Source organism: Desarmillaria tabescens, assembly GCF_030435595.1.
Source record: "Desarmillaria tabescens strain CCBAS 213 chromosome Unknown EV420scaffold_182, whole genome shotgun sequence".
NCBI classification, from domain to species: domain Eukaryota; kingdom Fungi; phylum Basidiomycota; class Agaricomycetes; order Agaricales; family Physalacriaceae; genus Desarmillaria; species Desarmillaria tabescens.
Window position 1 is genome coordinate 1 of NW_026848481.1, and position 62,132 is coordinate 62,132.

The 62,132-nt window shown below is 46.3% G+C and overlaps 8 protein-coding genes across 8 annotated transcripts; 4 read left to right on the forward strand and 4 right to left on the reverse strand.

Annotated features, from left to right (window-relative positions):
* Positions 1-3,374: 3,374 nt before the first annotated feature.
* On the reverse strand, positions 3,375-5,307 carry EV420DRAFT_1653887 (uncharacterized protein; the record flags this gene model as incomplete). Its single annotated transcript, XM_060478770.1, has 6 exons — positions 3,375-3,631; positions 3,685-3,716; positions 3,790-4,116; positions 4,174-4,330; positions 4,381-4,648; positions 4,705-5,307. 6 exons carry the CDS (start codon positions 5,305-5,307, stop codon positions 3,375-3,377), a joined length of 1,644 nt encoding a protein of 547 aa, XP_060321779.1.
* A 48-nt stretch (positions 5,308-5,355) lies between these two features.
* Positions 5,356-6,091, reverse strand: EV420DRAFT_1653888 (uncharacterized protein; the record flags this gene model as incomplete). The annotated part of the gene is made up of 2 exons (XM_060478771.1): positions 5,356-5,892; positions 5,945-6,091. The coding sequence occupies 2 exons, from the start codon at positions 6,089-6,091 to the stop codon at positions 5,356-5,358; spliced, it is 684 nt and encodes a 227-aa protein (XP_060321780.1).
* A 2,739-nt stretch (positions 6,092-8,830) lies between these two features.
* On the forward strand, positions 8,831-10,732 carry EV420DRAFT_1488574 (uncharacterized protein; the record flags this gene model as incomplete). The annotated part of the gene is made up of 6 exons (XM_060470623.1): positions 8,831-9,011; positions 9,061-9,359; positions 9,464-9,801; positions 9,831-10,252; positions 10,316-10,471; positions 10,509-10,732. 6 exons carry the CDS (start codon positions 8,831-8,833, stop codon positions 10,730-10,732), a joined length of 1,620 nt encoding a protein of 539 aa, XP_060321781.1.
* A 79-nt stretch (positions 10,733-10,811) lies between these two features.
* Positions 10,812-12,523, reverse strand: EV420DRAFT_1488575 (uncharacterized protein; the record flags this gene model as incomplete). The annotated part of the gene is made up of 7 exons (XM_060470624.1): positions 10,812-11,231; positions 11,391-11,518; positions 11,677-11,807; positions 11,997-12,173; positions 12,230-12,300; positions 12,334-12,344; positions 12,496-12,523. 7 exons carry the CDS (start codon positions 12,521-12,523, stop codon positions 10,812-10,814), a joined length of 966 nt encoding a protein of 321 aa, XP_060321782.1.
* Positions 12,524-13,416: 893 nt separating this feature from the next.
* EV420DRAFT_1488576 (uncharacterized protein) lies at positions 13,417-14,745 on the forward strand (the record flags this gene model as incomplete). The annotated part of the gene is made up of 7 exons (XM_060470625.1): positions 13,417-13,608; positions 13,745-13,844; positions 14,026-14,156; positions 14,263-14,353; positions 14,414-14,570; positions 14,598-14,658; positions 14,710-14,745. The coding sequence occupies 7 exons, from the start codon at positions 13,417-13,419 to the stop codon at positions 14,743-14,745; spliced, it is 768 nt and encodes a 255-aa protein (XP_060321783.1).
* Positions 14,746-15,392: 647 nt separating this feature from the next.
* Positions 15,393-15,818, forward strand: EV420DRAFT_1653892 (uncharacterized protein; the record flags this gene model as incomplete). The annotated part of the gene is made up of 1 exon (XM_060478772.1): positions 15,393-15,818. One exon carries the CDS (start codon positions 15,393-15,395, stop codon positions 15,816-15,818), a length of 426 nt encoding a protein of 141 aa, XP_060321784.1.
* A 14,982-nt stretch (positions 15,819-30,800) lies between these two features.
* EV420DRAFT_1653898 (uncharacterized protein) lies at positions 30,801-31,808 on the forward strand (the record flags this gene model as incomplete). The annotated part of the gene is made up of 4 exons (XM_060478773.1): positions 30,801-30,981; positions 31,039-31,506; positions 31,560-31,605; positions 31,652-31,808. The coding sequence occupies 4 exons, from the start codon at positions 30,801-30,803 to the stop codon at positions 31,806-31,808; spliced, it is 852 nt and encodes a 283-aa protein (XP_060321785.1).
* Positions 31,809-59,537: 27,729 nt separating this feature from the next.
* On the reverse strand, positions 59,538-61,006 carry EV420DRAFT_1488578 (uncharacterized protein; the record flags this gene model as incomplete). The annotated part of the gene is made up of 5 exons (XM_060470626.1): positions 59,538-59,707; positions 59,876-60,350; positions 60,401-60,529; positions 60,583-60,837; positions 60,890-61,006. 5 exons carry the CDS (start codon positions 61,004-61,006, stop codon positions 59,538-59,540), a joined length of 1,146 nt encoding a protein of 381 aa, XP_060321786.1.
* Positions 61,007-62,132: the final 1,126 nt, after the last annotated feature.

Genomic DNA, 62,132 nt, shown 5'->3' on the forward strand with positions numbered 1-62,132 from the left:
AGGTGTATAGGGATCCTCCAGGTCTCCCAGAGGCGTTGGACTCGACATCTTCGATCGTTTGCTGGGATGCCGAGGGGATGTGAATTACCGGCGGTGGATACACCGGGGTGCTGGGGATGTAATGAAACGGGAGTTGCGCGCGGACCCGCCTTTGTTGTCGAAAACAACGGTGTATTCGGTACAAAGTAATGGACAATAAAAAGAGTAAAAAAGTCGCGAAGACGGCGAGAATGGATTCGGACCAGGGCATTCGTCCGGGGATCTATCCGTGGCGTAAGTCGACGATGGACCATGCAAGCTGGTAAACAGCAAGGATGGTGAGCACGATGAGGAGTGCGATGATCAAGCTGAGGTCGGTTTCGTAGTTGGAACCGTTCATCAGCTGGACCTCACAGGAGTCATCAGATGGGGAGCTCATTACTATCAACAATGCGATTGTTAACAGAGAGGTGAGCTGGAGGGCGAGGATAAAGGGTTTAATTGTTTTAGAAATGGCGCAGAAATCCGACCCAGAGGAGCAGGAGGAGTCCTGCAAGTACCGGGGATGGGATGTATACGCAGATAAGAAACACTCGTAGGATGGTTGCGATAACCGATCCAAGAGGGTCGTCGAGAAGGAATTGCAGCACGACAAGTGCCACAACAACGAGGAGGATAATAGGGAAAATGTTGGGCAACGATAAATCGTTGGGCAACAAAAGACGAGCTTCGGCTAAATGTTAGCCACTAACTCAGATCGACTTAGATCGTGCTAAGGTCGCTACTCGCACTTCGGTAGACGATGCAATAGCAAGTCAAAGGCGACGTAAGTCAATGGGACAGATAGTCACGAAGGACGGAGTTCGATGTTAGGTAGAATTAACCTTAGCCGAAGCTGGGGTTCAGACCAGCTGAGGCTCTACTTAAATACACGTAAGTATTCTAAAAATACTGTTGCGCAGTCAGTCCGTGATGATCGCGCCTCGCATAATCCGGCTGACTAAAGAAAAGAAAATAAAAAGAAGGGAAAGAGAAAAAGAAAAAGAAAAGAAAAGAATAACCGTAACAAACATACAACCCTCAATTGATGTTGCGCGCAACACACAGGTGGCCACAACCTGTCAAACAAACTACACACAACTTAAAGCCTTGCACTCTAAGCAGAAAACACTTCAGAAACCTTTCGTAGATCCACAGGGTTCAAACCTATGCAATCCAGAGACACAGAAACACAGAGACACGTCCACAAGCCACAGGGTTTGAACCTATGCTACTTGGGAATAAACCAAAAACCCTCAAAGAGTATTGACAAGCCAAAGGGTTTGAACCTCTGCTACTTGCAACAACTCAGAATTCACAAACATGTTCCACAAACACAAATGCACATTCAAGTTATTACAATACAATATTTCTCTGAGTTGAGCACAATCAATTACTGTCCAGAATCAAGCTAGGCATGCCTCGCGACCTCTCAAGCATCTCAAAATAATTCTAGATCCAATAATATTCTCTTGCTCGAAGCTATAAACACAATTCCTTTGGTTGCACACTAGGCTCTCTGCTACGTGTCACAACTGTGGGGGTTCGAAAGCTTGCTAACTACTTCTAATTACCGCGCTTTTATCTACAGCTAATTATATAAATAGAAATATCGAAAATAGATACGCTCCACCCCGGAGCCATTTCCTCTCCATGACGCATCAACTGCATGGTCACTAATTAATATCCTGAGTCAGTCATCCGAGTTAGGGCTCAATAACACGCTGCTCTTTCTTCTTGGCAAGGTTTAGAGTTGCCACACCATGCGGAATATTTCTCCTAATTGGCTCCTTGTTTTTAATTCCTCTGTCGCGCACATCGCTAGCGAGTTGGTATTTATATTTGGTTGCTGCACAACCTTTTCTTAGTTCAATATTTCATTCTGGGTACAGGGTTTCTCTCGTGTCGGCCGAAGCCCTCTCAGGAGGCTCGGACTGGGTGGTCCTTGGTTCTGAATGATGTCTCTCGGTGATTGCCGGATCGGCAGGGTTCACGTGTCATAGATCAATGTTGCGCGAAGCTCTGTAATTATATTATCTTTTCAGTGTATTTTATTTGAGCGAGACACTGCTGAGGGATGCATAGGGTGTGAGTCAGGGCACTGAGACTCCACACTTAAATGACACCAGTGTGCCGCTCTAAGTCTAAGCCATGCGCTCCACTCGGATTATTTTATTATATGCTGCTCCTGCCTCAACAGGTGTCGCTCCATGCCGGGTATGCACTCTAATATTACTTAGTGGATTGACACACATTTGGATTCACAGGATTCGCAAAATTACATGTATGAACACGTTGCACACGTGTCAATGCACAGGAATACAACTCACCAAAACCCAGTCATTGGCCTGAGACTGTGAGGCATCCAAAGCTTACCTGCTGTCCCATACGGTGAAACACTTGATATTCAGATTGATTTGGATCAGAATTCAGTGGCCTGATTTGTGCTTCCGTAGCATCCAACTGCAACAGTATCCTGGCCTGGCCATGTTCTTCTATAACACTTGTTCACTCTATTCCCAGTTGAGCTTCAATAAATGACATACCTTGACTTCTTCAGCATATGACTGCTCCCAATGGTAGTCCATACCTGGCCACATGAACCAACCCTCTTGACATGATGCATTGTGCTCCAATATCATACTCTTTAACAGACACTGCAGGACCATTGAGGGCACAGAACCCCCTCCTAATAATGCCTCAAAATCAGACCGGGCCAAGGTGTATGCATTGACTTCCCATCCCTGCCCTTGGTCCTTGGATCTTGCCAACTGGATGTACTGTCATTCTTGTCTTAGTTGTCTAGTTGAGACAGCATGAAGAGCCATACACCTTCTCCCCATCAATGGGGGCATTACAATCTCCTAGAAGAAATTTCAGATTCTTTGACCACACCCATCAGACTTGTCACATACCGAAAATGAACTTGTCTCACCACATTTTTCTCCACTGCCCTACTGTTATGACGTCCTCTAAACTCATTGCTGAACTGCAATATTCTTTTATAGAGGTGGCCGTGACAGCATCCACCTCTTATGCCATTGCAGGCCACTCTGTGTCTCACTTCTGGTGATCAAAACCTGAGACATCATCAGGAAATGCAGCACAGCAGAACTTCTGACAATGTATATCATACCTTGACCTTGTGGCTGGACTATGAACAGCAGGCAGATTAACATACACAAGTCCATCTTTGAAGCAGCGAGGAGATCTTCTCCAGTGTAAGAAGTGCCATACAACCCCCACAGAACCCCCTGCACTACGGAACATAAGGTTGTATTGTCCACTGGGTCGTCCACATTGCCATTCTTGAAATGGCCAGATGAGGCTATGGAACCTGCATAGACATCCACAGCTCATCCAAAATGCAAAGCTGACTGCCTCGCCAAGCCATATGGCATCTTGAGGATGCCATCAGGACCATAAAGAATAAAGTGACAGGTGGCAAAGCGAATTATATCCTTGTACGAGGTAATAGCAAGGTGCATCCCATCCTTGGTTGGTTTCTTATGCTCACCATTCAAAGCCAATGCAAAGATGCAAAAATTACCCAAAGCAACGACATCCAGTAATCCTAGTTGGGTACTAATGTCAGGTATGTGAACATCTGAACCTGTTGCCAACATGATTATCTGGGACAATGATAAAACTATCAAGGGTACTGACCTTGCTGGCCTGTTGGGCCACATATCACTTGGCTGAAGTAACACATTATTCTCAGCAATATTGTCCCCTGTCAGGTTAGTGCACTGAATGTTAAGGTCTACTCACAGGACTGTGCCAGGCTCCAAGACCACAACTTCTGCCTCCCACTCAGTAGGGTCAGGTATGAACCCTGGCACCCAATCATCCATGAACTCGTCCACATGTGTGTCCTGAATATGACACGCCACCCTATGAAAGAAAAACCATATCTTTTTGCCTGTCAGTACTTGGATGACAGTTCCCACACCTATGCCATCATGATGGATATAACTAAAAGTTGCCATGGTGGAGGCCAAGGTGAAGCATGTGGCATCCTTGGGATAGTGGTTGTCAAAGATGTCAGTGGGCACTTCCCTAGTTTGATCAAATGCAATGGATTGACTCATGACTGGCCTGCCACATCAAGAAGGTCATTAAGGACATGCTGAGTAGTATGGAGTGAGTGCTCACTCTGCATGCGGTGTCTCAACCAGTGACCTCTCTGCTCTTGGCAAGTAGAGTGCATTAAGCACCAGACCCTTGCTCCCTTGATCCCTCTGCTCAAGAACAGAACAAAGTGAACATTCAATGTGAAGCTCCATGTCTTTCTTGCTCCTGGTAGAATGGTCTTGAATAGCATATCAGAGAGGCACTCCACAAGCAGCTCTGCATACCCACCTTGTACTTCCTGGGGCACATCTACATTGCCGATCTTTTTCATGGAATCTATGTCCCACTCCCAGAGACTGCTTCCTTCCATGCTGGTTACAAAAACTTGTTTGGTTCGAAGCAGAGCCTGCAAGGACACCCCTCCTGCAGCAAGCTGTGAGGTGCTCACATGAGCCACCATACATTCCCAATTGTTGATGCTTTTACCATGCCAGCAGGTCAGGCTGCCACAAGCACAAGCTTGCCATCCCAAAACTGTCTCCTTGTCATCTTGAAACTTGGGAAGATTAGTATCCTCGAAGGACCGAGCTATCCAACATAAATGACACTTACAGTTGACTTTAGGCCAAGGACGCTAAGGTTGATTGTCTGATCTACTAATGCCACATAGTAGTTGGGAAACAGCAGAGGCTCATCTGCACACTCATAGCATACAGGATTCAACCTTGGAGCTTTTGGTGTCGGCCCAGAGGGGGAGCTCTCCACTTTCCGCTTCATACTTTCTGTGACATTGTTTGTGTCCATCCAGGGAAGAGAGGAGCCCAACAGCCTTAGGTGCCATTGCTTGGCCAAAGCTTTATCCTCCTTGAGCTTCGCAAAGTGCTCTTGGCACTCTGATTCTGACAGAGTCACGACAAACGACCTGGCCTTGATCTGATGCTGGGATGCTGAGGTGCTGTGTTCTTCCCCATGCAATGCTTGCTCGTCTTCTTCATCCGAACTCATGGGGGTCAGAGAGCCTTCATCCCACCTCTTGAATTTGAGCCCACTGAAGCCTGCTGGTGTCGTCGCTGCCAAGGGGTCCTGTAGAGGCTCAGACATAAGGTTGACTTGTGGCTCTACATTGGGTGTCAACGTATCGCCAAGTTCAGGCTCATGTTCTGCATCCTTGTCTGATGGACCAAATGTGGGCAAAGGTGTTTTCAGCTCTGGCATCACTGGATTAAATTTGCAAAGTTCCTCTGTGTCGCATGGTGGAAAGATTCAATCATCAGCATCAAATGGCTCCTCAATAGTTTGCCAGTGCCCGTTTGCACATATATCCAGATGAGAGGGCTCCAAGATATTGTCAGGGGTGACAATTAAGCTGTCTCTTTCATCGCCACTGCCCCCTATTTTAAAGGATTGCGAGAACGGATCCTTCCATGTCTGTGGATTGACGCTATCCACTGACCTGCTGCGTCTATGTGCACTCATAAATAAGCTGTCCTCACTTTTTACACAGCACACTTGTCGCCAAATTGAACCTGTCTTCTGCAACCACCTCCAGTTGGAGAACCACATATTGTGAGACATCATCAGCTTGGAGGTCTGGGCTTCTGTTAGAGCCCATGGGAAGAAATTGATGTCACGGTCTGGCAAGGGGGAGTCCATGGTTGTAGGAAGATTCTGACAGAATTGCCCCACCCCATATTCTGATTCCCACAAGCCTACTGCGATATCTATAATGCATTTCCATGCTTCCTCCTCTGCAAACTGTATTGAGGCCGGTTTGCCGAGTGCTTCCAGTCTGCTCCCGACCTGTTAATCAAAATATCAGGTAGTCACCCAGTTTAGCTCAACTGGCACTCACTTTGATTGCGTTAGTCACAACGAAAATCTGACCTAGGCCCTCTCCACAAAACAGGAGTAGGGGGGAAATGAACAGCACTGCCCCAAATGCTGCCTTCCAATCCAACATTTTTCTAAGGAGGTGCTTAGTCTCCAAAAGAGTTGACATCTTCTTGCCTAACCCTGCCTCTCAGATTAATCTCATACCGAACATTAGTTAGGCTTAGGACTAAGGCAGTGGGGGTACTCACTTGTGAAGTGTCATCACGTATTCCTCTGACATCATGCCTTGTCACTATGACCGCAATTCTTGGTCAAGCAAGATGGAGACTTCTGAAAAGCATACCCTCTTACCTGGACAAGGCTGCGAATGTAAATGGTGACACCATCAACCAGCATGGAGATGTTCATCCACTTCTGCTGCACAGCATGGCTTTGATAGTTCATTAGCAAGAAGATGTCACAACCTTCAAGACCTAAATGCATCAATTCATTCCCATAGGAGAGCAGCTCATGTGTGAATCATCAGTGCAAAGTGTCCTCAAAGCCTCTGTGCAACAGGCATAGCTTCTCAGGCCAGTTCTCCAAGTGTGTCAGATACTGCAGAACATCACATGTCATGAAGGACTATTTGCAGTGAAAGTGGTACTCACAGTGCTGATCTTTGAGTCCACCTTGAGTAAACACATGAAATCTTGAACTTGAAGCTGTGTGCTTCTATTGATACTGGTGAATTGATCCACTGTCTTCATGGCTAGCAACAAGTCTATGACAGGGATATTGGATTGACTGCTGAGCAGCTGGTTGACATTGCTATCCAGGGGTGCAGCATCCCTTTTAATGACACACTCTGTATACACAACTAATTGATTGCACACTGCCTGAGATAGATTCACACATGTCCACATAGCATCACTCATCCACTCACTGAAGAATAAGTGGCTGCATAATCCAGCCAGAGCTCTGTTCCGATGTTAACTCTCTGCGATCATTCTTTACACCATACCTCTGGTGCCCTCCTGTGCAAGATGTCTGCACTTGGAAAGTGCAGCTGCTGAACAAGCTTAGTTCCCTTTATTACATTCCACATGCCTAAGTATTTCATTGTTGGTCAAACAGTCATAACCCAAAGATAATGTAATTGTTGAAACATGTACGTGTATGTGCCATGTGATCTCCCATTCCTCTCACATGGTACCTTATGACTTGTCACAGCTGACAAATCCTGTGACCATGATTCTGAGCTCGAAATCATGATCACAACATTGGTCATCTGTGACAGTCACCAGACTCTTTCATCATTCTAGATCATGAAAAGAGCCATTATTTATTTGAATGAATCAAGTCTTGTTTCTAAAGTTTGATACTATGAAACAACCCTCCACCACCAACAACAAATCTGAAAGGTGGAGAATTCATGTACTTACACTCTTCTTTGGCTTGCGGGTGTTGTTGAGCCATTGTGGTGATTAAGAAAAAAGAGTTGAACTGTGAGAACAAAGCTGAGCAAACATGGACATATAGGGCCAATGTTGGGAGCTCAGCTTGACCATGCCAACAGCAATCTCTGCTGAACTCCCAACAATCAGTTCCTACATGGCAACGCCTTCATCACTATTCTCATGCTTTTGCCACTTGGCTTCAGACCACAATCTGGAGTACTGTAAGGTAAAACAAATTCAATTTTGCAGCTATTGATAGTGAGGCAAATTTTATTTCATTATGGGCCTAGTAAGTACAGTGCAATAAAAGTGATAAGTTTTAAAGAAACAATCAGAATCCGTTGAAGAGGCTGACTGTGGGGTTCTGTGGAATAGTGAGTGGGCTAAAAGGTGAACCTCAAAAACCCACACACACACTCACACAACTACACAAACTACAATCACCCTCATAAGTTCTAGGGGGAGCAATTATTTCTAATGCGATCCAACTATACTTCAATATCTTGAAGAGTTTCTCTTAGTTTGGTGCTCTTAGCAAAGCTAAGCTTTCTCTAATGAATTCCTAAATCTAGGAACTTTTACAGGAAGGTCATTCACTGGTGCAATGCAACCTTCAAGGCAGATTCAAGTTAAAATACACAAGGGACACTGATCCCAACAGAAACAGAGATGATACGTGTCAAAACAATAGTGAGCTTGCTAAAAGAACACCACAGGCAAGCACTGACTTAGCCCGCTCGCTACACAACTGTATGTAGGGGTTCTCCAACTAACTCCAGCAGATTATCTCGACTCAAGAACACTTTAGAAGCGCTCAGAAACAGATTCAGAAATGGAACTTCAAATAGAACTGACATGGAACAGACTGAAACAGAACAGAACAGAACAGAACAGATCTCAGATTTCCACTTCAACACATTCTCTGAACAGACTTATCACACTTAACAGAACAGAAACAGTATCACTGATTTGTATTCACTCTGACTAAGTTCTCAAAAGTCTTATCAAAAGAGTATCTCATATTTCTCTGAGTGAGCTTGCTAATTCTATGCAAAGCTCAAAGTCACAAACTGATCCTTTGTTACAGTACTACCTTCAATGCATGCATGAGAACTCGGGGGCTCAAAACTTGGCTTCTATCTACTGGAACCATCCTTGTGACTAAGTCCTGTTTAGAATCCCATCGCTTCTTATGCCATAAGTTATATTCTGCATCATTGCACCGTGTAGCATTAGTGTCGATGTGTCATTTTAGTCCACTCACTCACTATATCTCTGTGTGCATGTAAAACACACTAGATTGCAAAATTCCACATGTAAGTAGGCTGCAGTCACAACACTGTTGACACTGCCAGTGAGGGCAATGACAAAGGTGATGAGGAAGAATATAACACTTACACACATGTGCACCCTCTCTTCTCAGATGTCATGTATCTGACCTTTTTGATTGATATCTAGCTTGTGACATGGAGCAGGAGATAGCGATCCATGAGGACAAACCAACACTGCAGGATGACAATTCAAACCATCAAGACTTAGAACAGTGGCTTCAAGAACTGTTGGAAAGATATAGGAAGTCTCGTGCTCAGGCAGTTACGGATGAGGGCCATGTAATCTGCCTGGTCAGGCATGTGTGCTGTTGGGTGTGTCCGTTTCATTCCTTTCTCGTAACCAAACCACCTGATCCCCTCCCAAGATAGGGAGAGAGAATCTGCTGGTCTCCTGGTTGCAAAAGATTCCCAATTGTCTTCACCGTGCTTTCAACTGGGAATGTCTGTCCATTTTGGCAAGAACAAGACACTGGGTCTGGTGGAAGCAGTATCACATGACATCCTTGAGCTGATGGACTTGAATGGGGGTGGTTCAACCATTGTGTCCTGGCAAGATGTTTGTAAGGACATCCAGGTCAGCAACTATGTTGAGATCACTGGGCTTGTTACAGTAGGCAGTTGGGTCGACCACATCAAGGGCAACAATGTGAACATTATTCAACAAGTGCATCTCTTGTCAAATGCATCATCCAGTGATACCAATACCATTGAAGTTGGGAATGACTTTGTTACAAGAACATGAATGCAAGGCTGACCTTGAAATTATAGTTCTTTAGCACCCATTGTAACTGTGCAGTGGTCACCACACCACCCCATTCCAAGGCAACAGTGACCCCCTTTAGCATTCAAGAGCATCAAGTACCAGTTCCATGGGTGGGCATTGAGGTCACGATAGAACAGCCACATCATCGATTGTGTGGGTACCATGGCACCATCCGAGACATGACACTGGTACCAGCTCGACATGACAGGCCAGGTGTGCCAGGTTGGCATCCGATGCCCACTTACACAAGTGGCCTGTGCCTGCTGGTGGAACTCAATCATATTTCTGGAGCAAACCTCTGGCATGTGAAATGGTTTGCATATGAGGATCTTTGGGAGCGTCAGTGAGTGTTTCAACAGTTTCGCCGTGCAGGTTGCTCAATGTTTTACAGGATGGAAAGCTGTTGCTCATCTTCCAGCCACTGCTCCATCATCAGGATGCATATCGACCTCCACCAGGTTTCATACAGAAGCAGCTGCGATGGCCTGTAATACAAGTGCCTGCACCTGAGCCCCAGGCATGCTTGGCCACACCACTAGCATCTCCTACCCATGGACCCCTCTGGGCTTCATACTGGTGGGAGCATCCTGATCTTCATGACAAAGAGATGTGTGTCTTCCTGCCTTCGCACAAAAAAGAGGTTGTGGTGAAGGCGATGACACTTGGAGGCCAAGTTGCTTTGGCCAGAACCTTTTTTTCCAAGCCTGCTGCCATGGACTATACACAGGTTAAGATCCGGCATCCTCATCAATGTGATTATGATCTGTGGCTAATCATCCATGGAGAACATGTTGGTCAGTATGTTTGTGGTATTGACTATGAGGTCAGGAACATAGAATGAGAACTGTGATGGCAAGTTCGAATTGTCCATGTCAAATCTGGTGAAGTGAACACCCCCACTGACATTACGATTTGCCTGCCTGCAACACACCTGGTGTTGGTACCAGAGCAGCCAGATGACAAGAAGCTAAATGATGACCTGAAGCGGACTTTGAGGAAACAGTTTGAGGAATGTCCAAAGTCATGATAGCAGTTTATATAGACTCATAGTGGCAGGAGAATGGGAGTCGCAGCCTGAGGAAGTTGAAGAGTATGACATTGAAGAAGAGGGAAGGCCAGATGTCCCTAATGGAGAAGAAATAGAGAACGAACCATTTTGGAAAGCACCAGGCTGGGAGGAAAAGATCAAGGAGGATTATAAGGGTGGACCTGAAGACCCAAGTGCTCCTGTGACATTCTTGCTCCCTCCAGGAGAGTTCGCAGCCTGTCTGTAATATCTTCCTGTCCTGACTAATTCTGTAAATATTTCCTGATGCAAGAAATCATATTATACATTGTCATGCTATTAATGTGTCAGCCATTAATGTTGGTTTGATCACTTCTTGGTAAGATGCACTCACTCAGTCCCATGCCTCCATTAATGCCACCATAGTACTGGAACAGGGGATTCTCCACAAGGGCCTGCTCAGCAGAGATGGGTTCATCCGGCATATCTGTGTCATCATCGTCTTCAGCATCATCACCCTTGCTGGGACCCAACAAAACAAAAGCAGTCCATTCAGAGTGGCCCACTATGCCATGACTATGAAGCCTGCTGAGGAGTTCCATATAAATCTCCCAGACACACTCCTGTACAACCTCAGGCAAACCCATTTTCTTCATAATTTCATCAGCAAAGGCTCTAAAGGATTCAGGGACCATTTTGAAAACCATATGATCGGGTGGTTCATAGATTTGTCTGGCTTCCTGGATGGTGTCCGCCTCAATGGTGACCTTCAAATAAAAGACTGTCAGGATGTGGTAAAAGCTGGGATGACCTTCTCTTACAGCATAGCTCTGGCAGCCATAAAACTGTGGTCACTCCTCAATGTGCAGGAGAACACCATGTGGTTGAATCCTCTTCTTGTCTTTTCTTTTCTTGCATCGATTCACCATGTAAACATAGTCATCCAACTGCCTCTGCAAAAATGGGATGAAAATGTAATGAAAGACGAGGCTAAAAGCATCTGACTCCAGCCAATCTTGGGTGGGATGTTCTTCTTCAAACACATCCAACAGTGCTGAATTGTTCCATAAAGGTTAGGGTCATTCCAGTGATGTAGGTAAGTGTGTGCCTTTGCCAGTCAGACATTCTCAGTATCTGGATCACTTTGAGTGATGAGAGGCATTTCTACACAATGATTTTAGTCAGGAGACCTCAAATTTTGTTTGGACTGACCTCCTGTGGCCTCAATGACATCCAAGTAGTAGTTGCAGATCAGGATTAGGTTACGATTGGTCCACCATATCTTTATCCACTTGATGACTCCAGTGAAAGGGTCCAGACCCATGTGAAGTTGCAATCTGAACCTTTTCCATTTATCATGTTGATCAACACACCATAGATCAAAGGGACTGGCTGACCAAAATTGACAACAAAAAAGCCGACCATGCCAGCAACCATGGAACAGGTTTGTTTCATTTGTTCTAAACCACTGCTGCACCACCTCCCCTGCGATTCAAAGTTAGACTGGTCAGCATGAAGGAGGGAACACAAACCAAGAAACCCATTTGTGGCAATATTTTGCAAGGTGGTCCCATATTCTTTCCATCTCTGATGTGAGGAACTTGGCCTGCAGCCAGTGCACCTCAGCATCTATCGACTCGACAGTGTGGTCCTGTTGGTGAGTCTTGGTGAGCCCATACTTCTTGTGCAACTTCTTCAAATTGGTCAACCTGTCATAGAGCCAGTTGAAATGATGCAATATAAGAAAGCAAGGAGAAAGACTGACCCGAGGCCATACATTTGTGTATCAAAAACAAGCTGGAGATCTCTGAGAATCTCAAGATCGGACATTCTCATCTGATACAATTCCACCAGTCATGGCAAAAGCACCTCATCAGGAGCTGCAGAAGGGAATGAGTTGAAGCATGATGCACTTAGAATAAAGAAACCAGATATGATTGGGTTTGTTTTGATTTTTCTTCTTGGGAATGCTCTGCTCTGATATCAGATTCAGTTGATGTTGGTCTTGTTGCACTGATGCACAACACTCACCAGGTGAGGCTTGGCATTGGGAGGGCATGGAGGCAGCATTAGAGAGAAAGGATGGGATGCCATGTATCAGGTGGAACACCTTGTCCAATGGTCGCCACCTCCCTCGGTTGCCAATTTCATTTATCAGAATAAATGAAATTGGGCTCACTGGAGTGAAAAAATTAGGTGATTTTTTATCTTCATTCAAGACAGCATGCAGCCTATTTAAACCCATCCATTGCCATTGTGCCTCTCTAAAGATATGTGCAAGAGATACATGTACTCTAACAACAGCATAGCATTTCTTTGCCTGTTGGTGTTTGGTTTGAGCACTGTTGCAGCCTTTGCCTTGTTATAGTGGGGTATATACACAGTCTTGGTCTCTGCAGTGCTGAGAGTGGGATTGTGGGTAGCCCATAAGGGGATGATGAGTGTGTACCTCCGATGTAGAAACATGCAAACAATCTTTGTACTGAGAATTTCGGGGAAGACGTTCGCTATCTGTACATTTTTCATCCCTGCTCATGCTGTGTTTGTGGCTGACAATCCTAACCTCAGATGCAGACATGGATAGGACTACAGTTGCTGATATCCTTGGAGATATATTGTATCGGTTGGGAGTGAATGTTGGCCCTGGGGATGGTGGTTATGACCTGTTCTCACTTGCTGGTGGGGGGGCTCTACCCTATTTTGCCCTTCTAGGTCAGTTGGGAATCAAACCCCTGACTCATCTTGCAGTGTGATGGTGCATGTGTGGGGGTTCTGGGAGAGGTCTGTAGTTCTGTAACTTTTTGCACATAATATCTACTGAAGCTCGCTATGCATAGCTGGACCTTCCAGTCAATGTGGAATGAGTATGCTCAAGCCTGTTCATGCAGTTTCATAACATAACTAAATTTATATGTCCAGCAGCAATGAACTCCACAGGAACATGAGAAGAAGATGAGCTGGATGAGGAGCTGGACAATGATGGAGAAAGATAATGCCCTGTGTTTGTCAGTACGAGGCGAGACCCCCAAGAATGGGTGGAATGTGAATACGTGGGGTGTCCTACCAGCAGGGAACACAAAAAGCAACACTGGATTGCACCTGGTGATTGGTGTGACTATTGCTCCATTGCTACTCATGTCAATGGTAAGAGGGAGCTCAAAGAAATTTTGGTGTGCCACAACACATTTCGCATGCTTGAGGAGCACACCAAAAGAGTCAAGACAGATACTCTCAGCTCCTATGATGGAGGAATAGACTGACTGATTATTGAGTAATGTAGCTATCAGACAATCAAGAAATACTGCCAAGGCATCAAGATGTGCTCATCCTGCATGTGCCACCTGGGAATGTAGTCCTGACAATTTTGAGGAGACCATACAGTCAGTGATGAAGCCAAGTTGCATGAAGCCTAATCCATGTTTTATTGGGAGAGTGATCATCAATGCAAACAAGCCTGGTGAGTAGAGACTATGAGATGATGTGCATGGAGACACTCTAATCACATGTCAGATGCAACACCCACAATTCATAGTGCTATAGCCATGCTAAAAGGTCATCCAGGTGACCCTAGGGCTACTGCTAAAGACTATAATGCCAACCACATTCGTCATGAGCTTGAGTCGGAAAAATTTGCAAAGCTGTTGGCATTGCTGACTATGCAAGAAACCTTGGTTGTTGTAGTGAATGTGGTTGTTTGTCATAACAAGAAGACAATGGAACCATATTGGATATGTCCATTGAGTTGAATGAGTGGAACCATGCATTGACATTTTTTAATTCAGTCCAACATGTTTGAAGGAATACATGTTCCTGTTGTGTGCAGGCGAAAGGATCTGGAGAGCAGACTCCATGAGCAGTACCTCTAGTGCTTGCCTGGTACTCAGGAGGGGTACAAATGGGATTATGACAAATTTGTTCTCCATGATAAGTCACGTGAAAGGGTCTTAAGAGATGGTAGAGCCTGATGAGACACTCTCAAATGCTGATGAGTTCGTCATGTGGGGTGGTCAGATTGACCCCAAAAATAGCAGTTGGATTGCCCCCTCCAGCAAAGTGAAGTTCAACTTCCATGTCGGATTGGAGTACATGTCAATATTTGAGGAGTGGTGAGACAGGAATGTGGTGAATGCCAGTTTGGAGGCCAGTTTACCTGTCAAGAGCCCTCCTGCAAAGAAAGACAAAGGGAAAGCAAAGGTGAGTCAGCGATGAATTTATGGTGGTATACTTGTTGATACCTCTCCTCAGGCCAGAGCTCCCAAGAGCACCCTAGAACCCATCTGAAGAAAGTGGCCTCTTGAAATTCATCCAGTGTTGCTGGATGATGATGATGATCTTTCAGTTGTCATCATGAATGGAACAGATAAGGCTGCTTCTCCTGCTGTGGATGGTGCCCGGAAACATTTCCGTGCACCCAGGATCATTAATGGGGATGAAGACAATGCCACTCGGAATGCCACAGTAGAACCCCCTCATAGGTCTCGCTGCAAGGTGCCAGAGAAGCCAAGTAGAGTGCTGTAACGAGCCGGCCTTTGGCCTGGTTCTTACCCTTCATTTCTCCCCCTCATTGTCGCTCCACATGCTCCACCGTTCTCGACGCATTCGATAGGATCTATTTGATATTAGCTAGTAGTATATAAGAGCTATGTACTGCTGTAGTAGCTCAGGTTTTTCGCAACGACCAGCCTTTACACCTGTCACACACTGCGTGAAACTCCTTCGTGAGAGTACGTGACTTTCGCCACCCTCTCATATTTTTGACAGCTCCATTGGCTGTTTCTCTGCTTATTTCTATATCTCTCTCTCAACTACATCTGCGCTTTTTTCTTTAAATCTCTTTCTCTCTCTCTTCGTCGATCTCTGGAAAACCGAGGCTTGATCACCCAAGGCCACTCCGATTTCGACACTGTATCTTCTGTATACCTATTAGGATGTCTCGTTATGCCTTGTGCAGCCGCCGCAACACTGTTGCAACAGGGCCAGCCTTGCCAAGGGTGGAGAGTCCTTTATCTGAGTTATCTGGTGAGCTGTCCCCAGATATCCGTAATACTAAAATCCCAGCAGAATCCAGCACTGCAAGTGCTCAGGGCTCTGCTCCTGGTCTGGCTGTGAGCCGTGTTCCAGCGTCTGGCAATGCCGCACTGAGGAACCCTCCTTCTGCTCATGTACAAGCAGAGGAGGAGAAATCGTCTCCTTCTGACTCGGAGGATGATGAGGATGTCAGTTCCCAAGGGAATCTGACTGCTGCAGGTATTTCAAAGAAGAATTTGTCTCGTAGTAATGTAGAATATGATGATGAATCTGATACACGTTTTACCCCTCTATGCACCTCAGCCGTTCACTATCACTATGAGTGACTGACTGAGGTGTGTATACCATTAATATTATCTTCACCTACATATTTCTTATGCTACATACTTTTAGCTGTTCTATCCTCAACAGGTAGCATATCTAATATAGCCGTTCACTATCACTACGAGTGACTGACTGAGCTGTTCTATCCTCAACAGGTTCTGGGCTCCCGTTGCTTATCCCTGCTGGTCAAGAACACACTCGTATCTACCGAACGACTCAATAAACTGCACAGACTGTGCAAACAAAACTTTGTCTACCCCCTATAATGACGACTATCACCCACCAAGTCCTACCTATTAAACTGGACGATGACGAGAAATTCAATGGCGAGAACTGGGCAACCTTCGAAATGGTCATGTTGACCGAAGGAAATACCCGTGGCCTCGTCAACTACTGGGAGAATAAAGTGGCCATTCCAGGTACTACGCTCGCTTCATTACCAGCCACTCCTATCAACAGCCTCAGCCCTAACTTACTCGAATACACCCAACGTGAGAGCGTCGCACTTGCTTCCATCATTTGCAATGTCAAGGACATATTTGGCATTGGGATTGATCCCACCAAACCATCTCACATGGCATGGGACATACTCAAGACCCAATATGGCGCTTACTCGGACCTGGTCCGCAACCGCAGAGAGAAGACGTTGAAAGCTGTGAAGTACCAAGAGGGAGAGAAGGTCAGCAGCAATGGGGGATATATTGAGAAGATGCGTAAACTTCGAAAGGAGGCTAACGATGCAGGAGCCGGTATCAGCGACACGAGTTTCAAGACTACTCTCCTAGACTCATTCCCCGAGAGTTGGGACTCGGTCGTCAGCATGCTCTACGCTGAAAAAAACCTCACTGTCGTTATCGCATGCCTTATTGCCCATGGCGAACGAGTAGTCGGACGGAACTCGATCAATAACCCCTCGTCAACACAGGAGTCTAGTACCATACAAGCACTCCAAGCGTCGATCCAAGCGCTCATGCTCCAAGTCCAAAGCCTATCTTCGAAGAGATCCATGGCACCAAGGTCTGACAAATTCCACACGGCCAACGATAATTGTAAAGGCATGGGACATACCCTTGACGAATGCTGGAAATTAGGGGGAGGGAGACAGGGTCAGTATCCCCCTTGGTGGAAAGGAAAACAGGACGCACCCGTTCCGAGTTCTGCGAACCTAGCCACCACATCATCATCCAAGGCAGGCTCCGTCTATACAAATGTCACCGCACTGAGCGTGCACGTCAGCAACGAAACCTTGAAGTCGATTGAGGAGATCCTAGGGGCAGAAGAATCAGCGCTAATAGTCAATAACACTAGTCAAGAACTCGTAGACACCTCACTGTTGTATGGGGACTCTGGAGCATCCACCCACTTCATCCAAAACAAAGATTGCTTTTTCCATTATATGCTGCTGGGTGAAACATCAGGAACTTCATCAAAGGCTGGTGCTTCACTGAACATACAAGGGATCAGCAGCATCGCTCTGAAATCGTCCATATCAGGCGTGCAGAATATATTCACCCTCAGCAAGGCCCTACATTGTCCAGACGTATCTGCAAATTTAATATCCATTAGCAGGCTTGACAAGGAGGGATGGTTCGTCACCTTCGGAGGAGGCCAAGCAACCTTCATGGACCGTAACCGCACTCCACAATTCACTGCGACTATGGTAAACGACCTTTACACAATCAATGGGACATTACTGCACAACAAAGAATATACCGCCCTTACCGTGAAATCCTTGGAAATAGCAGTACCAATCGAGACGTGGCATATGCGGTTTGCGCATCTGGGAATTGACCGCATAAACGAGTTGCATAAAAGGGCACTGGTAGATGGGTTGGACATTGCGAAGGCAGAACGTGCTGACGGTAAATGTGAACCTTGCATTTTGGGGAATCAGAAAAGACGGCCGTTTGATGCCGACGTGGTGCCAGAAACAGTGGTGTTAGCGCGGGTGATGGTTGATATTTGGGGCCCAGCTCATGTCCGATCCATTGGGGGAGCGAAATATGTTATCGTGTTTGCTGATGATGCGACATCTCGGAGAACCCCATACTACTTATCGGATCGAAGGGCCGAAACCACAGTTGAAGCCCTAAACCAATTCACAGTTATGGCAGAATGCCAAACTGGTAAAAAGCTGAAGAAAATATGTTGCGACAATGAATTCCGCAACGAGTTGTGGAAGAACTGGGGGATAGAAAGAGGAGTGATCATTGAGTTTATGGCGCCTTACTCATCTGCAGCCAATGGGATGGCTGAACAGACACTGGGTATTGTCTTTGGAACAGTTCGAATTCTACTGCTAGAGGCGAAAATGTCCGACGGTTGGTGGGCCGAGGCATGTGACTATGCAATCAAAGCTGGGAATTTACTCCCATCATCACGGCACCCAGGGAAAGTACCGGAGGAAGAATGGAGCGGTAAGCGGCAGACAGTGGGTCATCTAAGAGTTTGGGGATCAACCTGTTATGCAAAGATTCCTGCAGCCAAAGGTCACAGCAAATTATCTCCACGAGGACAGAAAGGCCGGTTTGTCAGCTTGGCAGGGCACGGCACATACAGGATCCTGCTGGATGACATACCTGGCAACAATATCATCACATCTCGTGATGTCATATTTGAGGAACTCAGTCCTACGCGTACCGTTTCTTCTCGTGAGGGGGAGATCGCATATGATGACCTAGTTGAACCACTCAAAGAAACAATCGAGAATCACTCACAGCCACCGATCGATCCACCAAGTCCCGATCGATCTCAACCAATCCAATTGCCAACCGTACCTGCTGTTCCTGCACAAGCGCCCCCAATCCAACCTCGAGTCATCCCACAGCCTATACGACGTTCATCTCGCATACCAAAGCCCACCAAAGCATTACATGAGTCCAAGGAGTACACACAACGTGAGGAAACAGCCAAACAGCAAGGGAAAGACTGGGCCAACGATAACCTCGTTCCACTACTCCCTGATGAAGATGATGTAGAAGATATAGTGGCTCTCAAAGCATCCGAAATCAGTAATATCATTGACAGGCATGACCTTTGGGTACCAGACAACTACCACGAAGCAATGACCAAGGCGAGGATCTGGAAACCAGCCATGGATGCCAAAATCAGACGAATGGAAGAAAGAGACGTATGGAGGGTTGTTCCAAAGGAGCCATGGATGCACGTAATTGATACCAGATGGACATTCGACAAGAAGCTTGATGGAGACACCACGGAACTCATCAAACAACGCGCAAGACTCGTGGTCAAAGGATTTACCCAGATCAAAGGTCTACACTACTACGATTCATTTGCCGCTGTGGTCCGATACGAATCACTACGGATATTCTTCGCCATTGTCGCAGCTCACGCCCTGAAATTCTGGCTTATAGACTTTGTCGGCGCCTACCTGAATGCGGAACCTCAAGGAGAAAACTATGTCTCACTTCCACAGGGATACGAAGATGTTGTGACCAGAGACTATCCAAAAGGGGAGTACGTACTACTAATGATGAGAGCAATGTACGGGACGATGGATGCTGGGAACGCATGGTTTCACGAGCTCAACAACACCCTGGTGGCGCAAGGCCATAAACAGTCGCGAGCGGACCCATGCATCCGCCTTCTGAAGAATGGATCAGAACGAACGTACACGTGTACATACACAGACGATGTCTCTGGCGCATCAACATCTGAGGAGGAAGGCCAACGCGTCCGGAGGGATATTGGGAGTGTATACAAGATCAAAGACTTGGGGAAGCACAATAGCGTTCTTGGTATGACGGTGGAGTTTGATGAGGAAGCTGGTACCATCTCTTTGCATCAAAAGAATCTGATTTTGAAGATGCTAGAGAATTTCGGAATGGCTGATTGCAAACCAAAGGCTACACTGCTTCCTGTTGGAAGTCTGATGAACCTCAAGACACAACCCCAGCTGATTCCAAATGTGGACAAAGAATTCATGAGGGATAAAGATTACCACGGTGTACTCAGATCACTAAATCACATTGCCAATGGAACAAGACCCAATATTGCTTTTGCTACCAATTACCTCCAACGATACGCATCTGATGCTCGCCCTATTCACTGGAATCATGCTATGCATGTCCTTGCTTACTTGAAGGGAACCATCGAATATCGCATCACATACAATCGAAGGAATTCAGAGGACGATGGCCTAATGCCTGTTGGATACGTAGACTCGTCCCATGGTGATGATAGGACGATGGGGAAGTCTATGATGGGTTATGTCTTTACTATGGTGGGTGGTCCCGTTGCATGGAGCTCTCGGTCCCAAAAACGAGTCACACTTTCAACTTCAGAGGCTGAATACGTCGCTACAGTTCATGGGGGCCGTCAGTCATTATGGATGGGATCATTCTTAGATGAGATCGAGTTACTAAAGGACCGACCTTACCCTCTCAACTGCGACAACAATTCTGCTATTGGCTTAACACAGAATACCAAGGGGCATGGTAAGTCCAAGCACTTCGCTATGGACTACCACTGGATTCGCGACAGCATTCAACTTGGCGAATTGGATGTACGCTATATCGCCTCTGAGGATAATTTAGCCGACTTGTTTACCAAGAGTGTGCCTAAGCCGCGTGCAGCGGAATTACTGAGGAGAATGGGGATGACTAGAGTGTAGAGTCATGCATGATACGGGCGTAGGTTTCAGGGGGAGTGTCGAGGATTCAACCATAGCCCATATACGTTCATACTATTTCTTCTTTGAACTTACCTTCTATATATAGTTTTACAACCCCTTTACTTTCATTGGATATACCTATCGTTTTACCCCTCTATGCACCTCAGCCGTTCACTATCACTACGAGTGACTGACTGAGCTGTTCTATCCTCAACAGAACCAGGTCCGTGATGAGATCCAGGAATCACTTGATGGTCATCAGGACGAACCTGAACCTGAAACACACCATGAGGATGGATTCGCAAAGGTCAGAAAGTCTTCTAAGCGGACTAAAGCTTCTGGCAAGTCCAAGGCTTTGCGAACTAAGAAACTGGTTGGTAAGACTGGCCAGTATGATGTTCTCGAGGTTGAGGAAACTTCTGATGAAGATCCTGAGGATACTGAACTGAAAAAATATCAGAAAAAGCCTATGAAATCAAAGAAAAGGACTTCTAAGAAGAAGAATGTTCATAATCTTGAGCCGCTGGCAAGCGCATTTGATCGTCGGATGGAAGAGGTGGTTCGGAACAAGTCCAGAGCACCCTCAAGCAGTCATCACGGGAGCCAGCATGGCTCTACTCGTCCAACAGATCAGCTTCTGGCTGATAGCTTCTTAGCCAATGTTCTAAAAGTTGGTAAATCTAAGAAGAAAGCCTCACCGGAACGTAAACGGAAGCTCAATAGGAAGAAGAATGAGAAACGGAAGAGCAAGAGGCATGCTAGCTCCTCCGATTCAGATCCTTCAAGCTCTGATTCCTCTTCTAGTGATGATTCGGATTCAGATTCAAGCTATTCATACTCTTCTCCATCTGATAGTGATCCCTCAGATTCAGACTCGAGCTCTTCAGACTCAAGTAGTGACTCACCATCAGAATCAGGCTCTTCAGAAGCTTCAGACTCATTTCGTGATAGTCGCCATTATTGCCGCCACCGCTGAAGGCATGGATCTCATCGTCATCATGGCCACTGCCATAGGAGGCATAGATCTAGTCAGAAACGGATTATTAAGCCAATCCCTTCTACTCCATATGATGGTACTGCAGATGGCGAGAAGTTCCACTGCTTCACAATGGAAATGACTCAGTTCTGTAAAGAAGGTCAGGTCCCCAGAGACGAACAAGTATTCTTGATGTCACATTACCTGAAGGGTAAAGCCCTCTCCTTTTTCATCCAAAAGGTTTCTAAGAATCACACGGAATGGACATTATTGGACTTCTTACATGGAATGTTCAATGCTTGTTTCCCCCTGAATTATCGTAGTCAGCAACGTGATAAAATAAAGAGGTGCTATCAAAATGATTGTACCGTTTCAGAATACGTTTATGAGCTTGAAACCTTGTATGGACTTGTTGGTGTCACTAGCAAGCAAGAACGTGTCATCAAACTTTGGGATGGATTCCGCAAAGAGATGCAATGTGAACTACATCGTGCGAAACTGAATAAAGAAGTTCACAGTTGGCGTCGCATTGTTGAAGAAGCTGAACTAATTGAGATGGCTGACCTTGAAGCTGCACCTCGCATCAAGGAGAAGAAGCCATCACAAGGTGGTAACAATGGCAATGGTAACGGGAATAACGGAACCTTGTCAAAGAAGAATAAGCCTAATAATAACCACGGTAAAGGCTATTCTCACTATAAGAATGGACCCCAAAATGGTGGATCTGCTCCATCAGGACATTCTACAGGTCATAATCAGGCTTCATCATCATCCAAAGGAGGTTCGGGCAACAAACCTTCCAATGGAGGGCGTAATGGAGGAGGTAGCAAGCCTTCTACGTCACCTGGTTCTGGAAATAAAATGTCAGATGGCAAGAAAGCGGAATTAGTAGCTGCTAATAAGTGTTTCAACTGCGAGGAAGTCAGCCATATGGCTCGGAACTGCCCTCATGGCAATACGGTCAAGTCCAGTAATAAAAAGGGACCACCAGGAATTTCGGCACACAGCATGCACTATGAACTTGCAGAAGATCTTCATGAGCTTGCTGAGACTACGGAAACAGCAGACTACATCTCAATTGGTATGATGTTCATGCCTGATGAAGAGGATAGTCAGTTACTACCTGAAAACTCGGACAATGAAAATGTCCCAGACCTTGAATCAGTCTCGGAAACAGATGAATCAGAAAGTTCAGACTACGAAACTGACAGCGAAGAGGCATCGCAACCCGGAAATGAGGCTGAACCTTCAGCCGTTAGCCCTGATAATTCACATGAGTCAGAATTAAATGATCTGGAAGTGTTCATCAGTGATTTTGGAAGCATAGATTGCAATGAGGCCTCACCAGTTCCCGGAATTGAGAATTTCGGACTCCAGTGGACTGAGGAAGATGCCTGTTCACAGGATCACGATGGCGAACCATTGTACTGCTGGGCAGATGACACTAAGGAGGTCTTTGGGTATCTGGAAACAGTGTATTCTGTTAGCCACTAACTCTTATCGACTTAGATCAACCAAGGATCGCCACTCGCACTTCGGTGGATGATGAACTCGGAGGTCAAAGGGGATGATATAGAGTGAGCGACAAACTAGATAGTTCGCGAAGTCGTGAGCTTTGAGTTAGGTAGATTAAACCTTAGCCGAAGCTGGGGTTTAGTCCAGCTGAGGCACTTCTTAAATACACGATGCCTAAACTAAAAATAGTACTGTGGGAACTGTTGGGGAGCAGTGAGCTCTCATCGGTTTGGCATGTTTCGTCTGAACAATGATACCTTTACCATCACGGATACTGAATCAGAACATGGTGAACTCACAATTTTGGCAGCCTTGCTTCGAAATCCGAAGTTCTGGATTGGTGCATGGTATGCGAAGCAACGTGCAAGGCTTCTTGCACTTCTGTTTGACTCTGCGAAGTGGTTTAGCAAGTTCTCAGAACTTGGAGATGCTCTCACGCAAGGCTTACACTTTGTACTAAGCCACGGCATTAGCTCTTATCCCAATTTGAAGGAATTGGGCTTCAACGAGAACCAAGTCTCACCCTATGACCGGTTCAGTGTGAGCCGAGAAGCTCAATCAAACAAGCTTACTGTTGAAGATCACTCAAATCTTGTGGTGCTTCAGATTGATGCTGCAAGACTTGAAAATCCGTACTTTGATGCAATTGGTTGGCTATCAAAGAACTTAAAGGCATTCGTAGCTATGCAATTTGAGTCGTTCCTCCTGGATGAGCTTCGCTTTGAGAAGCTGAAGCGCACTGAGGCTATCAAGGTTAGATCAGAGCAATGGCGACTTCAAAGAATGGGAAACATACTTGTTGACACTCTCGAGACAAAGCTTCATGAGAGCCAGCCATACCCTGGAGATAGCTCTGATCCTCATGGTCACCTTCGGTTCACTGTGTGGGAGTCTAAGGAAGATTGCATGATTAAATTCATTGATCATGACCGAGGACTAGGAGGAGAATTACCTATCTCATGGGTATTGGACCCTCAGTTTAGTCCCAGAGAGTACTGGGGAAGGCAACTGGCTATGTTCAACCACATACCAGCCTTCCAGAACATGGATTACCCTCAGATGGTGTAACGAGCATGCCGATGGAAACCCGACTTCCACTCAACCCAACAAACCACAGCCCGGAATCCTATGGATTCCAATTCCCAGTTTCTATTTCATATTCTATTTCATATTCCATTTTATATTTCACTTCTCCATTACAATTTATCAATAGCCTGACATCGGTAGCGAACATGTCATCGGACCCCATCAGCTACCGACCAGTAGAATACATCCTCCGACAACCCTAGAATGTAGACCACTCCAAGTAGGAACTAGATCGGACTCCTAACTAGTATATAAGCCTTAGAATTACACTGTAGATACTCAGTTCGAATATCAACTTGGTTCAGCCCAATCTCTCTCTCTCTGACTCTAAGTCTAACTCTCGTTCTCCAGTCCACGGAACTCCGATCCGTTGGACTTATCTTTTACCTTGTCTCTGCCACTCCGCGGACTTCCGTCCGTATCCATCTTAGGGCTCCGGCTCAGGGGTGACGTTGTTAATAGCTTCGCCTATGCCCGACGCATCCCACGGCATTCCGCTACGTGCACTTACTGCCGCAATCCTATTGGCACGATCCTAACAGATGGGCCATCCACTAGCTACTGCGGTTTGAAAATCCTTGACTAGACATGTTCCGTTTATCAAGGACTCCGAAAATCTGGAAGAGGTATATTCAGTATATCATTTATCCTCACCCCAGAAAGCCCTCACAGAAATATATCATTGAGGATATCCGTCACGAGTTCAAAACGTCAGTACCTATCAAGTATCTGACTAACCCGAACTTTGACCTGCCAAATTGGTACCGGAAAAAGCTAAATAATGCCTACGAAACTCTGTTACAATGGCTACAAGGCCCTGTTGAATACGAGTTTCTTACCCACATGTTTACGCAGTCCACGGAAATGACAATGTTTGAGAAGGAACTTGATTCCATGGTTGCAGCAGCTGATAACTATTTGCATTTGATGAATGGCAACCTGCATTGGGAAGAACGGAATGGCTATGCTCATGTTATAAGCATAGCGGGAGTCCAAATCGAGCCCAAGACTTACCCCACTGTCCAGCGCCACGCCTCGGTTGTGAAAGACATCGGCCATGTGGTGCCTTGACCTCTTGTTATTGTCGTCGACATCAATGGAAAGCCTTGCCGAGCTTTGGTTGATACCAGCTCATTGGGAGACTTCATGTCTACTCAGTTAGCAGATGAGCTGAAGGTATTCAAGACATACCTTCCATCACCTATTCCTTTGCATCTCACAGTCCAGGGATCTCATTCGAAGATTCTCTGTGGGACAAAGGTTCAGTTCAAGTATCAGAGCATCAAAACAGAGCATTACTTTGACATCACGAACCTCTCTGGATATGATTTGGTCCTTGGTACACCTTGGCTGTATCAGTATAATGTTCGCGTTTGCTTTAATCCTTCATCTATTGAGATTGGAAGTGACATGGCCTTGCCTATGGTGGGTGATAACATTAGCCAGGTTCGGTCCCAAGCTATGATGGTTAGTGAGGATGCACTCGAGCAAGTTCGCACAGAGCTTCAAGAGTATGCGGCCCCCATCTGCAAAACAGCTTTGGAAACACCATTGCCACCCTTACGTGCAATTAACCATGAGATACCCTTGATTGACAAGCACAAGGTATATCCCTGGAGGCCGTCTCAGTGTCCCGAGGCCTTCCATTCACAATGGGATCAAAAACAAAGGGATTACTTATCCTCAGGTAGGTGGAAACTTACTACCTCAGGGAATTCAGTACCAATGTTACTGATTCCAAAAGTAGGAAAGCAAAAACACTTACTCTGGACTGTCGTCGACTTGCACGCATGCAATGCCAACACTCGCAAGGTGTCAGCACCTCTCCCGAGCATTGAAGGGATCCTGCGTCGTGTTGCGAAGTGCAAATATCGAAGCATTATTGACAGCAAGGATGCCTATGAGCAAATCCGAGTTGTTCCTGAGCATGTTGATAGAACTATGGTTACAACGCCTGACGGAAATATGGTCAGTCTCGTTCTCCAGCAGGGTGATTGTAACGCACCTGCAATGTACCAAGCGCTGATGAACCATATCTTCTTGCCCTACATAGGTGTCTTCATGGAGGTATACCTAGATGATGTTATTATCTATTCCAACACAATTGAGGACCACGTTAAGCATGTTAAATGCATTATTGATGTCTTGAAGTGAGAGCAACTATACTTGAGTGCTTCGAAACTGAATTTCTTGCCAAAGGAAATGAAAGTACTCGGTCGTATTATTGATGATAATGGTATACATATGGATCCCGACAAGGTGGACTCTGTAATCAACTGGAAGACTCCTACATCAAAAGGATTATTGTCAGGATTTCTCGGAAGCATAGGATATCTCACAGATGACTTACCTCGCATCTGTGGCCCTATGGGAATCCTCCATGGCCTCACAGGCTCGACGGTCCCATTCCATTGGTCCTACACTGAACAGTGAGCCTTTGATGAGATCAAGGAAATCGTTGAGCATCATCGTAACCACAGCCGAGTGCCATTAGACTACTCACCTGAGCACAAACCCGTCTGGATGGTCACCGATGCGAGCTCCGCCAGCATCACAGGCTACGTCGCACAAGGAGATGAGTGGCAGAAGGCCAAAGTTGCAGCCTTCTACTCAGCGAAGCTTAGTTCGGCACAACAGAACTATGCAGTTCACGAACTGGAGATGTTAGCAGGTCTTGAGACGATGTTGCGTCATCGGGATATCCTACAGGGAGTTCATTTCACTTGGATAATGGATCATAAGGGGTTGATTCACCTTATGAAGCAGAAAGACCTAACAGGAAGGCAAGCACGTTGGTTAGAAAAGATGAGCACGTTCAATTTCGAGATAGTATACGTACCTGGTGAATCCAATGTCCTCTTGGATGCTCTCTCATGCATATACACCAACGACGCCCCTGGTACTGTCTGCGCACGCTCGGAATACACTGATCATGATGATAATGTCAGTATGGACCATCTAAACAGTCATGGAATTACCATACCATTGCTGGCAGGTCTGGAAGCCTTTGCAGCACGTACAACTCGTTCCAGGGCACTCCCTAAACGATCCAACGCTGACACTGGGCATCCAGAAATGTCCTCTGAGTTCGCAAAGAGGATGAAAGGCCATGTACATGTTGTCGGCCCTAGACGCGCACAGGAGGGTGGGAGTACCGAAGATTTGACCTCATCGTCATCCACTACGATCCACAGTAGTCCTAAATGAGCTAATGAACCAAAAACACGGTCAGGAAGCAATGGAAAAGAGCAGGAAAAGCTCACCATCAAGATCCCTGCAAGGCCAAGCCCTAGCAGCATGGGGACAGCCCAGAGCTCCAATCCACCACTTGTAGGACCTTCAGCAAAGGTCTACAGAGGCCCTAGGACAGATGAGGAGCCTGAACGAAATCAGGATGGCAGTGGATCTCGAGAGCAAGAGGGAATCAATGCAGAAAGTGCCAGCAAAGTAAATTCCCATGATCCGGAAATTTCCCGTGCTGACCCAGACTTGACTGGGGCAACATTGCTCAATTCCATTACCTCGCTCAATGGCCTTGACTTCGAAAAAGCTATTCAACATCGCTATTCTGATGATCCTCTCTTCAAAAGAGTAGTAGAAAACCCGGAACACTTCGCAAACTTCGAGTGGAACCAGGATACAGGCCTTTTGTACCTCAAGAAGGATGATGATAGACTTCTCTGCATACCTCGCATCCTTGTAAATGGTCGTACAGCTCAAGAAATCATTATTTCGGAAGCTCATTCAATTCTAGCTCACCTTGGGGCAAGCAAAACATTGGATTACCTTCGCCAGAGTGTGTGGTGGAAGGATATGGTTTCGGATGTGAAATCGTATTGTGAGTCTTGTCGTACTTGTAAGATGAGCAAGCCTAACAACCAGAAGCCTTACGGCTTGCTGCACCCTCTCAAGGTTCCGTCGTATCCCTGGGAGGCTATTGGAATTGATTTTGTTGGGCTGTTACCGGATTCTAAAAATCGCGATGGTACATTTGACTCAATAACTGTTATTATTGACCTATTTACCTCAATGGTACACCTTGTTCCCTGCTGTACAACCTACACTGCCCGCCAAGTGGCTGAACTGATGTTTGAGCATGTCTACAAGCACCACAGAATGCCATGACAGATTATAAGTGACCATGACTCACTGTTCACTAGCATCTTTTGGAAGAGGCTACATGAGCTTACAGGTACTCAGCTGAATATGTCCAGTGCGTATCACCCTCAGAGTGATGGCTCTACGGAACGGGCTAATCGTACCATTACCCAGATGTTACGGCAATGTGTTGACTCCACTCAGAAGGATTGGGTGTCAAAACTGCCAGCTATTGAGTTAGCGATGAACTGCGGCAGGTCTGAGACAACAGGATATGCCCCGTTCATGCTCAATACTGGACACATACCCCGATCCATGATATGGAACTCGAATACGAAGAATGAGTATCCCTCCGTCCGAACGTTTGCTCGATTGCGGCATTTAGCTATCATGTCAGCTCACGATGCAATTCTTGAAACTCGGGTGAAGCAAACTCGTATCGCAAATCAGAAATGACATTTCAAACCTTTCCATGAAGGTGATCTGGTATATGTATCCACCCAGAATTTGAAGTTTGCTAAAGGTCTAGCTCGCAAATTAATTCCAAAGTATATCAGGCCCTACAAAATTTCAAGGGACTTCGGAAATCACTCATTCCGTGTAGAGCTGCCTTCGAGCTTCATCCAGAGAGGAGTACATCCAGTATTCCACTCCTCCTTGCTTCGGATTCATGTTCCTAATGATGATCGCAGATTTCCAGGACGTCTTGATACTCAAATCCAAGAGACTCCAGAAGCAGAACCTCAGTGGAAAATTGAACAGATTCTATCGCATCACGGCGCTAAAGATCATGCCGTATTTGAAGTTAAATGGACTACTGGTGATATTACGTGGATGCCCTACGACCAGCTCGTCGGACTTGGCAGTCTTGCTGACTATCTTGACTTGCTAGGTTGTGCATCCATTGGTAACCTACCGATGGGGCGTTCACCACTCCCATCAGATCCAGAACAGTACAGGATTTCTGTGAGCTCCATCACATTTGATTTTGAGTCTCCTAGGAGGATAGAAAAGGGTACGCAAAGTTGTGTGAATTTCCCCACACCTGTGCTCCTGCTTCCCCATCATTTCCCACTACACTATTCTCCCTCTAGGTCCATCACCACTGCATTCCCACTGTCCATGCCCAGTGAACATAGACCCCGTGGCAAGAAGGGCTGCAAACCCCCTGCTTACCTCCGTCCCTTGCTCACTACCACTCCCACTCTGGCAATTCCGCTCCCACCAAGGGCATTCACTGTCTGCAAAAATCGCAAATGGTTTGATGTTCATGAAGCCCCAGGCTCTGGTTCTTTTGGAGGCCTTGTTTCTCAGGTTCATGCTATGCACATGCTCAAATGCATTGAGCACAACAACCTTCTCCGACGTACTCATGCCAAGGATGGCATTTTGGAGTGCAGACAGATCTGCTCTGAACCCATTGCTTATGATGCAATCACTGCCTCATTCAATGCGGGTTCTCAGACCGAAAAATTCATTGAATGGGTCAAGCCCAGTCCCACCAATCCTAATGGACCTAAGGGCTACACCCTCGCACATCTCAATTCCCCATCTCCTACCAGCAAAGAGCTTCACATCGACATGAAGTTCCTTTTCGACCCTCGCCAGCTCAATATCCCTGGATATGTTATTGTTCCTGAATGCAAGTACAACAAGACTCGGTTCCTCGGCCATCAGATGCTCTTCCAGCATGAGACTGCCAAGGAAAAAGCTATCCAGTGTCATCTTAATAAGAAGGCTGGATTAATGTGGGATGAAGATTTCGAGGATCACTATGCTGCTGCAGGAGACTCGCTGGAGGGATTCCTCTCAGATGATCTCCCCGAGTTCATTGAGGGCAGCGCAGGATCAATCGATGCAGATGGAGACCTGGATCCTGATCACAGAAAGAGCATTGATACCGACAAGGATGGTTTGCTCTACTACATTGATAAGGAGGGCGACAAAACGGATGCAAATGGAGATTCCACCATGAGGACTGCCCGCAATTGATTTCGTGATGTCCTTTTACTTTATACATCCTTTCATTAACTTTCCTTGCTTCATTCAAAGATATTACACTCGTTTATTTCTTACTCTACCTATAGTGCCCAACTTCGTTGGACAGGAGGGCATATGTAACGAGCCAGCCTTTGGCCCAGTCCTTACCCTTCATTTCTCCCCCTTGTTGTCGCTCCACATGCTCCACCGTTCTTGACGCATTCGATAGGATCTATTTGATATTAGCTAGTAGTATATAAGAGCTACGTACTGCTGTAGTAGCTTGGGTTTTTCGCAATGACCAGCCTTTACACCTGTCACACACTGCGTGAAACTCCTTCGTGAGAGTACATGACTTTCGCCACCCTCTCAAGTGCCCCAGGTATGTGACAGGTGGTCATTCAATGCTGTCTGTCTTCACTCACTGTTCCTCAGACCATCACACAGCTGCTAAGGGATCGATCACTCAACTACAAACAGATTGACTCAGGTGCGTGCTATTGCAGACATCAATATGGGTTGTTCAAGTGACTGGTATCAGGCCACTGATAATCACCTGTTTGAGGATACCATTACACCAACAGACAGGAATGAACAACAGACAGGATTGACCATGAGTGTTGCCAATGGTTGTTAGGCACCTTCTGAGCAGCAGGATAACAGTTGGGTGTGGCTGCAATACAGTTTACATTTGAAATGCGGGAATCGACTCTGAACCTACAAAAACAAGAGCAGAGCCCTGGCCTAGAGCCTGTTGATGACCTAGTTGTTCCCTCTGTGGACACTTCATTTGAAATTGTTCCAGTTCAAGACTTGATGAATGGTTTGCAATGGGCAGGTTCATTCAAAGAGAGTGGAAGGGGTGGGAGTGAATCTGGTATGGAGTGAACTGGGATTGTCAACACAGCGCACTGATTCATTTCATTGTTTCCAGAGAACATGAGCTCGTGGCATGTAAGGATAATGGTCATTCCCCACCATTCCCTGAAGCAGCTTCAAACAACAGCAGAGCTTTCACAGATTGAGTATGACAGCTCATTGTATGGGATGCTCTTGGGACATACCTCCAATGCAAAGAACTGTGGAACAGGGACTTTTAAGATTGCTTGGAAGGATATTTTGGAGGTCCCCAACGGTGGTAACATTGTGCCAGCATGTTTACAGGGTCCAGTGTGTTACAAATGCCCATTTGTGAAGGGATCGGAGGACAAAATTGAACCCACCTCATCTGGCACATACAAAAGGTTCCCAAAGGTTATGGAGATGAAGGTGATTGAGAAGGAGGTGATGTGTTCTCTCTGGTGCAATGCAATCTTAAAGTTTTCCTATATCTGGATGCTGTTTGTATGGCACATCCAATATGACAAACTTTATTGGAAGGTTTTCATCTCTGACTTCCAGGGTGAGTGCAACATTAGTATGGTCACACCATATGGAACTGATGTTGTTGCAAAGGAGTGGGCCTGGTTTTGACAGATTCACAGGTTATGATGAGTCCTGAGTGAGTCCATGAATGATTGTCACATGAGAGGCTAACGTAGATGCAGATTGGGTGACAATGACATGTTTGGGGAGGGCAACTTGCTCAAGGCTTTCAGTCACTTTCCAAATGATCACAAATGTAACAAGTGGTGTGATTGGTTTGGCTTAAAAGAGCTAGGAGAAGAACTACATTGCACTGGAGGTGAAGGAGGCACAGAATAAATTCTTTTTCAAACATGTTAACTAGTGTATTTAATATATGTGCTTAGAACAATCAAAGGGCTGCTTAAGTGTGGCTTAACTTTGTATTTGGTGGAGCCCAAATTGTGTGTCATAATGGGAAAGATCAATGTGAGTGGGTTGAGTGAACAGTGGAAAGTGCTGGGATTGGCCAACTAGTGAAAAATAGTAAGGTGTGACAACTAATTCTGTGACCATGATTCTGAGCTTGGAATCACAGTCATAGGATTGGTAATCAGTTATAGTCACATATGATGGAAACAGATGATTGTGTCCATATGTGTAAATAGGCCTTTAAAGCTTGTGTTATGGGAATGGCAGAACAGACAATGGCAATGTGATGCCTGAGCAACTTATGCAGGGACTAGGATCCTCCTAGTGCAGTTACAAGGATCGAGGTCTTCAAAGAACATTTCAGCATGACACTTAGGTGAAGACCAGATTCTTACAAGTGTCTTCTGTTCAGGCCATGGTAATACAATGTGGCACAGCACTCTCTCACTCTCCCAAACACTCTCGTACCAGGCAGGTAAGCTTGTATGATGGCTCTCTCATTCACTCTCTTTGTCCTGTTCTCACACGGGTGTAGTTTTGTCTGTTGCCCTCCCTGCCTTCATTAGTGGGTCTCTCTTGGAGCAACTTTGACCTTTGTCATACAAGTCATTGGACCTTTCATATGGGACAGATTGCTCTCTACTACAGGCACATGTACACTTTTCATGGATTTCCCTCATGTAGTATCTACTGTCTAAGACACTAGGTAGATGATAATCAATGTTTTGGGACATTTCCAGAGAACTGATTTTGGCTACTAGCACAGTTCTAAGCTGCTGCAGCAATTGAAGTATCCTAAGGCCCAACAAGGCCTGTGATAGGCTGCAATGGAGGGGTCGGTTGCAGCTGTGAAGATAGAAACCCAGTTTTGAAGGAATATGTAATATACTGTTGTAGTTCTGTACAGTCATGAGATGGCTGCATTTTCACATGTGCTGGGACAATGCTATGTTCTATTTACTTATGCAATCTCACATGTCTTGTTAGTTTAATGGTCATCTCTGCTGATGTGGCATATGATGTCTGTCCAAGACAATTTATAAACCTTCTTTTAGCTGGTTCAAATACCACTCCACACTATTATGTTTTTCAAGTTGCTGAAAACTTTTTGGTTTTCACCTTCTCTGGTAGGATCAATTGTGGATCTGTTACTGAACTTAGACAGCCCCATATACCTGCAGTGACTTTTCACTAGCTGTCATATGATGCTAAGTTTCCTAGATGAAAAACTCTCAGAGGTAAAATTCCAGTTACAAACTGATAATTTACTAAACTGGCATATCAAACCCTAATCTTAGATTCTGTAAGGGATAAGCATGTGTCTTACATAAGTTACAATTTTATGATTGTCTTATGTTTATATGCATACTCCTAAGACATAAGTGCATTATCTTTATATGATTAGTTAATCTGGTTCCTGTAACGAGCATGCTGACGGAAACCCGACTTCCACTCAACCTAACAAACCACAGCCTGGAAACCTATGGATTCTGATTCCCAGTTTCTATTTCATATTCTATTTCATATTCTTTTTATATTTCACTTTTCCATTACAATTTATCAATAGTCTGACATCGGTGGCGAACATGTCATCGGACCCCATCAGCTACCGACCAGTAGAATACATCCTCTGACAACCCTAAAATGTAGACCACTCTGAGTAGGAACTAGATCAGACTCCTAACTAGTATATAAGCCTTAGAATTACACTGTAGATACTCAGTTCAAATATCAACTTGGTTCAGCCCAATCTCTCTCTCTGACTCATAGTCAACTCTTGTCCTCCAGTCCATGTCACTCTGATCTGATGGACTTATCTCCCAATTCTTCCCTATTGTTCCTCAGACTTCTGTCCATACTCATCTTAGGGCTTTGGCTCAGGAGTGATGTTGCTAATAGCTTTGCTTATGCCCGACGCATTCCACAGCATTCTGCTATGTGCACTTACTGCCACAAATCCTATTGGCACAATCCTAACAGTTCTATTGAATTGAGCAGTGAGTTCTGTAGCAATGCACTTCCCTAGGTCCAATTACTATAGATGGCATTTTTGAAATTCGGAATGATATATGTCTGAGGTGTGACTGTTAGGCTTTCTCTATGGGTTAACTTGCCACCCATGGTGCAAGTACTTGATACTTACATGAGTACTTATGAGTACTTACTGACTATATACATATATATACAGTGAATGACAGTGATGATGATGTTGGCAGCATGTGGAATGATGGAATGGGGGGTCATGCTTAGGATCATCTGGAAGGTATTGAAGAGGGCTTTCCAATGCTCCAACAGTGAAGGAAAATGGTGAAGACATGACTAAGATATGGGGAAAACAAAATGATGGCTAAATTGGACAGTGATAGGAATGATAAGGGAGCAGTGTCTTGAGATGATAATGGATAAGGGAGATTAAAAAGTTGTCAGAACATATCAAAAAAGAGCTTTAAGACAATATCAGACATGTAGGGAAGCACCCAACTGAGCCTAAGATAACTTGAAGATGTGTTACGGTTTATTCTTTTCTTTTCTTTTCTTTTCCTTTCTTACGTGTTCACGCTTATGCTATGGTGCGATTCCTATTGGACATTCTCACGGTACTATTCTTAGGTTACCAAACGTGTATTTAAGTAGAGCCTCAGCTGGTCTAAACCCCAGCTTCGGCTAAGGTTTAATCTACCTAACATCGAACTCCGTGTTTCGTGACTATCTAAGTTCGCGGCTGGCTCTCTTCCTTCGCCTTTGACCCCTCTTGTATCGTCCACCGAAGTGCGAGTGGCGATCTTGAGTTGATCTAAGTCGATAAGAGTTAGTGGCTAACATTTAGCTGAAGCTCGACATACGTTGCTCAGCGCCACGTCCGAGAACGAATGCTGCCCAACCTCTTGAAGACATTCCCACTTGAACCAACGGTTATACTGTTGCTCAATCTCGTTCCTTTTTGCGATACCAAGCGGTTATACTGCTGATCGTAACAAAGCGAACTCTTACCGACGAACCGATCCCCAATCGCTTGACCAGAAGAGGTCACTGCCGTGCGTTCGAAAGGACAACCTCGTGGTTGTTAGCATATTGCAGGTGGACCAACGGAAAAGCGCTCCCTACAAAATTCATCCGATACACTTCATTGTCGCAGTAGTCCTTTGGGTTACGCCCTTTGACCTACTGCTTCAAGCCGCCGTCATCGCCTGGATCATTCCCTACATCATTAACGACCCAATCTTCGCAGTCTTAGTGACTGTTCTTCTTACCCTTACGCTCATTCGAGTCTGTATCGCCGCACCACTCCTAGCGGGACTGCTAGTAGCTCTGTACGGTGCATACGTTCCTCTTGTCTGAGACAACACAAAGCCCTTCCCTATAGCCCTAAAGTCAGCATCATTGTTAGCAGTCATACTGTTAGCCTTGACTGACCCCTCTTTTGACGACGATACACCATTGATGACCGGCTCCAACTACGAAGCCGACCTCAACCTAATTATCGTGACCCTTGCCACCCTGACCATTCTCGCCCTAACCGTCGTATGGTCCATCCTTACCATAGGCAATTCAGGAAAATAAGCCTGCGAACGGATGCCCTTGTCCGACGCCATTCCCGTAATCTCCGCCGTTTTTATTCTCTTTTTCTTGTCCATCTCCTTGTACCAGATCCACCGGTGCTGTCGCCAGCAGAGACGAGTGCGTGCACAGCTACCGTTCCACTACGTACCTGCAACCCCGGCCTATCCGCCACCAATAATCTTCATCCCTGCGGCCTCGCAACAAACCCTTCACGATGGCCGACCCATCACACCCAGAGGACCTGGAGGGTCCCTTTACACCTCGTCGCGATCCAGCTCGCGATCCTCAGAGTCGAGCACCGACTCCTACAGAAGCGACACCGCAGAGTCCGACGACTCCGTCGACATCACAGATACCCAGGGGGTACTCCTCGACCGAGGAGACTCGCCCCTACCAGGTCTCTTCGACGTCTCTCCAATTGAAGGCAAGTCAAGCACCGACGGAGCCAGAAGACAAGGCACCAGGCATCTGGTCGCGGGCGAAGAAAGCCCTGATACTGAGTACGAGGGCGACGAGCTCACCGACCTCGAAAGGGTCAGACTCGAAACCATCCTCAACGACCTCTACCCGGACGAGGAGGAAGATGCCACCTATACCGGAGACAGCTGGAGCGGGCGCTCTCAGCACGCATGGACAGACGCAGAGTGGGGAAGCGAGAAAAGAAGATATGGGAAGGGAAAGGCCCGAGATGACTTCGATGCAGATTCCGGAGAGCTTGGCCTCGGAGCCTCCGCGGCTACCACCCGTCCAATTGACCCACACTTTGTTCCAGAGTCCTGGCCAATCCATAGGGGCCCACCAGTCGCCTGGTACCCTCACTCCAGTTGGATCTACGCAGAGCCAGGGGAAAAGGCTACTGTGGCCAGAGACCCGACCGAGTCAGAGTCCGACCAGGTCTCTGAAAGGACCGAGACCCCTCTGCTCACTCCCCCCGTCTCCGCGCATGAGCCGACAGATGGGGAGCTTTGGAGCGAGTACCCCGACTACGATGCAGAGGAACTTGGAACAGTTACCGTTTCCGAGCGACTCACCGGAGTCTCCAATTGGGAGCCGTCGGTCCCATCGAGAGCCTTCGCCGACCCCGTCCCTCTCTCTCAGCATCCGTGGCCGCTCCTTTACCACACGTACATCGAGTCCCTCGGAGTCCCTCGAGCTGCCAGGGAGTCCCCAGAGATCGAGGCCAGAATGGAGCGAGGAAGAGCGCATGATGCACGCATCCGTAGAGCAGAAGAAGACGCCCTCCAAGGACCCGGAGGATGGTGGGACTTACCCCTCGAGCCCGACGCCACTAACGCTGAGGTCGAGAACAGGATACGCGCCGCCGCCGTCCGATATACCGGGGCCGCCCGTCGAGCAGGCACCGACTTGGAAACCCGAAGAAGAGCCTGGAATGCCTACCAGGCCGAGATCACTGACCCCGACTCCGACATCGGGCGATGGAGGAGAAATCGAGAAGTCGACCGCCTTGCCCGAGAGAGGAAGGAGGCCGAGAATGCCAAGTCGGCCTCCCAACCCGGCTCTGGAACCGACGGTGATGGCAGCGGTGAGGCAGGTCCTGCTTCAGGGGGCAGTGCCTAGGCCAGTAATCTTCGACCTATTACCGTGGCACGGACTTTACGAAATTATCATGGAAGACATGGAGAAGGATCCCCAATGGCTATTCACAGAGGCAGGGGAAGACTACCGACACGTGAAGCAGATGGGCGATGTGTACCTGATGAAGAACATCCTAGAAGTGGAGACCTGGCATCGAGCCGCGGAGGTGTGGAATCTAGTGAACCCCGACGTTCCCCAGCCCGGGTGTGAGCCCTACAAACGACCTCAACCAATGCCGCACCCCGTCGATTCCTCGACCTTCTTCCCCGAAGGATTCTTCGGAGGAGCAGGGGGAGACGACGACGACTACGCGGACGCGGGTGCGGGACCCTCGAACCCGGACAAAGGAAAACAGCCCGCGGTTCCGCCGCTACCGCCAAAACCGCCCAGATATCCGGACCCCGTGGGATATCCGCCCCCAGGGGAAAATCGGAACTTGCGGTCACTCTCCCGACCACCTAAACCGCCTGCACCCCCGCACGTACCCTTGCCTCCGGACCCGATTCCCCCGTGGCAGCTGGCCCCCGGCGCGGGTAAATAACCCCTGGAACGACGTTAAACCCAAGCTGGTGACCCAGCCCGAATACTTCACCGGGGTCTCTTCAGACATCATCCGGTTCCTCCATCACTGCGAAGTCTACTTCGCGGTATTCCCCATGTATTATACAATGAACGACCAGGGGCACAACCCCTACCGCATTACGTTCGCACAAGGGTACTTACGGGGAAACGCGCAGCAGTGGTGGGTCGACCAATATTACCGATATCGAGACCCGCAGGGTCATTGGAGATTCCCCACCTGGGCGGAATTCTCCCACGACCTTACGCAGGAATTCCGCGAAGTAGCAGAGTTAACAATATGGAAGGCTGAATGGAAGAAGATTCGCCAATCGGACTTCAAGTCCGCGGTGGAGTTCTTCGCGAAATTTGAACGATTGGCTCACAAGTGCGAGGAGTTCGGGGACGAGAAGCAGATGTTTGAGGCCGTCGAAGCGGCAATACGCCCAACGGTGCGCAACACGGTTATGCATGGGGACAATGAGTGCCCCACAACCTATGCCGAGTGGAAGGCACGAGTGTTGCGTATCGACGCCAATTATCGTTACGGAGTAGCCCAGGGCTTGGGCAGTAAGTCCTCCCAGAACCAAGGCAGTTCTGGTCGAGGCAACCAATCAGGACAAAAGGGAAGCAGATCAGGTTCTAGTGGCGATAAGAAGGATGCCACGGGAACGACATATGGAGGTGCCGGGCAGCCGATGGAGATCGACAAGTTGCGAAGCGACAAACGATGCTTCAAGTGTGGCAATACTGGGTGGAGCCGGGACCATAAATGTCCAACGGACAAATCGAAATGGCTTCCCGTCAAACTTCCACCTCGTAAAAAGCCCAATGCCCAACGCCTTCGCCAATTGCTCGCTGAAGCCGAAAGAGAAGAAAACGGGAAAGAATCCAAGGTTGAGGAGGTTAAAGAGGGGAAGGAGTCGTCAAAAGACGAGCCGGCGTCGAAATAAGCGATTCGACGGCGTCGGCAAAGGACTTAGTTGCTACTGGTGCACGCTCATGTACTTCTAGTCGGACTTATACTACATATGTAGGTACTCCTTATGAACAATATACCAACTTTTTCGCCGTGTTACCAGTTGAAGAAACTAAGGACAGTGAATCGCAAAACAACAACGGCGTAGGAGGGGATTTCCACCACTCTGCACAGCCTGCGCCTAGTACAGAACCCCTAGGGGCTGTCCGAGCTCAGGAACCCCCGGCTCACCGTACAGGGAAAGCCCCTCGAGGGCAGAGCCCCCTAGGTCGAGTCCCAACTGCACCCCAGACGTGGGGAGGTCACCCCGGAGAGGGAGAAAGGTCGTCAGCCCAACCCGCTGGGCCTGCGTCTCCGTCTGTGGAGCCGTCTGTTCCAGCGGGATGCGTCGGAAAAGCAGCTGAGGCGATGAACTCGGACGACCACCCTCACCCAGTAGCCCTTACATCGGCAAACAGTGAGGACCTTTCGAGGAAGCCAATATGTGTGCCCCCGCGAAGGGTAGCCCGAAGTACCGCTGGGTCTAGGAAGAGCAGTAAGTATGGATCCAAGGTGGAGGTTACAACGCCGCGCACAAGCGCCCGTGGCCAGGGCCGAACACAGGGCAGCGAGCCCTCCTCCACCGCCCCAAATACCAAAGGCGCCCAAGTGCCGCCTCGGGACCTTTCTCATCCCGGTGACCAAATGCCACTTCGGGGAAAGACTCTTTCGGTTTCGTTAGAAGAAGTAGAAGATGAGGAAGCCCACTTACGGTCCGACATTCCGGTCGTGACCCCAAGACGCGCGCCTTCTCCCGCTGTCTCGCTTACCGCGACCCCCCACGACAAGAAGATTATCCCGGACATGTACTACGAACCTCACGGGATACTCTGGACCCGCCGCGCGCTACGCATTGCCCGAGGGGATGCAGCGGCGAGAGCCGTTCTCAACGGGTGGGTGCACCCTCGTCGTCGGGAAGAAGTTACCGACCGACTATGCCACCAGTTGGAAGAGCAGACCGAGACTGCCGCTCAGGCCAGAGAAAAGTGGCAGTGGATGGAGGATTTACAGAAGCCCCCAATGTATATACGAGGGAGGAAGGGGCGTAACGTTTCAATAAAAGTACAATTGGAAACGCTTGACACGCGAGAAACTCACACCTTAAGCGCCCTGGTTGATAGCGGCGCCACAGGAAGCTCGATCGACCGGGCCTGGGCCCAGGCACATGACCTCAACCTTAAAAAGGCTGCCCGACCGGTCCCTGTCTATAATGCCGATGGCACTAGAAATAAGGGAGGAGATATCATGGAGTATGCCGAGGTCCGCCTACGCATAGGAGACCACGTGGAACGGATCGAATTAGCCGTAGTCGACCTAGGCTCCACCCCGTTATTCCTGGGGCATGATTGGCTACAACGTCACAACCCCCTGATTGACTGGGATACCGGCGCGGTTACCCTCGCCCGGTGCGCGTGCCGGAAAATCCTGTTCTCACTGCCAGATACTGATCCTTCCGCACGCTGGGACGAATACGAGGAGGGAGACACCATCTTGGTCATCAACTTTGAAGAAGCCTTCCACGTACGGGCTATGGGAACCAAAGCCAATGATCTGGCCGCCCAGGCGAATGCTAAGAAGGAAACAAAGACGTTTGAGGAAATAGTACCCCCCGAGTATAGAGAGTTCCACGATATCTTCGACAAGGAAAACTTCGATGAGCTACCCCCTCGTAAACCCTGGGACCATGCCATTGAATTAATCCCCAACGCCAACGCTAACTTGGACTGTAAAGTCTACCCTCTCAATCCAACGGAGCAGGAGGAGTTAGATAAATTCTTAGACGAAAACCTGTTGATGGGGCGCATCCAAGCCTCAAAATCCCCCATGGCCTCACCCTTCTTCTTTGTCAAAAAGAAAGACAGGAAGCTTCGTCCCGTGCAGGATTACCGAAAGCTAAACGAGATGACGATCAAGAATTGCTATCCGTTGCCGCTTATCGGGGAACTAATGGATCGGCTGAAGAAGGCCAAGTACTTCACCAAGTTGGACGTACGGTGGGGATATAACAACGTCCGGATTAAGAAGGGGGACGAATGGAAGGCGGCGTTTCGAACCAATCGAGGGCTCTACGAGCCTCTGGTGATGTTCTTTGGACTCACTAACTCTCCTGCCACGTTCCAGTGGATGATGAACGACATCTTCAAGGACCTCATAGCGGCCGGAGAGGTGTCGGTGTACTTGGACGACATCTTGATCGCGTCCAAGACCAAGTCTGATCACAAACGGATTGTACGCAAAGTACTCCAAATCTTATGCGAAAACCACTTATTCCTTAAAGCGGAAAAGTGTGAGTTTGAGGTAGAGGAAACGGAGTACTTAGGGGTGATCATCAGCGAAGGCAAATTACGCATGGACCCAGTAAAGATCGCAGGGCTACTCGAATGGCCTGTTCCCCGAAAAAAGCAAGAGTTGCAGTCCTTCCTTGGGTTTTGTAATTTCTATCGGCGGTTTATCCGAGACTACAGCAAGCACGTCCGACCCCTAACCTCTCTCACTGGGAAACAGGAGTGGAAGTGGGGGGAAGCTCAACAAGAGGCCTTCGACAAGCTCAAGGAACTGTTTCGAGAGGACGTGGTATTAGCCATCCCCCTCGATGAGGGGAGATTCCGCGTAGAGGCAGACTCCAGCGAAGGAGCAGTAGGGGCGGTTCTATCACAGTGGCAAGCCGAGAAGTGGCGCCCAGTGGCCTTCCTTTCTAAGGCCCTGTCCATTACCGAACGCAATTATGAGATCTACGACAAGGAGCTCCTAGCCATCATGATCGCTCTTGAAGAGTGGCGTCAGTACCTCATGGGAGCCAGAGAGGATTTCGAGATTTGGACGGACCATTCCAACCTCCAATACTTCCGCAAGCCTCAGAAACTCAACCGACGACAAGCGCGGTGGGTAACAGAGCTAGCGGAGTACCAATTCACATTGCACCATAAACCAGGGGCGCAGAACCGCAAGGCGGACCTCTTGTCTAGGAGGGCTGATCATGATCAAGGAAGGGAAGACAATCGAGACATTGTAGTACTCAAAGCAGAGCACTTTAGGGCCCTAATCATGCCCACTGCCGAGGAGCTACACGAGCGAATCAAGGTGGCGACACACGACCCTCGTCACTGGGATAGAGGGATCTCCGATTCCTTAAACCATGAGAAGGGCGTCTCTCGTAGTCAGGACCTGTTGTGGTATGACAGGCGGATCTATGTGCCTGTAGACCGCGACCTCCGGGGGCAGATCATAGCCCTCAAACACGATCACGTCACCGCTGGCCACCCTGGTATCGAAAAGACCAAAGAGTTGGTACTTCGTGATTACTGGTGGCCAAGGATGCGTCGAGACGTGGAAGCATATGTAAAGGGGTGCGATGTCTGCCAACGAACCAAGGCGGATCGCCGTCCAAGGAAGGCTCCTTTACACCCCAACGAGGTCCCAGTCCGCCCTTGGACCCACATTTTGGTGGATATGATCACAAAACTGCCGAATTCAAAAGGCTTCGACTCTATCCTGGTTATCGTTGATCATTTCTCTAAAACCATTATCCCCATCGCATGTACGGAAGAGCTCACTTCGCTCGGCTTCGCCAAGATCCTAAGGGACTATGTCTACGTACCCTACAGAGTAATGCCAGAAAAAGTCATCTCAGATCGTGGCTCGGTCTTCGTATCCAAGTTCATGAAGGAGTTTTATACCCTCATTCACGTCGAAGGAAATCCCTCTACCGCATATCACCCACAGACAGACGGACAAACGGAAAGAGTCAATCAGGAAATCGAAAAATACCTGAAAATGTTCGTCAACGACCGACAAGACGATTGGAGTGAATGGCTACCCTTGGCAGCCTTCACCCACAACAATCGCCAACACTCATCTACGGGATACTCACCGTACAAAGTGGTGTTTGGGAGAGATGGGCAGGTCATCACTACAGCGCAGAAACCGACGGTAGTCCCGGCGGCGGCAAAGCTGGTAGCAGAGGTCGAGAAAGCGCAGAAGGAAGTGAAAGTCTCCTTAGAAAAGGCGGCGGAGTCGATGAAGCGGGCTTACAACAAACACAAGGGCCGAGCAGCGGAATATCAGCCGGGGGACAAGGTATGGTTAGATACAACCAACCTAAATCTTCCCCGACCCACTAAGAAGCTTGGAGACCGTCGCATTGGTCCCTTCACTATTATCGCCAAAAAGGGAGCCTCCGCTTATGAGCTAAAATTACCCGTCCGATGGAGGATTCACAATCGTTTCAACGAATCACTTCTAACGCCTTACGTCGCCCCAGCCTTCCCAAAGCAGCCACGTCCTGAACGACCACCTCCAGAACTAATTGACGATGAGGAGGAATACGAAATCGAAGAAATCGTGGAGCAGCGGGACAAAGTTGTAGGTCGCGGACAAACACGCCGCACGATAACGGAATACCTAGTAAAGTGGAAAGGTTACCCGCGGGAGGAGAATTCTTGGGTAAAGCGGTCGAACATGGCCAATGCAGAAGAGTTAGTCAACGAGTACGAGGCTCGTCTCCGGCGCATTCAGTGGGAGGTCGACAAACACGGAAAGACGGTCGGAAGGGATACGAAGATACCCCCTAACGTGGGGATGATATATCACGACCCGGATACCCCGTGCGTCACGGACATCGAAACCATTTACTCCTCAGACTGCACGAATCCAAAACACTTGGAGACCCAACAAGACTCTTATCCCTCCTCCGAATACTCACAGGTTAATCGATTGCAAGTCACAGCGAACGAAGCAGAAGGGATACCCATGATAGAAGGGGATACATTCGACGAGGAATCCGAAACTAATCTCGGTTGTCTCCAACGCATCCACGAAAATTGGGATTTCGACTCCGAAGATGAGGATGACGATATCCCGTCCTTCTACAGTGAATCAGGACAGAGCGGGGAAGAGAGTGAGGACTCATTCGGAACGAACGAGTCCTAAAGATACAATCTATTTATGGTGTAGAAGGGGATTGCCACCGCTCAAAACGAGCACTGAACCCTTAGGGACAGGGAGTCCCGACAGACAGCAGGAGGCTTAACCGGCGCAAGGTGGTCCTGGATATCCACGGATACCAGGATCCAGGTGAGGCTAGGTATGAAGCCGACGGCAGCACTCGAGGCCCAGTGGAGCCAATGCCAAACTGTTTTAAAGCAGAAGGGAGCCCCTCTTGCTCGCTCTTGAGGAAGGAAGGAGACTGATTCTCACTCGGGACGAGTGAGTCTTAAGGAGGGGGTAATGTTACGGTTTATTCTTTTCTTTTCTTTTCTTTTCCTTTCTTACGTGTTCACGCTTATGCTATGGTGCGATTCCTATCGGACATTCTCACAGTACTATTCTTAGGTTACCAAACGTGTATTTAAGTAGAGCCTCAGCTGGTCTAAACCCCAGCTTCGGCTAAGGTTTAATCTACCTAACATCGAACTCCGTGTTTCGTGACTATCTAAGTTCGCGGCTGGCTCTCTTCATTCGCCTTTGACCCCTCTTGTATCGTCCACCGAAGTGCGAGTGGCGATCTTGAGTTGATCTAAGTCGATAAGAGTTAGTGGCTAACAAGATGCTCTTCACTCTCTGCTAGAACAAAACCTCACCATAACTCCAGAACAATGTGGCAGATTTTAGCGTGCAAGGGGCCATTTTGAAGCCACGAAACAGGGCATTTGAATGCTTCTGGACGCAAGAAAAATGGGTGAAAAACAAAGGAGAAATTGTCAGCACAAGATGCGGGTTTGAGCTTATAAGGAGATAAGGTGGTGGTATGAGTCAGAGATGTTAGCCAGTGGCCAAAGGGCAGCTGTAGATGTCACTTCTGAAGCACTGGAATTAGGCAAGTCATAGGCAAGTACCTGTGTCATATGACAAGTTAAGTACCTTGGTTAACCCAGGTTTTGGCATACTTATGGAGTGCTTTAATATCTTTGCTAAACAAATCTGTCTGGCACTTATTAATTCTACTTGTTAGGATTCAGATGAATGAAACCCAGCAAAAGTGGAAAAAATTAAAGATAATATCCTTTGCACTGTGGTGAACACATACATATATAGACATTGTTCCCCTGTTGCACTGAGCTTTGCTCCAGTGCTAGGTTATGATCCAATGGATCTAGCCAGTGCAGCTGAATATGTGAGAGAGTAGTCTAATAAGCACCTTCCATTGCTGATTGCTCTTCAGGTTTTAATCACACTCTTTGAGTGGAAGGATGAATACTTCTAAGATCTCTCTGCAGATGCATTAGAAAACATTTCAGCTTACACTAAAAAGAAGTTTATTCCTCATTTTGAAAAACTTTTCTCTCATGAAAAGCATCATGACAGCTATGGAGCATTATGTGAAGTGATACATGGCTATGAACTGCCCAAAGCTGATAATTATGAGTGGTAGATGAATGGCTATGAAATCATGGATATTTTGGAAGCAAGTTGTGGGCTTGAGCAATAGATACATCTAAAATAGATGGTGGAAAAGTATAGTTTATCAATTCAATTAGATGACAGTACTTTGGGTTACCCAGAGATAAAAATTACAGCAGCTGATCAATACTTGATCAATACACTGCAGGCATTCATGAAGTCACTCTGAGAATTCTCAACATCGGAAAGAAGAAATGGAAGCTATACCAAGCTGATCATGTTGAAGAGATGGGAACAGACAGCACATCTTGAGTCCAAGAAATTAGGCACAGTGGCATGGACTTCACTTGGACCTAATGGCTTGATGTGTATGTGTTCGCAGGAGGTTTGAGGACTCAAGCTGTTTTTCACAAACATTACAGTTTTTCCACTTGCTGTGACTGGGATGTGGGTTTGCTGTTATTCCACTGCTTCTGCTGGCATCTACAATATCACCATCAGGAATGCTGAGGCGCATTTTTTGTTTCTCTCTCCACCTTTTGAGGGCCTTTTCTTGGCCTTTTCTTGGGATTCATGATGGGAAGCTGTGAATATCAACCAAATATGGCTTAATAATGTAGTCACAATCAAGAAGCATGTGGCATTTCAGATTTCTTGAGGGTTCATTTACAGTGGAGAGAAGCTTGTTATTCAGGTATATTTAGGTGAAAGCAGAAAGAAGTATATGTCATAGAGACTAGACTAAATTTACTCCACCAAAGTGTCCAATGACATTGATTGATGTGATGATGGCACTATGCATGATCCATGCCAATGGATAGATGAAAGTTAGAATACTGAACATGGCTACAGCAATGTCAGAACAGAAAAGATACAGGAGAGGACTAGGACTCACTAGTGTGATCACACTGGCAAGTCAGTGAGATCATCATGTTGTTTCTCTTATGGAAAGGATGGATAAGCTGCAGACTGGAGAAACAATACATGTAATAGCAATCACCAGCTAGCACTCATAGAATGAATGGAGGGTACTAGACTTTGAAGGTATGCAATGGATATGAAACTGTAACTATGACAACATGGCTGTATGAAAGTAATGTTGTTTTCTTCTGTGCAGAGGTTGGATATACAGCTTCCACCAGTCATGGATCAGAGAAGCAATATGCATAATAATATATGCTGGTGCTGCAATAACAGTTCCATCAGTGAGCACCCATGGAAAGCCAATAGTGACTGATGACACACTATTATTCTTTATCATCAAGCAAGCTGTTGATCAGGATAGTAGGAGAGATTTCTATGGTCATGCGTTTGGGTCATACAGCCATGCTGGAATCTGCAAAAGATCAGTATATCTTCATGTATTGATGTGCCCATGGGTAACTGGACAATGATGAGAAGGGCAGTGGAGGAGCAACATCAATGAGAATGAAAACGATGGAGTGAATGATGACTGATCATTACAGCATCATAATGTAAACACTATGCTTAGCATATGAAGATGGTCCCCAAGGCAGATCATTCCCTGACTATGCCAGTTTCAGAGAGAAGCGAAAGAAAACCTGATGATTCACTTTCTCTATCTTTTCTATATATGATTATTGTCACCATATTGCCACAGCCTTGGCAATTGAATGCTTTTTCCTGGTCCAGGAGATAAGATAGGTAGGTCCAGGGTGCCAGGTGATAAGGATAAGATAAGATAAGAAAAATAGGGGTAAGGTCATAATAGGGACTCAAAGCTGGAGGAGGAGATAGTTTCCATGCCTGAAGCATGGGCAGAGACTCCATGCAATCAGCACCATCTGGGAAGGGAGGTGGACCTGCACCTGCCACATCAGGAGGAGGTAGCGGTGGACCAGGAGGATCTGGAGGACCTGGAGGCAGAGGTAGTGATGGATTATCACCAGCATCCCTGCCTCACCCAGCACTGCCACCCTCACCTTGCAGTGATCCAAACCTACAATCACTGCCTCACCCTGCAAATCCCCCTTTGCCACCTGATCTGCCAGGTGGCTGAGAGATTGCCACTGGAGATCCCAATCCCTGGGGAGATGTGAAACTGAAATTGATACAGGTCCCTGCCAAGTTCTATGGAAAGACCAGTGACCTCAATTGATTCTTCATGAACTGTGAATACTACTTTGTGACATTCTCTGGATACTTCGCACTCAACAAAGCACATGAGTATGGCCTGAGTTGAGTAGTCTTTGCAGCCTCCCTGTTCTATGGGAACGTGATGAGCTGGTGGATCCACCAGCAACAACACTACAAGGATCCACACAGCAGAAGGCATTATGTTCTCACCTGGAAAGCCTTCCAGGAAAGTGTTCACAAATGCTTCTGAGAAGTAGCGGAGGTCCAGATCAAGCATGTCCAATAAAAAAAACTCCAGCAGTCACAGTTCAAGATGGCTGTAGAATTCTTCGAGAAGTTCAAAGAAATGGCAGTAGAAGCCAAGCACTTCCACAATGACAAGGAAATGGAGGAATTCGTCACCCTCACAATCTGGCCTAATGTCAAGCAGATCATTATGGCTGGAGACAACATGCACTCTACTATCTACTGGGAGTGGAAGTGCAGAGTTAGCCAAATGGATGAGAACTATCGAGTTCATGTCACACAAGGCAGCAGATATCCCAGCGATACTGCAGGCTCCAGGCCCAGAGCAGCAGGGGGCTCTTCAACAGGTTTGAGAAGTGACAGAAGGAGCGTCACTGGAACCACATACAGCAGTAAAGGCAAACCCATGAACATCGACCATCTCAGGAAAGAGAAGTGATATTTCCAGTGCGGACACACCAGACACCTCAGGCAAGACAATAAGTGCCTGTCTGATAAGTCAAAATGGTTAATCAAGCTGAGAAAACCATCGATGGGACCTCTTATGACCCACCTCAGAGCTATCCTGGCTGAGGTGGAAGAGGAAGACCTCGCTAACTTGACAGGGATTGAGGAGGTAAAAGAGACACCGGCATAGGAATAAGCAATTCTACTTTGCTGGCTAGGACTTATCATGATGCATCTCATATTATGAATATTCATGCTTATGCTGTACCTGTAGGTACTTGTAATGATATATTACTTTCATCACACACCATGATGGAATCGCAAGATGCAAGGAAGGAACCTCAAGGTGAGCCTTCCCCTGCAAATATTAAGGCTGACTACATGCCTGTAGGAGTTCCTGAGAGAATAGTCTCCAAAAGCAACCAACATAGTGTAGCAGGAGATTACTGCTGCTCGATGAGCAATGAACCCCAAGGGTTGGCCATGAGAGAGCTAGACCCGACCAGCAACTTGAGGTTGTACCAGCATGAGATGGCTCTTGATCATTCAATCAGGGATCCTGACAGGGTTCTCGATCAACAGATCAAGAGTCCAGATATGACTAGAAACAAGGACAAGGACCAACGAGATCCATTGGACCTACTGCCAAGCTGCTTAAAAGCAGGAGGGAGACCCTTAAGTCTGCAAACTAAAGGTGTAGAAGGGGATTTCTGCTGCTCATCAAGCACTGAACTCTACCCACCAAATCCTTGTGTGAGTGGCACTGTCGAAGATGCACTCTGCACACTGCAGCTGACCATCTGCCTCCCTACTGCCAGTTCAACAGGTACTAATGATGGGTTGGCACAAAATGAAGTGACAATATCATCATCTACTAACCAGGCAGGAAACCATGAACATAGTGGAGGAGTGAGCATAGTCATGTCAGGGTTTTCATGTGTCCCTTATGATAATCCAGCAACAGAACTGATCCCTGATCCTGGAGGAAGTTACACATCATACACCTTTGGAAGTACTGCCTATCTAGGAATGGCCACCTCTATGACAGAGGACACTGGCTGAAAAAGCTCAATTGCCCACAAGAATCAAGAGGGCCAAACAAGGGACAGTGAGTCCCCATTAAAGGTACGAGTCACCTTAGAAGAAGTCACTGATGAAGATGATGATTTTAGTTATTTAAAGAGTTTATGGAACTCTCCAAGATCCAGTAAAGTCCTGACTAACCCAAGTGGGTGTCTGCACTGAGGCAAAAGGGAAACTGGTTCAGTAACCATAGGGGCAGAGGCCTTGAGACCTATAGTGAATGATGATGAAGGGAAGACCCCAATGCAGTGAGCATTGGAGGAGTACCCTCAGGACTCCATATGGCTGAAGCCCTTTGGAGCTGCCTGGACTTGATGAGCTATCAGACTTGCCAAGACCTCAGGAGAAAAGAGGTCACTTCTTAGGCAGTGGGTTCATCCTCAACAAAGAACGGAGGTTGATGCCCAACTGATTACCAACTTGGAAAGCCAAGTTGGGAAGTCCTATTTGGACAAATACAACAAGCTGGAACATATGGACCAGCTTACCAAACCACCCCAGTATGTCTATAGAGCGAGAGGACAGAATGTTACAATCACCCTACAACTGGAAACCTTCAATACCATGGCCCATCACTCCATGAAGGCCCTGATTGACAGTGGCTGTACAGGAAGCACTATTGATCAGCAGTGGACCTATAATCATGGTATTACTGTGCACAAAGTGGCTCACCTCACTCCAGTCTATAACATGGATGGTACTCACAACAAGGGTGGTGACATCACTGAATTTACTGAGGTCTGACTCAAAATCAGAGACCATAGTGAATGAATCAAGCTAGCCATCATCAACCTAGGAACAATGCCTATCTTCTTAAGCCATGACTGGCTACAAAGGCATAACCCACTCATCGACTGGAACATGGGACCGATAACCTTGGTGCACTGCGATTGCTGCAAGATACTGTTTCAACTCCCAGATGAAGATTCCAAACAGCAGTGGGGGATCAAAGTCAAAGACACAGATACAATTCTTGTCATAGACTTTGAAGAAGCCTTTCATGTATGGGCAATAGGGCATAAAGCCAATGAATTAATGGCCAAGGCCAATGAAAGAAAGGAAACAAAGTCATTTGAGGAAATCGTCCCCAAACACTACCAAGATTTCATTGACGTTTTTGCCAAGAAAAACTTTGATAAACTTCTCTCTCGTAAGCCTTGGGACCATGCCATTGAGCTTATCCCTAGTGCTAATGCTAGCTTGGATGGCAAGGTGTATCTCTTGAATCCCAGGGAACAAGAGAAATTAGACAAATTCCTCAACAAGAACTTGGCTACTGGTCGAATTCAACCTTCCAAGTCTCCAATGGCATCTCTCTTTTTCTTCGTCAAGAAAAAGAATGGCAAACTGCAGCCAGTACAAGACTACCACAAGCTTAACAAAATCACTATCAAGAATCACTATTCCTTGTTGCTTATTCTGGAACTCATGGATAAGCTCAAGGGTGTGAAGTATTTCACCAAGCTAGACATCTGTTGGGGATACAATAACATCCAGATCAAGAATGGGGACAAATTCAAGGTGGCATTCTGCACCAACTGGGGGCTCTATGAACCCATAATTATGTTCTTCAGGCTCACCAATTCACCTGCCATGTTCCAGTGGATGATGAATGACATCTTTAAAGATCTCATTGCCCAAGGGTTGGTCACCATTTACTTGGATGACATCCTTATCTTCATGAAGAATAAAGTGGAACACCAAAGAATTGTGTGGGAAGTCCTAAAGATTTTGCACAAGAACAAGTTGTTCTTGAAGACAGAAAAATGTGAATTTGAGGTACTCGAGATGGAGTACCTTGGAGTCATCATCAGCGAGGGATCCATTAAGATAGACCCTGTCAAAATCACTGGTATCATGGACTGGCCAGAGCCCTTCAAAAAACAGAAACTACAATTGTTCCTAGGGTTCACCAACTTCTATCAATGATTTATCTGGCACTACAGCACAATCATCAAACCAATGACAAAGCTCACAGGGAAGGTCCCCTGGACCTGGAGAAAGAAACAAAGAAAGGTGTTTGAAGAACTCAAATGCCAATTCGCCATAGGAGTCATCTTGGTGATGCTGAATAACCACAACAAGTTTCATGTGGAGGCAGACTCCAGTGAAAAGGCAATCAGTGCCATCCTGTCACAGGAACAGGAAGAGAAATGGCATCCGATCATGTTCCTGTCAAAATCTCTTTTCGCAACAGAACAGAATTATGAGATTTATGACAAGGAACTGCTTGCAATAATGATCACTTTGGAAAAATGGCAACATTATGTCATGGGTGCCCATCAAGATTTTGAAATCTGGATGGATCACTTGAACCTGCAATACTTCTGCAAGCCTCAGAAACTCAACCGCAGACAAGCGTGGTGGGTCACTGAGCTAGCAGAGTATCACTTTATGCTCAATCACAAGCTGGGAGCATCCAACAGAAAGGCTGACCTCTTGAGTCAGCAAGCTGACCATGATCAGGGCAAGAAGGACAATGATGACATTATCCTCTTGAAACCAGAATTCTTTCGAGCCCTGATAATGCCAACAGAGGAGGAAATCCACAGCAAGATCAGGAGGGCAACAAGTGATCACCAACAGTGTGACTGAGGGATCACAATAAGCCTCAACCACAAGAAGGGGGTCACTGAAAGGGACCACCTACTATTCTATGATGGACATATCTATGTCTTCTGTGACCACACACTATGAGGAGAACTCATCTTCCACTACCACAATCACATCTCTGCAGAGCACCCAGATATCAACAAGACCAAAGAATTAGTTTTGAGAGAGTACTGGTGGCCCAGACTGCAAAGAGACATGGAAACCTACATATGAGGATGTGAGGCATGTCAAAGGACAAAGACTGACATGCAGTGGAAGGCAGCTCTGCTACATCCCAATGCTGTATTATCTTGACCATGGGAACACATTTCGGTCAACATGATCACCAGATTTCCAGAATCCAAGGGCTACAACACAGTATTGGTCATCATAGACCAATTCTCAAAATACATCATGCTGGTTCCATGCATGAAGGAACTTTAATCGAGCAGGTGGGCCAAGATCCTATGTGATGAAATCATCTGCCAATTTGGGGTCACCCCCTCCAAGGTCATCTCTGACCGGGGACCCCAATTCATCTTCAAATTCATCACCAAGTTATACACAATGATGAACATCCAAGGAAATCTGTCAATGGCCTATCATGCACAGATGGATGGACCAATAGAGCAGGTTAACAAAAACTCAAAAAATATCTTTGAGTCTTTGTTAACCACAAACAGGATGATTGGAGCAAATAGTTGCAATGGGCAGCCTTTGCTCACAACAACCGCCAACACTCTGCAATGGGCTTTTCCCCCATCAAGATTGTCTTTGGATGAGATGGAGAAATTTGCCCAACTGCAGTGAAGTCATCAGAAACACCATTGGTAACTGACTTTGTCACAAGTCTTCAGAGGGTCCACAAGATAGCAGAAGAGTCTCTGCACAAGGCTGCCAAAGTTATGAGAAAGACTTATAACAAGCACACTCATCCTGTGCAGGAGTACCAACCAGATGATAAAGTCTGGTTGGACTCAACCAACCTTCACCTCCTGTGACTGGCAAAAAAGCTAGACAACAAATGTGTCAGACCCTTCGAGATAATCTCCAAGAAGGGATCCTCTGCCTACAAGCTGAGGCTATCACCTAGTTGGAGAATCCACAACAAGTTCAACAAACAATACCTAACTCTATATATCCCCTCAGAGTTTCCAAATCAGGAGAAACCACTGCCACCTGAGCCAGAGCTTATGGACAGTGAAGAAGAATATGAAGTAGAGGAACTACTTCAGGACCATGACTGCATTATCAGCTGAGGACACAACTGGAGGATCATAACAGAATATATGGTCAAGTGGAAGGGATATCCAGTGGAGGAAGCCATCTGGGTTAAGAGAAGCAACCTCACCAATGCCAAAGAACTCATCAATCACTATGAGAGCAAGGAAGACCATGTAGGAGCTCACAATTTGCAACACTTACCAGATGGCTGTGAAGGTTTTCAAGTTGGTATTCATTTTCTCCAAACCAAAACCACCGAACATGGGGAAGGGAAAACAACCTGTCATACCTGCAACTCATCATGAAGTTTGATCAAGGAGCCTATATCATCTCCTGGCTCTTCAACAACTGAGAGCTCAACAGTCTTTCCAGTCTTGAACAGTGGCAAAGGTTTATTGCTCTAGAACCTCGATACACCACACCTCTGGACAACCAAGAAATGTCTGAATATGGCTTCACTTCAGAATCTGAGGATTACAGATCAGATATGGAATCTACTAACTCCCTTGACTCAGAGAGTGAGTACATCTAATGACTGTCAGGATGACAATCTTAGTTGAAGGGTATTATTATGACTTTACCTCTATTTTCCTTATCTTATCTTATTCTTATCTCCCAGACCTATGATGTTCCTTCAGCACACTCCCTTCCTGTTTACCTGGTTGCCATCATCCTGCTGATGACTCATTGACCCCTGCCACATCCCAGATGACCAATGTATCTCATGTGCCATCATGCTTCTTAGTGATTCGACAATGCAAACCACTAGTCGAGGGTGGTCTACAGAATAAGGATGAGACAGATGGAGTCCTGCTTCCATGTGGATGACATGCATTCTTTACTCTCATTCGTTGGAGACACACTTCTTTCAGTGTCCTCACTCCTCATTCACTGCAGAGCGCACTTCTCAATGTATGAGTTCTAGTAGATACTATTTTTAGTATGAGCCTAACATGTATTTAAGCTAGCCTACACTATGACCTTAGACCCCAGCTTCAGCTAAGGTTATATACTCCCAACTCTTACTGAACTCCCTGGTTCATGACTAACTTGTCCATCACCATCCACAAGAACTTACAACACTGTCCACCCTGTGAATCACCAAACACAAGTGACACATTGGACTCATGCCTTGTATAGTTTTGAGTTGGTGCATTACACATGCCAGGACACGTTTCATCCCTTTTCTCCTCCTCCTCAGGATCCAGCTCCCCTTTGGAATCCTCAACCAAAAACTCCTCTGCATTCTTCAAGTACTTCTTCCATAGAGCCAACTCAATCTGACAGTCCTCGAGCCCATAAAACTTCTCCCTGGTACTCAAGAAGCAGTTGCAATGTTCAATGGCTAATTGGAGCCCATCCAGTCCAAGGCAGCCATACCACACTTGCATATTGGCAACCTCAAAGGGGTCCATGAAGTTGAAGGACTTGGTACTGGGCTTCCACATTCATGTTCTTGAGCTCTTCCAGCTCAACCTTTAACACCCCCCATTCTTCCTTGAAACCCTCCTCAATGAAGTCGTCCAGCCACTCTGAGGCATCACTCTCATGGAAATTGTCCACCAAGTCATCAATTTGGCTCTCAAGAAAGTCAACCTTTCCCTCAACCCTCTCCAAACCCTCCTGAAAACTGTCCATCTTGTCACAAAGCTTTTGCAAGAGGTCCAAGACATCACTGGACCCTGCAGATCCTGATCCTTCATCTTGGCTAAAAACACACTTGCTCTTCTTCAACTTACACTGCTCGCAAGTATGGCCACTCTGAATAAAACACTTGACATTGTCAGCCTTACAACGTCCACAATGCTCTATACAACAAGTCAGCAAAACATTTGAGAACCATGGACAAAATGCACCATTATCCTTATATTCCTCATCATTAGCCTGCATCTCAGGCTCAGTCTTCAACTTCTTCAAGGGCCTCCCTGATGGCTCTGCGACCTCCTCATTCCCACTCAGTACCACCACACTAGACTTCACTTTTCTCTTCTTTGAACTCCCTGCAGCCTCCAAATCTGTCGCCTTGCCCTTACCCTTCCTATCTTTCCTCTGCTTCACCAACTTCTTCAAGGCTTTTCTCTTCAGATCCTTCTCTCTCTCATCATCTCCTTTGAACCTGCTGCCAGCCTTGCTCCCTTCATCTCCATCTGCCCTCTCCTCCTCTTTCTTTCTCCTTTCCCTTTTCCTTCTCAGCCTCTGCAGCTTCTCTAGCCTCCAAAGCCTTAGCCTTGGCCTCATCCTCTAACCTTTCCCTTTCTATGGCTCTCCTCTCCTCCTCCAACCATCTTGCCTCTGCCTCTTTCTCTTGCCATTTCCTCTCTGCAGCTACCCTCTCATTCTCCAATCACTGCTTCTCAGCAGCCACCTACTTCACCTTCTCAAGCTTCAAGGCCCTCTCCTTTTTTCTTTCCTCCTTTGCCAACTCTGCAGCCCTCAACTTAGCCTCCCTATCTCGCTTCACCTTATATTCACCATGGTGTTTCACAGCTTTGTTATATGCCTCAATCTCAGTGTCCCATTGCTCAAAAAAGGACTCAAGCTCATCAGGAGTAGTGTTGGTCAGTGTTGGTGGAGCTTTATATGGCTTGGGAGATATAGAAGGGTAGTATTCGTTCACAGAAGGCATAATCAACAACAACAACAAAGTTAAGGAATTAATGGAGATGATGGTGGTTAAAAGTCAAGAGACAAAAATTCATGTGACCAGCCTCAAAAAAATTCACATGATCACACTTGGCCATCAGGATCTGTGTTCTTAAGGACAAGAATGCTAAAAGGAGAATACTATAATGAGCATGCCAATGGAACTCTGATTCCAAGTCAACTTCAACAAACCACATTCTGGAATCCTACAGATTCTGATTCCCAGTTTCCATTTCATATTCTATTTTATATTTTATCTCTCCATTTTAATTTATCAAGAGCCTGACATTGGTAGTGTAGCATGTCATTAGACTCTATAGGCTACCAACCAGTGGACTACAACTACTGACCACCCTAGAATGTAGACCACCCCAAGTAGGAACTAGATTGGACTTCTAACTAGTATATAAACCCTAGAATTACACTGTAGATACTCAGTTTGAATATCAACTTGATTCAGCCCAATCTCTCTCTCTGACTCCCAGTCAAAACTCTTGTTCTCCAGTCTGTGGAACTCCAATCTGTTGGACTTATCTCTTACCTTGTCTCTGTCACTCCACAGACTTCTGTCCATATTCATCTTAGAGCTTTGGCTCAGGGATGACGTTGCTAATAGCTTTGCCTATGCTCAATGCATTCTGCAGCTTTCTGCTATGTGCAACCTCTGCCACATTCCTATTGGCATGATCCTAACAGATTTTATTGACAATTTTGGGACAAAGACTGATTATGATGACATGATATACAGCCTAACAATTATGGCTCATTGCTTGGGCATGGCTCGTAATGCACATTTGTCTTGTTTTCCTACCGGTGACCTCAATTCTTCATCATGAGACTGTGCAACCACTGTTATCCTGCCAGGTTGTTGAGGTGGGATATTATTGACAACAAAGACTGGAGCTTCTAAGAAGAGCAGGGAATGGATAGCTGTATCAGATCAATGAAAAGAATATACTCTGTTTGGCAGATCCCTACAGGAGTCTTCTGGCAAATAGCATCCTAACAGCATAGGTATCAATTCAATTTCTTGATGTGGTTTTGTGAGACTGATGGCAGTATTGGACTAATCAGACTTCAAACAAGCTTACTTCCAAGAATTTGGAGAATTTTATATTTGAGTACAAAGCTTCCTGTTCTTTCTCCTTTGTCCAACTCATTTTTACACTTAGCAATAGACAAAGCACTGCTATGATATCTCAAATTTCTCTGTAGTTTGTCTGACATCCATTGAATCTATATGACTTGACAGCTCTTCTCATTCAAGTAGGACTCTACCAAAGTCAATTGGCACATGCTCAGATCCCTCATCCAATTTATGCCTTGAACCTAGAATCACTAGAAGGTTCTTAGGCTATGTTGGCACTCTGATATGTAACCAGTCTTAATTCTAAGGTGACTCTTTTACCCTCACTCATATCTCACCAACATGACTGGTAAGAAAGAGATCTTATGTCCTTTACTTTCATTCAGCTCAACATTTTTAGCACAGTGGCCAAGGATATCTCTTGATGGATACCTATTCAAATCACCAATCAAGTCATCCTATCCATAACATTGAACAAGCTTGATTTCAATCCTAGCAAAATAGTGTTTTACAAGTGGCATTGTATGCTTTGGTTAACACAATGCTGAGGAGATGCTGCTATCCACATGACTTTGGCATCACACTGTTTCTTGGCCACTTATCCTTGGCTCAACTTCATGTCTTTTCTCACTGATGCCCAATGCATCTTGAAACATATTCTCAGTATTCGTAAACTGAGAGCAGTAGTATACAAAATTCTGAGTTGAACATCTAACTTATAGGCAGACTCGATAGATAATGAGATGCACCAAGAATCACCTATTAGTAAGTATCCAATGCCAAGAAATCTCCTGTGGAACTTGTAAATCCTGATCTCAACAGCTCATTTCTGCCCTTCCCACCTCAGACTGATACATGAAACATGCATGAGAGATGGTAGGTTTCTCTAGCTCTATTTATGGTGTTTGACCTACGATATTCTGCCGGCACACCTCCTACCCATTTACCCAGTTGCCATCACCCTACCACATCCTGGATGACTGACATACTGCATGTGCTATCATGCTTCTCATGATGGCATTGTGCTTCTTAGTGGTTCAACAAGAGTCGACTGCTAGTCAAGGGCAGTCTATGGGATATGGTCTATTCAGATGGAGTCCCACATCGATACAGGTGATATGCACTCTTTACTCTCATTCATTGAGGACACACTTCTTTCAGTGTCCTCACTCCTCATTCACTGCAGAGCACACTTCTCACTGTATGCATCCCAGTAGACACTATTCTTAGTATGAGTCTAACATGTATTTAAGCTAGCCTATGCTGCAGTCTTAGACCCCAGCTTTGGCTAAGGTTATACACTCCTAACTCTTACTGAACTCCCTGGTTCACAACTAACTTGCCCATCACCATCCACAAGAACTCACAATGCTATCCACCTTGTGAATCACCAAATGTGAGTAACACATTAGACTTACACCTTGTGCTGTTTTGAGTTGGTGCACTACAGTAACATGCATGCCAATGAAACCCCAATATCAAGCTCAACTCCAACAAACCACAATTCAGAACCCTCTGCCTTGATCAGTCAACACCAGCAGGTCTAGAGGTCCACCTCCTCCACAGCATAATATTTGGAGCCCATGGGGTTCCCTACAGAATCCAATTCTCAGTTTCTATTTCATATTCTATTTTATATTTCATCTCTCCATTTTAATTTATCAAGTACCCAACATCAGTAGCAAGTATGTCATCAGACTCTATTGGCTACTGATTGGTAAACTATAACTGCTGACCACTCTAGAATGTAGACCACTCCAAGTAGGAACTAGATCAGACTTCTGAACAGTATATAAACTGTAGAACTACACTGTAGATACTCAGTTCAAATATCAACTTGGTTTAGCCTAAACTCTCTCCCTGACTCTAAGTCTAAACTCTTGCTCTCCAGTCCACGGACCTCCAATCTATTAGACTTATCTCTTATCTTGTCTCTGCCACTCTGCAGATCTCCATCTGTAATCATTTTAGTGCTTCAGCTCAGGGGTGATGTTGCTAATAGCTTTGCCTATGCCCTATGCACTCCACAGCCTCTGCTGTATGCAATCCCTTTCTTGTCTCTATTGGCACAATCTTAACAGAGATGCTGGGTAGGGTGATAGGTGGGGATGGTACCAGTTTTGAGTTAATGGCTGGCAGAGTATTGTTATCATCATTGTCCTAGTTGATGGCAGTTGTGAGGAGTTACTGTTTGGATGTCAGTCATGGTGTTGTCTCATGTGAGGTGGAGGTGAAATGGTTGCCATCTGTGCTTTTGGAACCATAGGATGCATCAAAAGTAGCTAAAATAGACCAATAAGTACCAATAATCATGAAATATACCTCTAATACCAATTTCAAGCTGATTGGTGCATAACATCAGTGTGATAGGAGATATAACAAATCAGATTAAGAGCGCAAAGTTTATAGCTGTGAGCATATTTAGCTCTATTATTTGTGAAAGACAACTATTGCTATAACTGAAGCATTATTTGTCATTATTGAATTTTAAGATAAAACTTAAAATGCAGGGTCCAGGTTCAAAATATAGCACAAAAGAATGAATCCTCATAAACTTAGACTTGTATGTCAGAGATTCTGCATTTACCTAATTAATAAAAATAAGGCGCTGCAATGCCATGCAATGCTGCAAGGAGCTGGGCAACAAAGTGTGACCTTCCATGCTGAGAGTCGGTGCTGGCAAGGTGTCACATAAGAAATCTTGCATGTGCCTTGCATGCCAGTCTGGCATACCCTCGCAATGACCTTGTAAAGACCTTGCAAAGGCCTTGCAAAGGGCCTTGCCAATTAGCTCACATTCCAACCTCACTATTGCAATGGTATAGCAAGACATCATGTAATGCACAATGTATTCATAAAATAGTGAAGGGTGTTTTGGTAAAATGGAAAAAATTAACATCACATGAACTTGGAAATAGAGACAATTCAGGAAGGTTAGTTCAATTAAGCAAATTACAGAAGATACATGATACAGGAGTTGAACCTGTGACAGTTAAATTACAAATTAAGTTAATAATACAATTATTCTATTACACTATATGTACATATTCTATATAGGATTTTGGGTTATCATAAAGCAATAACTCACATAATCACTTTTTTCACCCAACATTTTGGGCAGCAAACAACACTCTATATAAAGTCCAAGAAACAAGAAAGTACTAAATCAATGTACGTATTCAAGGTCCTCTTCCTCCTCGTCCTCGTCCTCGTCGTTGCCGTTGCCTTCACCATCGTCCTCATCCTCATTCTTACTTGCTTCTTTCTCTTCATTCTCTACCTTGACAACCGCAGCCATAGGAACAACCTGCGTGCCATCTTTGTTGCCTGATCGAACTGCAGACCTGGTTGATCATGTAGGCGGAGTCGTTGCCAGATGAGATTCATCAGAATCATTTTGCTTATGTCCTCAGCCACGACCCGACCCCTTTCCCATTGGTGCTGGTTGGACCAGTAACTCAGGTGCTTGGCCGCGAGCACTTCGGCAAGCTGGAGCCCCTGCACTTGGGTTTGCTTTCTTCCTTCCTCTCTTCTCTTTCGTCGTCGTATCACAAGGCTGGGCCAAAGGAACAGATCCAGCCTCAACAACACTCGTAGTGGTTATGGGGGCTGGTATCATCTGGACACTGGCCTGGGAATCAAGTACATGGTTGGTGATGGCAGGTACGTCACATTCGAAATCGTCATCATCTGAGAAAACCTCTGCATCAATATTATCCAGTCCTTTCAGCATTTCTTCTTCATCTGAATTCTCCTCCAGGTTGGCTTTCAAAGACAGTGCTGCTGATTTTGTGTGTTTTGCAGTTGGGAAGATTTGCTCATTGTAGAGTTGAATAGTGGCAAGCATGGATTTGGAGCCTTTCATGAGCTTCTTTTCGATAGTGCTGACATAAAACTCGAAGTCAGAGAAATAGTTGATTTTAGATCTTGCTCCTCTGTCCAAGGTAAAGGAAGGATCGCCTGAAAGTAGAAAGCGAAGCTATATGCTTTTCATTAGTCATGACACATAACACTGCATTTCATGCTTACCACAATCACCGCGAATGCAATGGCAGCAGGTGTCACCTCTGTAACAGTCCATAGCTCACCATACGTGGTCTTTGTCTGGAATCTCTTGGCCCTAAGTGCACTTGCTCCCCAAAGAAGACAAGTTAGAATCTTCGAAGCATGTTAATACTGTCCAATTGATTCAAAACACGATATATATGTACCTTCACAGTTGCTGGACTCCTGAATAGGGTGTCCCCTCCAATTCTTTTCCCGAGCTCATAGAGACAAGGGCACAAACGTGCCAATTTCTCTTTGCCTGGCTCATATCCGACGAGCTTTCGGCACAGCAGATCAGTATACTGGTCGAAGTCCTGTCCAAAGCAGTTAGAAGGAACGATGCCTTCGCAAATCACTGCACCGTGTGTTTTGACCCAGTTGATGAAGATTGGACAAATGTCCATTACCGTGCCTTTCATCTAGAAGATAATCAAAGTCAGGACCAAATATGTGAGTTCTCAATGTACTTACTATTTTCGCGAGCTTGTGATAAGATCCTGGAATGGTTCCACCCACGAAGACATGGTATTGAGGTGGGAGAGCAACATAGAGCTGAAGAATGAGCTTCCACTTGATAATCTTCTCCATGTTCACCGCAGCGGCTGCTGAACCTTGAGGATTGAGTGCAATGGCAGCATTGAGCTCTTGTTGCACCAAAGCCCATCCAATACCAAAGATATCCTTTTTCTCCCACCATGCGTGTATTATGGTTTTACCTCTATTTTCCTTATCTTATCTTATCCTTATCCCTTGGAACCCTGGACCTGCCTATCTTATCTCTCAGACCCATGATATTCCACCGGCACGCTCTTTACCCGTTTACCCAGTTGCCGTCACCCCAGTTCACAGCTGCCGCATCCTGGATGACTGACGAACTGCATGCACCATCATACTTCTCTTGATGGCATCATGCTTCTTAATAGTTGGACAGGAGTCAACCGCTAGTCAAGGGCGGTCTATGGGATGCAGCCTATTCAGACAGAGTCCCACGCAGATACAGGTGACATGCGCTCTTTACTCTCATTCATCGGGAGTACACTTCTTTTAGTGTCCTCCCTCCTCATTCATTGAAAGGTGCACTTCTCACTGCATGTGCCCTTGTAGATACTATTATTAGTACGAGTCTAACATGTATTTAAGCTAGCCTACGCTGTGGCCTTAGACCCCAGCTTCAGCTAAGGTTATATACTCCTAACTCTTACAAGCTCCTCGCTTCCGCTATAAGTGACGCCTAACTTCTCGCAATCTACCAATGCCTCTCTAACACTGAATCACCGAATGTGAGTGACAGGATAGAGATCAGCCTTGGTTCAGATTAGAGTTAGTGCTTAACAATTAGCCGAAGCTTGCCCTTACTACCTTTACTGTTGTTAACAGTAACTGTACCGCTTCAAGGCAGTCACTGTTATACTTCCAAAGAAAAAGAAATCTTCAGCCCGTTATTTAAAACGGCACCCATCGTACCTCGAGACCATAAACACTCATTGTGGTACAACAAGCTTTATGCCTCTCACCCCCTCAGACCGCACCGCCATTATCTTTGGAAGTACCTTCAGTATCTTGACACTATTAACTGCAGTTGCAGTTATCCACATCACCCAACCAACCCGATGCCAAAGAGCACCGACCCCTGGAAGAGGGAGAGTACACAGACTCAATGGCTCATCAACAGGAACCTCATGAACAGGAAGCACCATCTGGCTCAGGTCAATCA